This window comes from Stigmatopora argus, chromosome 10 (assembly GCF_051989625.1).
Source record: "Stigmatopora argus isolate UIUO_Sarg chromosome 10, RoL_Sarg_1.0, whole genome shotgun sequence".
NCBI lineage: Eukaryota > Metazoa > Chordata > Actinopteri > Syngnathiformes > Syngnathidae > Stigmatopora > Stigmatopora argus.
The window spans coordinates 15,226,990-15,299,078 of record NC_135396.1 but is presented as its reverse complement, the minus strand read 5'-3'; the positions used below and the strand labels follow the sequence as shown (position 1 = coordinate 15,299,078).

General features: G+C 40.6%; 1 protein-coding gene across 2 annotated transcripts; it reads left to right on the top strand.

The window, feature by feature from the left end:
• The first annotated feature begins 53,751 nt into the window (after positions 1-53,751).
• Positions 53,752-68,364, top strand: fzd4 (frizzled class receptor 4). 2 transcript variants are annotated; one of them, XM_077611640.1, is made up of 7 exons: positions 53,752-53,845; positions 54,027-54,375; positions 60,958-61,095; positions 61,850-62,230; positions 63,700-63,845; positions 64,175-64,422; positions 65,547-68,364. In XM_077611640.1, the coding sequence occupies exons 2-7, from the start codon at positions 54,112-54,114 to the stop codon at positions 65,963-65,965; spliced, it is 1,596 nt and encodes a 531-aa protein (XP_077467766.1). In that variant the 5' UTR covers positions 53,752-53,845; positions 54,027-54,111; the 3' UTR covers positions 65,966-68,364. The 2 variants fall into 2 exon arrangements, with proteins under 2 accessions (XP_077467766.1, XP_077467765.1); XM_077611639.1 differs by having other exon boundaries at positions 53,785-54,375.
• The last annotated feature ends 3,725 nt before the right edge of the window (positions 68,365-72,089 follow it).

The window sequence follows — 72,089 nt, the reverse complement described above, 5'->3', positions numbered from 1 at the left end:
GTAAGGTAAGTGGAAGACAGTGAGAGGTAAGCGTGACAATAGCAGAATGCCAATTACAAGTCCGTACTAGATTTAGGTCTTTTGCCGAGTAAACGTAGCTTATGGAGAAGCACCATCAATTTCGTCACACGCAGTTTCTGCGTGTGATGACAAGTAGGCTTTTTGTGTTGTGATAACTACAACAGGGGCCTATGTCCGATTATTATTATTATTATTATTATTATTATTATGGATACCTCGCATCACATACTCTACACATACTCCATTTATGAGGAGTGGGGCCAGATCTGTGCCGTGTTTGCGAAAGTCCAGGATTATTTCTTTAGTTTTCGTGGTGTTCAGTGTGAGATTGTTCACCGAGCACCACGAAGACAGTTTGTTGACCTCATCTCTGTAGGCCGACTCATCCCCTCCTGAGATGAGTCCGACCACAGTGGTGTAATAATAATAAATATGACACCAATGTTAATAAGTTATTCATTGTAGGCTTATACATCACATTTACATTGAAAGAGAAACCTTATTTAATAATATCCAAAATATTTTTTTTCAGGCGTGTTAAGAGTCATCCATGATGAAATATTTACATTCAACTGCTACAACCCCTCTACTTCATGGATTGAATCCCATGGATTCTATTACTTAGTCTCTTTCTCCTCAGTTCTCACGTGACAGGAAGTACCCATCATAGCCTCCGAACAGTAAAAAAGTAAAAAAGTGGCAAACAATAATAAATAATAAATCTTGGCAGGCATCCAGGAAAAAGAGAGAGAGATTGCCTTGTCGATTATTTGTGTTGTCCTCAATTGGAGTATGTGATAGAATGATCTCGATGAGTCATTCAATGCTTTTTCTTTTTCAGCAGCTTTAAGGTGGTTGTGACTGTCGTGGCAGCAGTCCCAGAATCGACTGATGTCCGCCAGCTGTAAAGAATGCTGAAGCTGAAGAAGGAGTCTTATCAGGCCATTTTGACCCACAAGACTCATGAGCTGATGGGTACCGGCTGGCAGAGCGGCACACACCTATGGTGGTCTGTCAGGCATAAAACAGGACATGAGAGGAATTCGGCGAGGCCATGGAGCAGGATGTCTGGACACCTTCAAAGAAACTTTAGCCCATCAGCCGACATCACAGAATGGAAAAGCAGTGCACCACCAACCCTCTGTATAGTGGGGTTTGGGGTGCTGCTGACCTCGACCGATGTTGTGAGTCGGTGGGCCAAATACATCCTCTCAACTGACACACCTTCCCATGAGGATGCAGAGCCCTAGGACTTTCAGGCATATCCTCCTCTATCTTGGTTTGAAATCACTGAGGTTGTTAAAAGACTCCTCATTGGGAAAGCACCAGAGGTGAATAAGATACGATCAGTGGTTCTAAAGCCTCTGGATCTTGTGGGGTTGCCTTAGGTGACTCACCTCAGCAACATCTCATGGACACCGGACAGTGCCCCTGGGTTGGCAGAGCAGGGTGGTGGTCCCCTTTTTCCTGAAAGGGAACTGGAGCGTGTGTTTCAATTTTAGGAGGATGAAACTCCTCAGCCTTCTTGAAGAAGGTCTATTCTGTGGTACTGGAGAGTATTGTCCAGAGAACAGTCAAATATCGGTTTCAGGAGAAAGAGGATGTTTTTTTCCCGAGTGCAGAACAGTGGATCAGCTCTATATCCTTGGCAGGGTTCTCTGGGGGTCACGGGAGTCTACATGTGTTGTGTGGACTTGGAGAACGCGTTCGACTGTGTCCTCTGGGGAGAGTAGTGGGGAGTGTTCCGGGAGGTGGAAACCATATAATTTACTGCTCTTTGCAGGATGTTTTAGCACAGAGCACATTGGAGCTGCACAGTCCCTCGCCATCTGCGATTTTATTTTTATATTGTTATTTCTCTCTGTAGAAACCACAAAGCTTCTCTTAACCTCTTCAGTGTTGTCTAATATAATTAAGCAACTTGTCACCTTTTGGACAACAAGCATGAATGACAATCATGGCATTGACTGTTATTATTATTGTTATTTACTTGTTATGAGTGTAAAAAATGTGCTCATACAAACAATTTCATAGTTTTTGTATCCTTGAGGGAGAAACTTTACCCTACTTGTCTGTTTGAAAGTAGTGCGCGAATAAGTGGTTGATGGTGGTCAGATGGAGAAAATTGGCTGCATCACTTCTGTCAGACAGCCCAGGCTCTGGCTAGTAACTTACAACCATCTAATGTAGAGTGAAGGAATAATGTGATGTAAATGTCCTGAAAATCAATATATGAATCCAATTGATGATTCTTTCACCTTCTCTTCCGCTTACATTCTTGCATGTTCAATCGAGGGTTGAATCCCAACTGGGTTCCGACATTCCTGTGTTGAGTTCGCCTGTTGGACCTGGGCTTGTATGGGTTTCTCCTGATACGTCGATTTCCTCCATGTCGTAAAAACTTGCGTGGTAGGCTGGTTGGACATGGTAGATTGCCCCTATGAACGAGTATGAGTGAATGGTTGTCCTGCGATTGGCTGGAAGAGACATGGCTGGAATAAACGAAAAACCGCAAAGTAGGATCACCCCATTATAACTAGCACAATACATGTTTTCACACCTATACAGGTATAAAGGAACACAAGTACGATTATTAAAAAGTGTATATTTATTAAATTTTACAGCTATACGCGTGTCAAAAGACTGTAATATATTAATATCTAAATATAATGTATATATAAAATGTAAATACTTTAAATACTGGACTTACAGTGAAATTAGTTCCTCTCTGCTTGATATAAATCCCCAAAAACAGGTAAATGGACTTTTCATCCAGATCCTTTGTCTTCTTGTGGCCATGGGTCCATTGTCTGCGATATTCGAGGGATTACTGTACTCCCCTAATTAAGCGTGGGATGAAAACATGATGATCATGAGCCGCAGGTTCAGTTCATCTTTGAATGAAAATGTCTGTGAAGGCATCCGTTCGCAAAAAAAAAATGTTGCTCCATATTCCGACCGGGTCAGGATCGCAGGGCAGACCTCTCTCGCCGCCAGCATGCACCGTGGGGCAGACCTCTCTTGCCGCCGGCATGCACCGTGGGGCAGCAACGTTCAGTTAATCTTTCAAGTCACCCCCAGGATACAGAGAGACAGACAATCATCCGCAGTCACAATACTATTTACAGCACCTTTTATACTCCCAGATCAGAATTGCTTTATATATATATATATATATATATATATATATATATATATATATATATATATATATATATATATATATATATATATATATATATATGGTATTGTGAGTACAAATGGATGACTGTCTCTGTGTATCCTGTGGATGACTGGCGACAAGTCTAGGGTGTAGCCTGCCTTTCGCCTGAAGTCAGCTGAGATAGGCTCCGGCAACCCCCGCAACCCTTACGATGATGCACAGTATGGAAAATGAATGAATGCATGAATGAATGGATGAATGTTTTGTACTGTATGTAGTCGTTCAATTCTTCATTTTCTGCCCCGCTTATCCCCACAAAAGACGCAGGGGCGCTGGAACCTATCCCAGGTGGCGACCACCCTGAAGTCGATGCCAGCCAATCGCAGGGCACAAGGGGTCAGAATACCATTTACGCTGTAATTCATATTCAGGGACAATTTTGTGGAGGTAACCAATGTACTGGAAAATCGCCATAGGAAAGTCCTAACCGACTGGGGATCCAACCCTCAATCTCAGAAGCGTGAGGCAGACATACAAACTACTCCGTCACCATGCCGCCTGTAATATATGTAAATCTGATGCATTTAAGTGTGGACAATATTTGCACCTGAGTATATTTTTTCTAATTTCTTCACTTAAATCTGTGTACATTTTTGGAAAATATATTTTTGTGACAAATAGGATTGCACAATTTAAATGTCAAGATTAATAAATTACAAAAAACATCTTTTAATTTGTTTGTTTTTTGTTTTTTTAAATCCAGTCCCAACTATAACGTAAGAAGGGCCATAGACAAATGCTGTTTAAAATTTGGGAGCAGTATCATCTCTGTTCAGTAACTGGCATGTTTAATGTTTGCATTTTTAGCTTTAAAAACTCTTACATAAATTGAATACAAAATGTGCAATTGGTAGTACAGTTAACCCATTACGTACAATGTATGAGCTTTGTAAGGAGAGAATTGTTGTGATTACAAAATCATGAACATTTAGTTTTTGTAATGAATGAGTCTATTTCACGCATCTAAGCTAATGTGATGTTGAAATAGTATTTTTTTTCTTCTTAATTCCACCATGTCAAGAACTTCCATCCTCTGTCGCCATATTGGTCTGGACGGGACCATTTGAGGTCACCTGCTGACCTTTGAACCTACTGTTGACTGTGAGTTGCTATGGTAAAGACAAGGGATTAGTCACTTGAGAAAGAATAGCTATTCTTATACATTTTTTTTGTTTCTCTTGGGTTTTCAAAGGAGTATTTGATTTGGAGACAAAATTCTTAGTTATTTATAAAAGGAATGTGTGTGAATTTGCATGTGTGTGTCTGTTTGGTGGGGGTTAGTTTAGAAAGGATAACCTCTGACCCTGAGATTCAGGAATATAGCTCTCACTATTACGCTTTCTCTTGCTCACATCTACACACAAATGCAAGCAAATAGCTATTTAGTTTATTTGCGTTTTTTTTTTACATATACTTCCTTATCTACTTGAGTTCTTTCCATGACATATGTACTTGTGAACTATCTAACTCTATTTTCTTAAAACTTACTTTACCATTCAATAATGGTGATTCATATTATTGCATCAAACGGCCTCACTTTGTTACCCCCAAAGGAAGAACATTTCCCAAAATAAAATGTGATTTACCCATGTGACAGATTGATGCCTACATAAGCATATATATTTAACTGAGAAAGACAGCGTACACTTGGGAGATGTCATTATTTGTTTCCGGGGTAATAGAGAGTCTTCAACGCTTATCATTTTACCTCATCTCATCAGGTCTAGAACAGTTTCTTTTAATTAGTGACTGAAATAAATCCACCAATGTTTAAAAGGAGGCAAGTTAAAAAAGAAATACACGCAAAGCTTTCTTTTGTCCACATATATACTGGTGTCACTAAACATTAGATTGCAGAAAGTGGGTAAAGTGGCATTTTCTAAAGCACTTCAGTCATTTAACCAAGCAGATCACACATATCACCATGACAATAATCACATTTTTTGTGCAAAAAGGTTCAGCAAAAGAAGAAAGCATGTTTTAGCCAAAACATGTTTCGCAATAGCAAAACACCACCTAACCCTGAGTTCTGTTACCTCCTGGGAAATCCTCATGGCAAAACAAGAGGAAAGAGGAAAAAGACAAAAACACAAAGCAGGGGTCATAAGGTTATAGTTGGCCACTGGCATGAGTCAGAGGTTAAAGCCTGCCTGTATCCTGTCAACAAATAGTAGCAGCAATGTTATCTGTCCGTCAACTCGATGTTCACACTATGAACACCATTTATGTTGCTTAGAATTCTCTCACATAAAAAGTGTACTTTGGTAGTGCCATTCTGTTGCTGTTTTACTAGGGAGATGATCTCTCACCTTATGAGATGTTGCTCTATCACGTTTAAAACATATGTAGGTATGTGGAAATAGTTGCATCGTTATGCATAGCCACCTTAGGGCCACATGGCTAAAAATGTTCAAGCTGAAGTGCAGGAGTTTGTAATGAAAAGGTCTATTTTGGCTAGCCATGTTCTCGTTGGATAGAATGCATCAGTTTAAAGTGAGTTAATGGTGTCTTGTTGCTAAACACATGGTGCTTTATTATAATACCTCATTTAGCTGACATTGTCAAATTAAATTGCAGAACACTGATAAATGGAAAGAACTTCAATCAATCGTAAATTTTAGTATAAATGATCCTAATGAGTGATATGGTTGGTCAAATAATCTAAATATGCAAATCACAAATTTATTCGAAGAATATATAGACAAATAATGTTTAAACACAAATGATAGTAGATGCTAACATTTTAGAACAAATGTAAAGAGAGTTACACCCAGGTTCTTTTGTGCCAGAGGTTATTTATGGACTGTCAACCAGGGTACACGGTCGATTGGTCACTGGTCTTTTGGTCGCCCGGAAGGTAAGTGATAATTACCATTTAAATCGTTGCTCAAATTCCCTAAATACAAACTGCGAATTACTATTTAGTCATACTTAATGCCCTAGTAATTATTAAGCTAAAGAAAAGCTCCAAATTTCCCGGATTTTTATTGTTTTTTGTTGGAGAACTTGTTAAGACCCCGACTGACGTAGCTTCTTAAAGGGACAACGCATGTACATACAAACTCTTATACACTGACGTCAGCTCAGTGAAACTGCTCATGGCCATTGTTGGCTTTTATTTATGCGTAGACTGTGTTGTTTTACCTTGTTTTGTCGCCGGTCTTTTGGTCGTCGGTCTTTTGGTCGCAGGTCTTTTGGTCGCAGGTCTTTTGGTCGCCCGTTGTCGCGGTCGGGGCGACCAAAAGACCGCGACCAAAAGACCGGCGACCAAAAGACGGCGACCAAAAGACCGGCGACCAATCGACCGCACACGGTCAACCAGGATGTCAGAACGGCAGGAGAGGCCTATATATTTTGGGTCATGAGGCGAATTAAAATGACAAATTATGTATTGGTTGTGTGAATGGCTGCGAGCCATATCCTAAACAGTTTGAGCTGAGACAACTATTGGATTTTGTGTCTTCATTGGGAGCGGGATCAGTGAATACGACCAAGAAATCAAGGTGGAGACGTATTGTTTACCATACACTTACATTACATGCTGCAACTAATGACAACATATAAAAAATGTGTTTGCACATTAGCAGGCACTGGAAGCATACAACACATGGACTAACGGCAATACATGGACTTGAACACAGATATAAAGATCAAAAGAGAGAACATACACAAGCAACTTAAGGTTACTATATTTCTTCTGTGTCCATTTTTATTCAATTTTTTTCCACTTGCTTGCTGCCTTTCGTTGCTCCTATTATTGTATTTACCATCCGGCCTCCAAGTACAGCTAAAAATTGACCACTGTGGCTTATTGAACGGCCCTCTTCTCTTCATCATGTTTTTTTTCTTTTCTGGAATACACCACACAACTATAGCATAGCAGTAAAACAGCAGACTGGGATCAGCGGATAGCCATACACCATCAAAGTATGGAAAGATAGACTAAACTTTAGCACAATGGATAGTACAGAACATTGTCCTTTTAATATTTATTGTCTTTGTTCACCCACGACCCTAGTGAAGATAAAGTGGTTCAAAAAATGGATGGATGAATGAATGAATATTTTTCAAGCCATATCAGTGTATTCATGATGATAGAAGTTACAACTTGCATGTAAACAACATAGCCATCGCAATAGCCAGGGTTGTATCTATCATCTTTAGAAATGGCAGAGCATCCAATTTATTGACTAAAACACTTTTTTAAAAACATTTGAGTCCAATATTAAACAGCAGAAACATTTCATTCTGATCTTTTTTCCAAATATCACCCAGTGTGAAGAGAACGGTTAGCAAGTTGACCTCACAGTTCTGAGATTGAGGGTTCAATCCCTGTCCAGTTCACACATTCGTATATCGAGTTTGCATGTTCTCCTGTACAGTGGTTAACGCACCAGCTTCACAGCTCTGGGCCCTGGGTTCCAATCCAGGTCTGTCCACCTGTGTGGAGTTTGCATGTTCACCCCGGGTTTTCTCCCGAGTACCCTGGTTTCCTCCCACATTCCAAAAACATGCATGGTAGGCTGATTGGGCACTCTTAATTGCCACTTAGGTATGAGTGTGAGTGTGAATGGTTGTCTGTCTCCTTGTGCCCAGCGATCGGCCGGCAACCAATTCAGGTTGTCCCCCGCCTCTGACCCAAAGTCAGAAATTGAATGAATGTTCTCCTGAGTGGGTTTAGGTTTAGGGTTATGATTTTATTTTCCAAATTCTTAAACATGAGTCTTTCGGCTTGAATGCAATCAATTAAAAAGATTGCAATTCATAAATTCATTTTCTGAGCCGCTTATCCTCACGACGGTTACAGAGGTGCTGGATTCTATCCCAACCAAATATGGGCAGCAGGCGGGGGACAGTTAGTTACCAGCCAATCGATGGACACAAGGATTCTAAGAAACATGCATGCACACATTCATACATTAGGACAATTTAGAGTGTTAAAACAGCCTACCATGCATGTTTTTTGGGAGAAAATGTGAGTACAAAATCCAAAGAGGCACGGAGAATAGACGCAAACTTCACCCATAAAGGTCAAAACCAACCAGGGCTTGAACCTTTGATCTTAGTCCTGTGCGGTGAACCTGCTAACTACTCCACCACTGTGCTGCTGAGATAAAAATTCCTTAAAGTGCGTTGGCCTCACAGCTCAGTACAGTACATTAACAGGAAGAGGGAAATGGAATATAATAACAGATGGGGGAGCTACTATTTCCATTCTCACCTTGACATGACTCAGAATTTCCAAGGCCAAAAGAGTAGGGATTTCCCTCACAGTAAATAGTCATTTTGTCAGTTAACTCCTTAATAACAAGATGCCAAAAAGCAAAATAGGCAGTTCTAAATAATCAGAACAAGGCCTTACTTTTCCGATTAACTCAGTCGTGGAATGTGGTTGGACCCAAATGCAAGGAAGGAGGCAATGGACGAATGGATAGGAGTGCTCTCACAAAACTTTAATTCCTTAAAGCAGGAGTTTTTAGAAAATAACTAAGAAATCAAATAACAAAATCAAACCTGACGTGAAAGACACGGGGTAACGAGGAACTTGGCATGGAAATGTGGCATGGTACAAACAAAGCTGATGATCAGACAAAGACTAATAAACACAGGGTTTAAATAGACAGACAAGGACTGATTATCAATCACGAGCAGCTGGTCACAAGGGGAAGGGAGGCCCAGAGAGACACAAGAGGCGAAAAGCAAACACACACACACACCTCCACCCACAACCCTAATAAGACATGACAGTTACCAATTGGGAATCAAGATTTTTTTAAACAAGACATACCGGACAGTGTGTTATTACAGTGATCATTTCACAGTGAGTCTGGTTTTTAGAACACGGTAAAACAGTAGTAGTTGCATTAGTAGAATACAATATGTTGTTCCCTGACGAATCATTACCTTTTCGTGGTGGTGGGGTTTGTGTGTCCCAATGATCCTTGGAGCTATGTTGTCTGGGGCCTTGTCCCACTGGTAGGGTCACCCATGGCAAACTGGTCTGAAGGGAGGGACCAGACAAAGCATGTACAACGTCATCCCTCGCCCGGACACGCAAGCGCTGCATGGCCTGGCCTACACCTATGGGGCCCGGCTGGGCACAGCTCGAAGAGATGACGTGGGTTCCCCTCACATGGGCTCACCAGCTGTGAGAGGGGCCAAAGAGGTTGTGTGCGTCGACAGTTGGGCGGCAGCCAAAGGAGGGAACCTTGGCGGTCCTATCCCCGGCTGCAGAAACTGGCTCTTGGGACGTGGAATGTCCCCTCTCTGGGTGGGAAAGAGCATGAGCTAGTGCGTGAGGTTGAGAAATTCCGGCTCGACATAGTCCGGCTGACCTCTATGCACTGCTTGGGTTCTGGTACCACTCCTCTCGAGGGGGTTTGGACATGCTTCCACTGTGGAGTTGCCCCAGGTGAGAGGCGACGAGCGGGTGTGGGCATACTTGTTCCCCTCAAGCTCAGTGCCTGTATGTAGGGGTTTACCCGGTGGACGAGAGGGCGGAACGGGACCTAACTGTTGTTTGTGCGTATGCACCAAACAGCAGTTCAGAGTACCCACCCTTTTAGGAGTCCTTGGAGGGGATGCTGGAGAGTGCTCCTTCGGGGGTCTCCTTCGTTCCGCTGGGGGACTTTAATGCTCACGTGGGCAATGACAGTGAGACCTGAAGGGGAGCTGCGGCCATAAGGTGGCCGGTGCTTGTTGTGGTGGCAATCCAAAAACACGATGGTGGACACCGGCGGTGAGGGATGCCGTCAGGCTAAAAAAGGTCGTCTCTGAGGCAAAAACCCAGGCATGGGAGGAGTTTGTTGAAAACGCCCGCTCGGTGGCTTCAAGGAAATTTTGGTCCACCATCCAACGTCACAGAAGGGGGAAGCAGTACACCATCAACACATTGTACAGTGGGGATGGAGCGCTGCTGACCTCGACTCGGGAGGTTGTGAATCGGTGGGCCATTTTAAAAAGGGGGACCGCAGGGTGTGTTCCAATTACCGAGAAATCACACTCCTCAGCCTTCCCGGGAAGGTCTATTCGGGAGTACTGGAGAAGAGGGTCCACCGGGAGGTCGAATCTCGGATTCAGGAGGAGCAGTGTGGTTCAGCAAGGTCATTGGGGGGTCATGGAAGTTAACCCAACAAGTTCTCATGTGCTTTGTGGACTTGCAGAAGGCGTTCGACCGTGTCCCCTGGGCAGTCTTTTGGGGGTACTCAGGGAGTATGGGGTTCCGGAGCCAGGGTTATGCACGGTGGGTCTGGTCCCTTTATGACCGGTGTCAGAGTCTGGTCCGCGTAGCCAGCAGTAAGTCGGATCTGTTTCCAGTGGGGGTTGGACCCCACCAGGGCTGCCCTATGTCACCGATTCTGTTCATCATTTTTATGGACAAAATATCTAGGCGCAGCTGTAGGGGTCCTGTTTGGAGGCCTCAGTATTGCATCCCTGCTTCTGCAGATGACGTGGTTCTGTTGGTTTCATCAAGCCGGGATCTCCAACTCTCGCTGAAACGATTCGCAACCGAGTGTGAAGCGGTCGGGATGAGAATCAGCACCTCAAAATCTGAGACCATGTTCCTCGGTTGGAAAAAGTTGGTATGCCCTCTTGGGGTCATGGATCAGGTCCTTCCCCAGGTGAAGGAGTTTAAGTATCTTGGGGACTTGTTCACGAGTGAGGGAAGAATGGAATGGGAGATTGGTGCGGTGTCTGCAGTGACACCGCACTGCACTGGTCTGAGCCAAAAGGCGAGGCTCTCTATTTATTGGTCAGTCTACGTTCCCACCCTCATCTATGGTCACGAGCTGTGGGTCGTGACCGAAAGAACGAGATCCCGGATACAAGTGGCTGAAATGAGTTTCCTCCGCAGGATGTTCGATTCTCCCTTAGAGATAAGGTGAGAAGCTCGGTCATCCGGGAGTGGCTCGGAATGGAGCCGTTGCTCCTTTGGATCGAGAGGAGACAGATGAGTATGCTCGGGCATCTGATCACGATGCTCCCTGGATGCCTCTCTCGGGAGGTGTTCCGGGCATGTCCTACCGGGAGGAGGCCAGAGGGTCGACCTCGGACACGCTGGGGAGACTATGTCTCCCGGCTGGCCCGGGAACACCTTGGGTTACTCCCGGAAGAGCTGGATGAAGTGGCTAGAGGGAGGGAAGTCTGGGCCACCCTCTGAAGCTGCTGCCCCCGCGACCCTACTTCAGATAAAGCGGGAGAAGATGAGATGAGATATGCTGTCCTACACCAAGTGTTGAAGTTCAACTCATATGTGGAGTTTGTTTGTTTGCCCTGTGGTTGTGCGAATTCTCGGGGGATTATCCAGCGGTTATTTTATCCTTGCAGTTCATGCATAGATTTGAAGGGGAAAAAGTGTAAAAGAATTAATTATTTCTTTCTAGTCCCATAGTTGCACACTGGAAAAGAGATTGGAAAAGTTAACAGTTATACAGATATATGCACGATACCTCCTTTATTGTGGTGAAGACGGCATTTCATGCTCTTCCATAAATTCCCAATTAAAGATGCCCCGCACTGTTTTAATATCTATTTTTTTAAGTCCAGTGATTCCCAATATATGTGTCAGGGTACACTCGGATGCAATTATTGATGTAGGTATACTTTGTTTGAAAACATGTTTTAACGTAAATCAAGTGACTTCACTCAATAAAGGAACAGATAGCACTATGTACTGAATCTTCCGCATCATCTGTTGCCAATAGACAGGTGTTGGGTGCACTGGCCTTGCTTTGACCTTTTACCCGTCATATCCTCTTTGTGTTTGGGGGATTACCTTTAAATGGCTCCAGCCCCACCAAAAATAAAGCATTCTTAACGTGGGGACGTGAGTGGAAATTGGTGTGGAAAAAAAAGAATGAGAGAAGACAAAAAAGTCAGGGGGAGGGGGGGTTGTTCTCAGGGGGTGGGGGGCATTCAGTACAAACACAGGAGTCACACATTTCAGGGTGAATGTACTGAGTGGGAGAGTGGATAAAATGGCTAAGAGTCAGAGCAAGTGAGACAGACAGACATTTGATATGCCACAGGCCACCAGTTTGCTTTGTTCTTTCCTCTGGCAGCTGACAGACAGGACAATAGTACCGGGGCACTGCTCCTTCTCTCCCTGCTGTCAATCCCCTCCTTTTCTCTGCATTCTCTTCATCGCTTACTCTCCACCTCCATTCATCTCTATGTCACACCATTGCATACACTGGAAGTTTTACATCTAGTCAACAAAAGCTCATTATCATATATTTTGGCAAAGCCATGCTTGGATGACCCCTAACCAAGAGTTCCCATTACAAGGACAGAGCTTGCTCAAAACACTGAAGGAAATGTTATTGGCACAGCAGAGTAAAAATAGAACCCGACAAATTAAAACAAGAGAAATACTTGCATTTCAAGACACTCTCGTTCGTGTCAACTCTGCACATTCTTGGAGCTGTGTGCCTTCAACGAACTCACAGTCGAGCCTCAACCTAAACTGCGGTGGGCAAAATTTGTCGCGCGGGCAGACACGAATTAGAGTACTGCTCTTTTTCATTCATTCATTTTTTGAACTCCTTTATCCTCATTAGGGTCACGGGGAATGCTGAAGCCTATCCCAGCTGATAGGCAGAGGCGGGGGACACCCTGAATTGGTGTCCAGCCGATTGCAGGGCACAAGGAGACGCCCATACCTAGGGTCAATTTAGAGTGGCCAATCAGCCTACCGAGCAAGTTTTTGGAACGTGGGAGAAAACCGGAGTACCCAGAGGAAACCCACGCAGGCCCGGGAGAAAACCGGAGTACCCGGAGGAAACCCACGCAGGCCCGGGGAGAACATGCAAACTCCACACAGGTGGACGTGACCTGGATTTGAACCCAGGACCACAGAGCTGTGAGTTTGACGGGCTAATCACTGATAATGCCTATGAAAATTTCGACAATGCATTGTGGTGTTGCCAACTCGAAATCTGATTGGTTAAAGCAACAGTCTTATCGACGCTTGTTTAAAGTGGCAGAGCCCGCAGAACTGATTGTGAAGGCCTTGAGTCACATTTCTGACACTGGCAACAAATAATGGCTGAAATGTGATTGGTTAAATGCTTCAATATGAAAACACACATCTGAAAGCAGTGCAACCAGGGGGAAAAGCAATGAAAGGAAGCTAAAAGACAATTTGGAATTATCTAATAAGTATTGATGGACAAAATATAATAAATGATTCAGATATTTCTTAGGACAGCAGAGAAGGCCTTGAAGGCCCTGACGGCCCACGACTGAGTTTCGGCTATAGGCCTTGTGATAAGAGCCAGGGCTTCATGCCAAAATCTATATCGACAGTACATAGTGCCCAACTAGGCAAGCAGCTCTCTCAATCCTACTTTGTCAAATTTAGTTACAGGCAAATACAAATTACAGTTGAGCAGCATACACACCATTAAACACAGTTCACATGTTCTGTGTGTGTGTGTCATTTTTGAGCCAATTTGAGAAAACTAACAAGATTGAATGTTGTATTTAGGTGTTTCATCCATCTGACAACGCCCCATTTTTTTCTTTATTTCACTGTTTGGGCAAACTGGCGGCCCGGTGAGAGAGTGGTTAACGCGTTGTAATCACAGTTCTGTACTGTGTGGAGTTTGCATCTTCTCCCCGGGCTTCCGTGTTTTTTTTTCCCTCCAAAATTCCAAAAATATGCGGGTAGGCTAGTTGAAAACTTTAAACTCCGACCAGGTATGAGTGTGAGTATGAATGATTGTCTTTCTCCTTGTGCCCTGCAAATGGTTGGAAACCAATTTACGGTGTACCCCCCCTGGTGACCAATCATTGACCATGATTGGCTGGGAAAGGCTGCAGCGCCCGCCGCGACCCTTGTGAGGAAAATGAATGAATGAATGTTTACGCAGATCTTTAGTAATTAGACCATGTTGTCTTTGTAATTAGACTAGATTAGATTAGCACTTTATTTCATCCCATATTCAGGACATTTCCTTGGTTGCAGTAGCAAGACAGTAGCAAGCACAGACACAGAAGACATTGTAGACATAGGTAAAAACCTGGAGCCATACACAGGGCGTCCACAAGGTGGGTACCTTCTGCAGATGGAGACTGAGGTTAAATATGCAGAATCACTCTTTCAAGAAGATCTGCACAGTCCCTCACTAGTCTGGAGGTGATCATCTTCCTTGCCTAGATCCTCCTAAACTGTCCTATCACACCTGATCAGCAGCAACGGACAGGCCGTTGGTGGGCTTAAAAGCTTCAAAGCACACAAGCACACAACTCCTGATGGAGCTACCGCTACAGGCTGCCACTTGAGCGGCGCCATCTTGGTTGCAGTAGCAAGAACGGACACAGACACAAGAAAAAGACATTGTAGAGCTTGATTAAACTGGAACCACACACAGGAAGTCTTCCACAAGGTGGGGAACTTCTGCAGACTGAGACCGAGGTTGAAATATGCAGAATCAGTCTTCCAAGCTTATTCGCACAGTCCCTCAGTCTGGAGCTGAAGAATCAATAGTATCAGAGTACTCCGTTTCCGGCCTGGTAAGCATCAACAGCTCTTCCAACTTATCAAGGTAGGGATTTCACTTTCCCCATAATAATAGATGGAATGACTGGTCTGAACCGTCGCTTCTTCTCCCGACACTTTTGTCCAGCTCCGGATTTCCAGCGGCATCGAGGTGTTGCCCTTTCTGCTACGTATTGTTCACAGCTGATCCCATGTGTATGACAATGTGCATGTGTGTCCTGTGTGGGTGGGTGCCTAATCCATATATAATAAAGGCCAAGGACAATATTTCTTAGACTTGAGCTTTAATGACAGAGCTGCATTTCCACTAACGGCCCTAACTCTTGTTCTTTCTCTGTGATTATTGGCTAGCAGACTTGTTTTCATGTACAACTTAATCTACTCTGTCCATTTTAGGACTTTTTGAACTTCATTTTTTGTCTCTAATTGCTGCTTTATTCCTTTCTTCTGTGCTGACAGCTGCAATGAGGTGGTCCAATGGCAGACATTAGAAAAATGCGCTTGGACACTTATTAGAGCAGTATGTAGACACAGAGACATTGAGTATTAAAGGAAATAACGTAGCAACATGTGTTTAGAGTTTCAACACTTGGCACTCAAGCTCACAGTGACATATGCGGCCGCTTGGATTGTGTGTGTTTGAGACAGAGAGAAATGCATGTGTTAAAACAGAACTAATTGGATTACACATACCCCATAACAGGAATAAAATGTTGATGGACTGTTTGCCCTTATGTCAAAGCATTAAGAAGATGTAAACCGTAATTATAAATTCTACCCCCCTAAAAAACAATGCTTTGATTTCAAATGGATACACTATACAACCAATACAGATATACATTTTGTACCACTGTTCAAAAGCATTTTATACAAATGAGGAATTACAGGAACAGACAAGACCTAAAATAAATGTAATACGTATAATATAATTCATTTGAGAAATGCTTCCTCAATGAACGAGCTTGTGGCCGAGTGGTTAGCACATCCGTGTCACAGTTCTGAGAAAACGGGTTAATCCCCAGTGGCTTCCGGCCTTCCTTTGTGGAGTTTGCTTCTCGGGCTTGCGTGGGTTTCCTCCGGGTAATCCGCATTCGGTTGGGCTGGCAAGCAATTCAGGGTTTCCCCTCCCTACTGCCCACAGTTGTGAGGATAAGCAGTACACAAAATGCATGAATGGTTTCTCAATAAATCTCAATATTTGGACTACAAATCTCTTAGAATTCAGATGGTAAAGAATGTGCGGTTAGCACGTCAGCCTCTCAAATCAAATCAAATCAAATCAAATCAAATCAAATCAAAAGCCTTTATTGTCATCATACACAGCTGCGTATAACGAAATTGGTGGTGCTACTCCACAAAGTGCGTTTTCCCAGTAAAAAAAAACATAAATAGTCATATAAAAGTATAAAAAGTCACATCCCGGCTAGGTGAATTCTAAAATATTGCACAGTCTAAGATATTGCACATTGTTATTGCACACCCCGAAGTTATTGCACAAATTGGGAAGAGATGGATATGTTTCTAACCACGTGTACACACTAAACCTCGCTGGTATGGTGGATACGTTGTATAGACAGGAAATAAGCGAAGCTAAGTAGCATTCAATTTACTTGTGGATCCGGACCTAATTTACTAACAGATAGTGAGCGAGCACTTCAGTGGGGCGTGGTTTGAGCATAGTTAGCGGACACGCTTGCGGCGGCTGAGACTTGATAAGACAACTTTATTTTCTCCAAGTTTTAAACACTATTCTTATTGCAGTAATCCCTCGAATATCACAGATAATGTAGACCAGACATCGACTACTCTTTTAAAACGTCCATTACTAGTATAATGCTATGCATTTAATTAAGCTTTTTCATGACTATAAGAAATTGTCCTTTTTGTTAAGCTCTTGTGGAATTGTTGAAATTGTGTTTTTTTTAATTTATTTATTTATTTTAATTTTTATAAAGGAGCATATGGTTGGACAGTCGCCTACAATTGTATTTGATTCACTCATGCAGAGAACAATGGGTTGGCAGGGTTAACCCTCACCTTCTGGAGTAACTTCACAAAATTAATGGATTTAGATCGTGTTTCTTTAACATCCCGATTAACTGATGCTTGTTCTACCCATCGTATTACTGTATAGTATCCAATACAGCCACTAGACTAAAGCCTCAAAACATTAACGAGTAAAATATTTGCTTTCTAGTGGAGTGAAACTGAACCAAGGACACACACTTAAGTATCATTAAAGGTTTGAGGTATGCAAAATGCTTCCATTCACAATAATAGGAGCAGGGAGTCTTTTTAATTGCCTGAAACACTCAGTCTAAGCTCAAAGGTTTGGGAGTGCCATAGCGAGCATTTCAATCAACACACTTATTCAGTCTTTTCAGCATTCCTCTCTTGCAATCTGCACCTCTGTCTTTGTTGAGGTCGCCTACTTCGTTCCATGCGTCTCTCACTCCCTTAACTAGCTCTCTAATTCTTTGGCTTTTGGTCATTTGTTTTGTTCATCCTCTCCTGTGAAACTAATTCGTCCCCAGACAAATTGCCAATCATCTATGGACAAAGAGGAGAGGAGAATAGGGTCTGGTCTTCAATAGATCCAGTTGGTGGTTTGTTAAATGCTCGCTCAGGGGAGGAGAAGCAAGAGAGGGTAAAGGGAGTGGATGCATGGGGTGTATATATAATACTGGGATGTGGGGTTATTTGTAAGTGTGAGCAAGGCTGAGTATGTGTGTTCATTAAGATGATGTGTGTCCATGTCACCCCCGCCTGCCAGTGTTCACATCCTCCTCTATACAGAGGTTAACGACCTCACTAACCAATCACATTCTCCTACCAGGGTGCTGTCACCAACAGCAACAGGTGGTCCAGCCAATTTGTATCCTGCCGAGCGGAAAAGTAGTTTGAGACAGACTTTAGCATGAAGAAAGAGTCACTGAAGCATTCAAGATTTGAAGAGAAATTATATCATTGATGATTAAGTATATACACTCATCATTCTGGTTCTTAAACTCACTGAAACCTATGGCGTGATGCCCTGCTTACCGTGTTTATGAATTGATGATGCTTGGGAACATATTGAAAATATATTTTCATATAAATTGAAAAATGTGCCTTTTACCTTTAGTCAATATGCAGTATCTTACGTTTAGCAACTAATTTTTTTTTGTAGAAAAAACCTTTTGGATCTGCAAGAACTAAATGCTCGAGAGAACAATACCCTGTGCACCAAAAGTATGCTGAGTTTGTGGCATTTGATGCAGTCACCTAATACTGCAGCAACCCCATCAATGAATTCTTGTCCGTTTCCTTTCAGACAATAGCATAAATCATCTAAAATTATTTCTACTGGTGAGTTCAATGGCATATTTTGCCATAGAAATTGAACACGAGCAAATCCTAACTCATGTAAGACGTGATAAAACTCCAATTAGTACAAGCTGAACTATAGTCACTTTCCTGATGTACTAGATAACTCTAGCTGTGTTTCTTCTTTTTCCTGTTGAGGGAACATTCGGTCACATAGCTTTAATTGGTCTGGCTCAGTTTGCTACCTGGAGGTCGACCAGTAAGGCCCAGTTATAATCAGGTTGAGCCCATATGACAACTCCACATGGGCTCAACAATTCATAAGGCTATATTACATTCACACCAATGCTTTTGAATCTAGATTATTTTTTAATGGACATAATGTATCCTTACAATGTCGCAATGTCCTGTGCTAGAGTGGTTGGATATCTTCCGGTTTTGCAAAATTAGTTTTTTTTCCCCAGTTTTGTGTACTGCATTCTCCAAACAGGCTGGACTATTTATGATGCCCGGCCTGCTCCTCAACCAAAACATGAATTGGTTTGCCTGGTAAAGCCATGCTTTTCTTTCTTTCTACAAAGTAGAAATCAACGGTTCAACACAACACAAAGTACAGCACGACCGAGTCGACGAGTAAACTAATGATGCAAAGTACTAAAATAATCACAGCAAGAAATGCAACCACACAAAGGCAGGAGAACTCTCAAGGAAAGATGTGCACTTGCCTCTGTAAGCAAAGCTATAGTCCGCCAGTCAGCTGATTGTGAAAGTTGTCCTTAAATACTGGGCGCATCTAATGCGCCCAGGTGTGTTGGGCCTTTGGCTCACTCAGCTGCTGAAAACACAAAGATTGATTGCAGACAACAGAATATGACAGTTTCATGTCAATCAGATTTCCTCAAAATAATTTGGAAGTGAATTTGTGTGGAGTTTGCATGTTCTCCCCGGGCCTGCGTGGGTTTTCTCTGGTTACTGCAGTTTCCTTCCAAATTCCAAAAACTTGCTTTGTAGGCTGGTTGGACACTCTAAATTTCCCCTAGGTAAGAGTGCGAGCATGAATGGTTGTCTGTCTTCTCGTGCCCTTCAATTGGCTAGCCACCAATACAGGGTGCCTACCACCTCGTGCCCGAAGTCAGCTGGGATAGGCTCCAGCACTCCGCGACCCTTGTGAGGATAAATCGAGTCAGAAAATGAATGAATGAATTTTGTTAAATGCCACAGTAATGTGAGAGAATTTTATATGGGCTCATGTTTGTGCCATCAGAAACTGAATGTGAAAATGCTGTAATGAATCAAGTCTGTCTAGAAATTTGAATCTTTTTAAATGTATTTAAATCATGTGACAAAATAGACAGCACGTAAATCAGGCCGACTTCTGTTGTAGCACATCAGAGTTACTCTGTTTTGTTTCGGACGTTCTTCCCGGGGGGTGGTGAGTTTTTAAAAGATATAGCAATAATAAGTGGCAGTTAATGTACTAAAAGAGTGCACTGGAGATAAAAACAGAACAAAGATGGAATACAGGGAAAATGGAGTAGGCAGACAAGTTTAATAGAACCTACCTCTCTATTATTGATCGCAGCAGGCTTTTCTATTCTCCTTAGCTTCAAGCAGTCAGTCATTGTGACCACTAATTAAGCAGCAAATTCTTATAATAAAAGAAGAGGATTTGCAAAAGATAAAAGCTTCATTAGTCTAGGCTGAACACTCCTGTCTCATTAACAGAGGAAGAGGAGCAGGACCGACATCTGTTTGATCATTAACTCACTTAGCCTGACATGCTTGTGAAATTTGTCACTGCTCCTCTCTTCTGCTTTTATCCACTCATGTACTATTTCTCAATTAAATATCACTTATCCGCCTATCCTTTCTTGTACTTTATTTTGCTTACAAACCTGTCTGTCTTCTTCACATAACAGTTCTTATCAGCTTAGATTCAGCTCACATATACAAAGGGACAGAAACAGATGAACCTTTCCCATTGCCTTTCATAGAGACACAAAAGGGGCAAAAGGAAGGATAAGGTATCACTGTTACTAACTTGACAGCATATTTAATTAACAGAAGTCCATCCACAGATGAGGTGTGTTTACACAGACATGTACTGTATATATTTACACATTAAAAATAAAGAGGGTAAAGTAAAGCATGCTTTGTAATTTGCACTGTACTGCATTGATGAGATCCAATGCCCTGTCCCAAAAGTAAACGAATGATGCAAAAGTCCCAAAAGAAAAATCTGCACAACAATGACAGATTAGAGCAGGGGTGTTCAAACTCTTTTGCTCCAAAATCTACTTTTCAAAGAGTAAATCTTCCACGATCTACCTTTTTTTACAGGCCACCAACAAAGCTCAGCAATTATTTCTGTTGATATTCCTCGCATTAGAAAACACGTATGGGAGCTGCAGGGAACGGGGCTGAAAATCCACTCTCGATTCATGCTAAAGCTTACTGCGGACATACTAAATTCATAAGAGCCTACCTAAGGAAACTGACAGCGGGAGAGCGAGAGTGATAGCAGTGGCGGGCCATCAGGGCCTTCAAGGCCTTCTCTGCTGGCCTAAGAAATATCTGAATCATATATTATATTTTGTCCATCAATACTTATTAAATAATTCCAAATTGTCTGTTAGCTTCCTTTCATTTATTTCCCCCGTGTTGCACTGCTTCCAGATGTGTGTTTTCATATTGACACATTTAACCAATCACATTTAAGCCATTATTTGTTGCCAGGGTCAGAAATCTGCCTCAAGGCCTTCAAAATCAGTTCTGCAGGCTCTGCTGCATTAAACAAGCGTCAATAAGACTGTTGCTTTAACCAATCAGATTTTGAGTTGGCAACACCACAATGCCTTCTAGCAGGCGTAGGGATACGTCATTGCCTTTTCGCAGGCGTGGGGATACGCCATTGCTTTCACCAACTATGATTGGCTAGTGATAGAGTAGGCGGGCCAAAGCCAGAGTGAGCCAGCTAGAGCTCGCAAACTCAACCCACAATGGCCGACGGAGGAAAACAAATGGATTTGGTTGCAGATTTGCTCACAAAGCCATTTTCCAGACGGACCTTTCCAGAAAGGGCGGTCAACTCCGAAGCTAGCAAGCCTGTTACAGCCGAGAAAAGGGTGTGTCCACCACTTTCAGTTCGCTAACTACGAGCGCTACTCCTGGCTCACAGGCTCCGAGGAACACTGCAAATTGTATTGCTGGGAGTGCTTGTTATTTGCCACCGATCGACATGGCGTTTGGAGCAACACTGGATTTGCAAATTTGACTTGTTTAACCAAAGCAGCAACGAGACACCAACGCACTGCCGGACACCAACAGTGCTCTCCAAAACCTTTTGGGAAACCCGAGTTCAGCGAGCAAGGGCGCAGGGAAACAGAGCGCCACAACGAAAAGGTAAAGAAAAATAGGGAAATCTTAAAAAGTTTGATAGACTGTAAACTTTCATTTCAGGGACACGACGAGGAAAGACCAGCAGGCGTGTCCGCAGAGGCATTTATACTTTTGCTTTCTTCTTCTGTGGTGTGGTTAGAACCAATCATTGCAGCTCAGAAGAGGAGGACCCTGACTTCCGCCAATTTTCATCTGTCTTCCAATTGCAACCTTTTTTTAAATAATTAATTGTGGAAAACGTGGTGAATTTGCGATAAGTGAAGTCGCGATAATCGAGGGATTATTACTAGTATATAACTGAATTATATGCAATAATTCACGTTTAAAATGCTCAGTACCTATACATCTAAACCCTTTTTCCAGATATAGAAAAAAATGGGAGTGGTTCAATTTGTCTCATGAATCAATTACTCTTGCAAGAAAAGTATCTGAAAATAATATACATAACCAAGAAGCAGCTCATAAGATAGAAAGTTTAACAGGAAAACAAGTTTTTTTTTTTTTTAAATGTTATTATTTATTATCATTATTATTATTATTATTATTATTATTATTATTATTATTATTATTATTATTTTACAACAACAAGACAAAACTAAGGCTGAGGCTTTTCTTACGTTCTTCACTTATAGCAGTTTTTCTGTTTAGGTGCAGGTAAACTTGAGCCAATCCCACCCTATTTGGAGGAAGCTGTCCTGTGTATGTAGTCTGTCAAAAATACCAACGATTCCAATTAAAGCCTATTGGAAAATTATTCTTTGGTTCAGGAAAGCGTCAGTCTGTGTTGAACATTCGCATTTGCATAGGGACTTGTTTTAAGTGAAGTTGAATGATTATTTGATAAAGATTTACATTTTAAAAGAAAAAAGTATTACCAACTATTATTTACACAAGCTTAAGAATTAGCTTTTATGTCTGTAGTAACAACATTAAACCTTCACTCCAATCTCTGTTATACAGAGAGACTCGGAGGGGACAACCTGCTCGAAAAATATTCACATGAAGTCTGCACAAAACATTGCTCCAGCTCAGTAGGTTTGAACCAAGATCAACAGTGAATGTGAAAGGACTATCAATGTGTGTGAGTGGCTATCTGATGTCCAAGCGTAATCCTATGTGTTGGGCCCACTATATGGGAAACTAATAAAGGAGATCATTTCCCACCAAAGGCAAATTGCGCCACTCTCAGAATATAGCCCCAAAAAACGGTACAGTATTCATTGTTTCACTCGCAAAGCAATCTCTTGCTTTCCTACTGCCTCATACACATTTTGATATTCACTCTCTACATGGTACAGTGATCAGCTGGTCTAAGGACAATTGCATCATGACAAAAAGAAACAGGAGGGGAAACAGGGGATGGGGTAAGTTTCCTCTGACTTTGTCCAATCGGAAAGCAGGAAGCCGGACCCTTCCGTTCCAAACACATTCACCACAAACATCATTTGCACTCACCACCATAATATTGCTCACTTGAAAGCACACACAGATGAGAATAATGTAATTTTCCCAATGTTACTTGTACTTGGTTCAACATGAAACCTATAAGCACAAGAACATAGTGCAAACATTGTAACGATTATAAAGTTGCAAGAAAAACCATGTGGAGCTTGAAATTGCTGTTTCTACTGGACACATAATTTTATTTTAAAGTGCACTTTTCAATTCTCAAAAAAGATTGCTAAATGTAACCCTCTTTGATATAACAACAATTACATCAGAAATGTTAACTCCTTTACAGGACATTGAAAATTTTTAAATGTTCATGCAAGTATTTCTATAGGATTTTATGTCAATCAATATGTTTTAGGACAATTTGTCTATAAATAGAGAAAGGTTAGACATATGGAGATGTGACATACTAGAGTGTTTGATTTATTAGTGTGACATGCTAGAGTGTTTGATTTATTAACGATTGCATGTAAAGAAGCTATGACGAGTTTGGATTGAATGTGTGTATCGGTGTTCGATTGGTGATCCTTGGATCCACATGGCAAGTGTGGGGCATGTTAAAGTAGATCGGTATTCGATTATTGATGTCTTAGCAAATAGCTTGAGGCACGGGAGGTCTGCTGAATCATTACAGTAAAAGTTGGATTGAACTAACAACAACATCTCTCTGTTCTGATTATTTCCCCCTGTGTGTTAAGGTATGCTGTTTGTTGTAAAGGCTGTTTGAGTTTGGGGTTTGTAATATACACTGTTTAGCGTGTGAGAAAAGAGATAATGGTTATTAATGTTTATTTACGTTTGAATTACGGGCGTGAATGTGAGAGTCTCGGGTCACGCACATGGAATAGCATTTAGCACGCTACCTTCGGCCACCATTATCGTTGACAGTGTCTATAACGGTCATAGAAATGATGTTATATTATTGATATTGCATTGTTTGCCCTGTTGAATAATAGTAGGACTACTAGAAGTTGTACAAGTAAAAGATATAACAAGTTATGACCGTGTGTTGAACGAGTGTGTGTGTGCATTGGGTTTTGGGTTCTAAAGTGTTGAATATATATATATATTTATATATATAGGTGTAATTGTACATTATGTTTTGGGTTCTAACGTGTTGATAATGTATATATATGGGTGTAATTGTATGTTATGGGTTTTTGTGTTAATTGATTACAGTAAAAGTTGGATTGAACTAACAACAACATCTCTCTGTTCTGATTATTTCCCCCTGTGTGTTAAGATCAAATGCAGGGTGTAACAGAGACATTGAGTAATATAAATGTAATTGTCGTGCCTTGAAAATCAGATGTCATTTTCTCATAATTTTGTGGAGAAATACATGTTATACCAAAGGACTGACATAGTTTTACATGCAGTTTGGATTTGCAGATTTGAAAAGCAGTACTTAGGTGACAATGGATTGTGGCTCATTAAATGTGTATGTACTGTAAAGGTATGAGTGTATTACTAGTTTATATATATGTACACTATTTATATGGGGGTGGGTGTGTACATGTGTAAGGGGAAATGAGCTAATTTGTCTGTGTATCCTGACCATGTTCATACACGCTGCTGCTTCTGCTATAATGAGGAACACATTCGGTCTTCTATTACTTCCACATGTGGCACAGAGCTACGAGGGCAGCTGGTAGAATAAAATCAGTGCTTATATTCACTCAAACCCGACACACACTTTTATTAATTACCTGGTATTTTCAGAACTTTTCTGAATAATAATAATAATAACAACAATAACAACAAGAACAGTAACAATAATGATAACAATAATAATACTAACAACAATAACAACAAGAACAATAACGACAACAATAATAATACTAACAACAATAACAACAAGAAGAGTAACGATAACAATAACAATAACGATAACAATAATAATACTAACAACAAGAAGAGTAACAATAATAATAATAATTAATAATAATAATAGTGAATATGGAGATACTTGAAGTGACTAGGTTAGATACGGTAGAGCAGGGGTCGGGAATCTTGACAGAGAGAGCCATGAACAATTCATACTTTCAAATTCCTTTAGAGCCATACACAGAATTTAAAAGTAAACATACCTTTTTAAAATTCATTTCACCACTTTTAAAGTAGAAAAAGTCTCCTATTGGTCCGTTCGGGAATCAATTCTCACTGACGGTTTCCATATTTTTAGCGGAGAGCCATATCCACCGATCAAAAGAGCCACATATGGCTCCTGAGCCATAGGTGCCCTACTGCTGCGGTAGAGGGTATTGGGAAGCATGTACATACATCCTCCCCGCTGCTCTCAACAGGCTGATTGAATAAAGAGATCAGACATGATCAAACAATATTTAACACAGTAGTGGACATACACAGTTTTGAGAATCATAAGTTTCTGTCTTATGTTTCACTTATTTCTCTGTTAGACATTATGAGAGACGCAAAGACTAGTATTTTTCCCTTTATTAAAGTAAATTATATGTGCAGTGGTTTCTGAATGGGCCCTTAGACAGGTATTTCTCTTGGCATCGTCCACTACAGCCAATTCTCACTTTAACCATAAATAACAGTGCCATTTGACTTGTGTGTCTTTAAAACAAAACCTGCATCTTATAACCATAAAAAGTCCTGCCCGTGGAGATCATTTGGAGCCGAATAATATAAAAATTTGGCAGCTACATTCATACCATCTTACTATCCAAACATATGTCGTCGGGAAAAAAAATGCAAGAATGTTGAGTCTGAATACCCCTGAATACAGCTCACTGGTGTTTTTTTTTCTTTATAAAATATGAGATTGTTCTTGCATGTGTAAGACAAATTGGTCTCCTACTCAGGAATATGCTGTACTACAATGATCGGTGTAAATGATAAAAGTTGCCATTTCAGGAGGAAAAGGCGGAGGAGGAAAAATGTGCATAAACAGTATTTGAAGATATGGAATGACCACAGCCGCCTTGTAGTGTAGAGGTTCACTCACCTGACTTTGATACGGGCAGGCGCGGGCTTGATTCTCACTAGTGGCGGTATGATTGTGAGTGCGGATGGTCATTTTTCTCACTGTGTCCCTATGGCAGACTAGTGACCAGTCTCGGGTGTAGTCTGCCTTTCGCCTGAAGTCTGCTGGGTTAGGCTCCAGCAACGCCTGCAACCCTTTTGAGGATACGCGGATAAGTTGATCCGAGTGGGAAGGGTCTCATTAATTTTTTTTTTGCTTGCGTCTCCTCACTGACACCCAAATTCCTATCAGTCACGTAATCAAAAGACGCACAATACAAGCTGCAACCAAACCGGACACCTACGGAAAAGTGTTTTTCAGTGTATCAACCAATAAATATCTCGGAATGCAACTGACTCTGTTTTGTTCATTGCTTTTTGTTTACTTGTCATTTTTTTTAAAATAATTTGTGACAATATGTTAAAACAGAAGGCTGTTGGCAGATTTGCAAAATTAGAAGATGTGCCAGGAATTGGGTGCTTGACGCCTTCTAATCTGCAAGTCTGGTTTAAAAACGTTTCCATTCTGAAATAGATGCAAAAGTATGGGACCTAAAGTCAGATCACTTTATCGTATTTGGGATCACCACCAATATGTATTGTTTTTGGTTCTATATTTTAAGATTGAAATACTTTCTTATGGTGTGAGGCACTATTAAGGGGTTTAAATGGAAATATAAAATCAACGATAAATAATCTTTATGTAAACGACTGTTGCTCAAAGTATCTAAAGGTGGCATGAAATGGTGGCCATGACAAAAAAGTAAAATGACTGCACCAATGTAGTTTTACATGGCAAAAACAAATTTTACACTTAAGCCTGTCTGTTTTTACCACATCATAGTTATTGCACTGACTTTCTCTGTGTGACATAATTTTCTGTTTGGAGATTTCTTTTGTGAGCATGGCCAAGGCAGCAGAGAGTTTTGGTGGATGGATTTCTGTCCAAAACATGATCTTCCATCCTTTTTAATGTGAATGGACAAAGTAATTAATAGAACTTTTAGTGTGATCCATGAATGGCAGCCACACTTGAAATCAATGTGTGCAGTTACACAGCTCACATTTGCATTGCATCTTCATTGCATCACTGCTCCGGTGGTTGGAGGTGATTTGCAAGGCTTCTATTTTTGAAGGATGCCTCAAGCAATTTCGACAATCTATCTTAATGTATCATGAGAGACACCGAAAGTTCCCTCTGGCTAAATAATAAAATAAATGACTGATTTTCAAAATAAAATGAAGTCTATCACATGATAAGGGGACCTGCGTTCAACTCCAGATTCAAATGGTCTTTTACATTTGTAAATCAGTCAATAAAGAGCAGGGGTAGGGAACCTATGGCTCGGGAGCCACATGCGGCTCTTTTGATGAGTGCATGAGGCTCTCCGCTAACCCGTGAGCTAAAATATGGAAACAGCTGAGTCCCAAACACACCAATAGGAGCGATTCATCAGCACTGTGGCTTTGACACGACCTCTAGCGCCTTTTAATCATATTTTTGTAATTAGACTCTTCTCCATGCATATCATCATTGATACTCATTGATTAGCAACGTTATCAAAAGAAATCAGTCTTTATGTACTTTAAAAGAGGTGAAATGACTAAAAACGCATATATTTTCATGTATTTTGACATTTTGAGTATGGCTCTCAGGAAGATGATTTATATATATATATATATATATATATATATATATATATATATATATATATATATATATATATATATATATATATATATATATATATATATATATATATATAAACAATTTATGGCTCTCTCTGTTTAAAAGGTTCCCGACCCCTGATATAGATGCTAAAAATTAGAGTATAAGCAGTAGAGATGAACATTGAAGAATGTTGGCAGTTACAGGGCAACCATTTTGTAAGGTCAGTTATGCGCACAAACATACACTGATAGACCTGAGGATGGGGATGTGTGATGTTGGGTATAAATAACGTGATGAGAAAGGAAAGGTCATTTGGGATACCCATATTTTTCCCATTAAGCTCCTTTTTCATACCATAGAAGCGACGGTTAGACAAATATAGGGGTGCACAATGAGGAAATAATAGACGCAAAAGGAAAGGAACAGTTCTAATGATGTGGTGATTGATGAGGGGCCCTCAACTCTGACCTCACATTAGTACAGAGCCTGAGAACCAGAGCTGTGTTCTGCAAATGTGTGGTAAGTTTGAACTCTGTTTCTGAATTCTAAATTTGAACATTTACAGTACAAAGCATTCTTCAAGACAGATACAATGAATGAAAAAACACCATAGATGTGGGAATAATATTCAACTGTCAATTTTTATGATTTCCGTCTAAGCTAAGGACTGAAGAGAAGTTTCTCTTTCAGTCCATGCTGCCAATGCAGTGTGAGGAACTGTATGGAAAAAGCTGGGGGAACAGGGTAGTGGCCATGGGATTCCACAAGCTGGTGGCACATTAAGTCAGTAAAATGAAATATACTAAAATAAACACTTTTTCATATTGGCTTGCGGAGAGCATACAGACACAACACATGCACGGGAACACACAGTTTGACACTGAAAAGGCCAAAGTAAGTTAAATAAGGACCAGATGAAGCAGCCTTGAGATACTAGTGAAACATATGTTGACACACAGAAGCACAAGCTTGTTTCTTTGATTCGGCTACAGCTGCGACCACAAGTCAATTCTCTCTTCATTTTTATAATCATCATCTCTCATTCATGCAACCACAGCAGGAACTGCAACACCACTTATTCGTTATGGAGCAATAAATTATAAAAATATGTTTGCGCCTTGGTAACACATTTAAACACTGTTTTCCCACTCACTCACAACAGCTTTTTTTAACCGCCTCTCTTATTTTAATCTTCCTTTTTAGGAATACACATATTACCCCTTGTTGTCAGAGAGCAGTTACTAAAAATCTCAGCAAAATGAAACAAAACGTGAAAAATTTAATAAATGGGGAATGATTTGCTTTTATTCCTGTTCATAACAAACAAAGTGGTAAAGGAAATGTGGTGGCAACAGTGTCAGATGCACTATAATATAATTTGTTTAATCTTCAGCTGAATCTCAAAAGAGTCCAGTGTTTTTTTTCTTCTTGGCCTTTCCCGTCCACCCTCAGCATATCTTTCTCTGACAAATTCACTGACAAATTCACTGAAGTACAGCCAGGTCGTTTTTAAAAGACTGCTACCCCTCTCAACTAACATCGTTTGTCTTTGCTTTATGAGGGCATTCCCTTGACCCGCTCTATTTTATGTTTAAGACAATATTTGTCCTGCTGCTTTTTGGCCGTTTCTCCACTCAGCTGCATCACCTCAATGAAGAGATACTGCATCTACAGTACATTTGGACATGTTCTTGTTATTAACTTCTTTCACTATCCATTGTCCATATAATGTTTAATGTACTCACTGATTTAGCTTGGCAGCCAAAGGTATTTGGTGAATGGTCTTACACTTTTCCAACTTTAAGACAGTCAAAGAGCTTTGACACTATATGTGCTTATTTACGTAGAATCAGGGGTAACGTAATATATAAATTGTAGTAATGTAATACATTTTGCGGGTATAAGTAGTCTAATTTTGGGGTTGTACATATTTTTGGGTGACTGTAATTCAAGTGCCAGCCCAGACACAGAATTATTGGAATAGAAGCAATTACACTCAAGTAAGACAAACTAGTTTAAGGTGAACAAAAAAAAATAACAGACACAGATGGGTGCAGAAAGCCCTGCACATACACAGACCTCCCCAATCCCTTAAATCCATTTCATGTGTTTACTAAAAAGCTTTTCCAAAACGCAGAGAAAACCACATACTAATTTGAGGCTACAACTTTGTGGCTGTTACCACATTAACACAAACATGCGCACATGGACAGACATGGACAGGCAGAGGAAAAATAACATGCTCAATATCAAGCTCACTCACACAAGTCAACACGTACACATACACAGCCATTGCAATAACCATTCCTAACACTATCTCCAAGATATTTGTTGTCATTTTCAGAGAATGTACCATGATTAGCTTAAGTGTTGAATTACACATTACCATGGCCACATGTGTAAATTGTTCTCTAGCATATTCACTGCTGTGAAATTACATCATATGGAAATAGAAATGTAAGAGCAAGGATGATAATGACACGTTTCTCATCAAATGCCATTACTCAAGCCAGACATCTTTCCACACCAGGCAGCTCATGCACTGGCAATGATTTGGCCACTTCATCCTCTGAGCACATCTGTGTATCACATTCTGATTGGTTTTATTGTAAAATAATGTTCTACATATGAGATGGGAGTCAAGATTTAAGTAAATATGCCTGTCACTGCCCTGAGGGTTGCAACCTGCATCTCCCAATAAGGTATTGAATTGTCTTTTTACAGATTAAATACCATACAGAGGGACACTAATCCAGTGAATTACTACTTCAGCATCCTTCATAAATGAATATTTGTCCTCACAACAACATACAAACCACATCACGCCCCCCGTGACTCAGAAAAGGAGAGACACAATCCCAGCATGGATGCATGTTGGGCTCCATTCACTTAAAATCTACCGAATGGTAAATATCTTTCATTTACGACCCTTGACTCTAAAAACAAACCTTATGATTGATAATCTAATCATTTATCTCATTTATAATAATTTGATATTTTCGACACCATCCAGGACAACAAAGCCTTGATGTTTTGGCTCCCATTCCATTGACTAAAACATGCTAACCATCTAACGCCAGTATATTTTACTGCAGTTTAATGTTCCCTCTGAACTGCGCTCGTGCATAATTGCGCATTACTCTCGTGTTCTCCGCGCACAGCAAACATATGCAGCACACTAAATAAAATGCAACCTGAATTGTAAAAAAAAAACACACATTACAATTTTTTTCTGTGCCATTTTGCAACGCAACTCAGATAGTGGCAGCCTGTCACTGACAAACGACAAGAAACGGTAATTACGGATAGAGCCATGACTAACACTGTCTAGCCTGTCTATATGAGGCAGTTCACGTCACGTGTTTACTTCCGCGGCATGAGTAAATGTTAACGACATTGATTGGCTGCGTTAGTTACGCGTTATGCACAGGTGCATGTGTTTTGCAGGTTAGCATATAGCTAACAGTTCAGCGGAGTTGCTGCCAAGCCTTTATCATGGCGAAACAAGCCGAAGTAAAAAAAATGGTTATTTTAAGATGAAATGGCTGTCGGAGTATGTGCAAATAGAAGAACAATTTGGGTGAGAAAAATATCTGCAAAAAAATGCACCGAAGCTAAAGTTGTAACCAAGTTTTCCGATGGAAAAATATTGTATATAAATGGAAGCTTGACTATCTCAAGTGTCACATTCAGCAGACAAGGATTTTGAACGAGAATGAGAAGTGAGAAGGACCGATGTGAAAAATAAGGTAAAATTTTAGTCGGATTTGTGAATATTCTTGTGACAAATTAAAATGTTTTATTCATAGATATTAATCATTACATTTTATTATGACTAGATCATTTATGGGTATTAGACATTCACCTGCTTATGGCAGGGGCTATACTGGTGTGTGCTCATCGTGAGCATTTATGATGTTGCTCACACTGGTCCTCTGTGTGCTCAGGGAGGTTGTCTGTATGCCCAGACATATGAAAAAAGGGAACATTGCTGCAGTTTATCTCAAACTGCAACACAAGTCATTGGTCACTTGGTCAAAGCAGTATTGGAAAATATTCTGAAAAAAATCAACAGGCTTTATCCACATCCTATTATATATGTCCAATTACTAAATTCAACCCTCGGTCAGATGGAAAAAAAAGAAAATCTATATATATAATATTTATATTGGCAGTATTCGTGTTGCTCCAATTTCTTACACCACACATGAACAATTTTCTGATAAAACAATGAAATTTCCTGGGGGGGAAAAACCCCAAAATGCCGACTACCACAATAATGAAACTGAAATACTAAAGAGCCTGTCCGTTTGTGATGTCACTTGTTAGTAACACTGTAGTATTCTGGCCAAGAGCTAAATGGGATTAAAACTTTTTTTTCTGTTTTTTGGGGTGTTTGCTTGTACAGTATAGCAACATCAGGTTCCTACGCTGGCAGCTCCTTAAACATACATTCACACCAAGCCTCCCAAGCGTTAAATGAATTCACCATGGGTTAGAATAAAACATGATCATTCAGATTTCAATGAATATTTGTTGAAGTGCATGGCTGTAATTAAACTCAAGCAACATGTAGAGCAGGGGTCCCCAAACTTTTTCCTGTGAGGGCTACATAGCCTTTCCCTTCTCTGATGGGGGGCCGGTGTCAGTTTGTAACAGAAAAAGTGTGACGATCATAGGGCAGCTTAAAAAAAAATTGTTTTCCTGAAAGCCACACATAACCAAATAACCCTTTCCAGGTTCTTTACAGAAAAAAGTCAGAAAACAAATAATAACACTATTAATGAAATAAATAATAACTAAATAACCCTCTCTGAGTTCTTCACAGAAAAAAAATTGAAATAAATAACACTATTTATGAAATAAATAATAACTAAATAACTCTCTCTGGGTTCTTCATAGAAAAAAAGCCATGGAACATTAACTTTCTGTTGTGCCATGCACAATCTTAACAGATAAAAGTTCAGCTCAGTTGTCAGAGCAGAATCTCTCTCACGTCAACACTTTGCAGCACAGTGCTTGCTGGTGAATTAGGCAGTGGACTCGTAGCGGGGCGGTGAGACCCCTTTTTTCCAACTCCCGGTTCATGCGTCCCATTAGACCGCGAGTTTCGCCCACCATGCTAGGAGCCACGTCAGTTGTGATGCTAGCTAGCTTTGACCAGTCCAGGTCCAACTTCTCCATGGTTTGGCACACTTTGTCAAAAATATCCTCTCCCGTTGTAGTCACTTTGAGACTTTGGAGGGCTGCCAGATCCTCGCATATCTCAAAGTTTGCGCTAACTCCATGAATAAAAATGAGCAGTTGTGCTGTGTCTTGCACGTCCGTGCTTTCATCCAGTGCTAATGAAAAAAAGTCAAATTCTTTCGTCTTCTGCTGCAGCTGGGCATATACATTACTCCCGATTTCTTCAACGCATCTGGTCATTGTACTCGCCGACAGACTTACGGCATTAAATGCATCTTTCTTCTTGGGACACACCTCCTCCGCGACAGCATCCATACATTTCTTGACAAACTCTCTGTCAGTGAAAGGCTTACCGCTGCTTGCTATCAGTTTAGCAACTCGAAAGCTGGCCCGAACGGATGCCTGGTTCAGCTGAGCTTGGCGTACAAATGTATTCTGCTGAGATAGTAGTCCAGTTTTTCGCTTTGAGTTTGTCTGCTCGTATTTGGCCTTGCAAGCTATCATACTTGTCTTTGTGACGGGATTCATAGTGTCGGCGAAGATTGTATTCTTTGAATACCGCCACCGTCTCTTGACAGATGAGACAAATAGCCTTTTCTTTGCATTGAACAAAAAAATAATCGTTTGTCCACTCCAGGTTAAATACCCTGCATTCTGAATCAATTTTTCTCTTACCTAACTTTTTCGCCATTATTCCGTTCTCTTTGACAGGGCGGGGCCTAGGATTTTTTGGGGGGGGGGGAAAAATTCTGGATTTTTTTTTTTTCCCAAATAGGAAATAAATCCGATAGCATCTCTGGTATTGTTCAGAGGGTCGGGCCAAATGTGCTGACGGGCCGTAGCCGGCCCGCGGGCCATAGTTTTGTGACCCCTGATGTAGAGTGTTCCACTGTACCAAAGGCTTTTATTTTGTACATGTAATCATTTCACTATAGATACTTTCAATTGTGTACAACATTGTGGCTTTTTTATTTTATTTTCATGCTTTACAAAAGGTAATTACCCATTTTATTAATTTGTAATATATATACTTTTACCTTTAAAACATTTTTAAAGTTGTGCCTCAATGAATAAGGATACCCACATAGTATTTGAATGATGGTAAATGAAATTCAAACACAACACAATCGGTCCCAAAATGTATGAGAAACTGTCTACTACGTTGGAATGAATTCGATATGTTTGGAAGAGAACTAGAGCAATGGGCCCCCTCCTTGCAAAGTACATATACGTGTATTGCCTTTATTGGTGTTAGTGGAGAGAGTCCAGTCTGACAAAATCAAAAATATTCCTTGTGTGATCTACTGACTTGAAATTTGAAGTAGATCTCCTTTCTTTATTTGTAACCGGGCCAGCCTTCAATCTTTTCTTCTATTTACATTGGCTCCTCCCACTAGAGTTCCCATTGTGTAGTTGAAAAGATCAGGAACAAACGTTTCCCCCCAGTTGAAACCAGTTGGTCTGGCAGCACCTTGCATGACAGCAGTATCCCATTGATGTCTGAATACGTGCATGAGTGTGAACATACACGTAAAGCACTTTCTGACACCTGTCTGTCAAAGGCACTATTTGAGTATAGTTGCTTTACAGTCATACCTTGGGATACGAGCTTAATGCATTCCAGGACTGAGCTCGTATGTCAATTTATTCGTATCTCAAATCAACGTTTCCCATAGAAATGAACTAAATACAGTGGTACCTCTACATACGAGCAGCTCTACCTACGAGATGCTTGAGATATGAGGAAAAGTTCTAGCAAATAATTCGCTGTAGATACGAGAAAAATTTCGAGATGCGAGAAAGCCAGATGGCCATGACATGAGAGGCTTTTTATCATTGTAGCGCACTGTCTTTTTTGTCGCATCTCGTTCGTGTATAACAGATATCTACGAGCACTGAACGATTTCTTCACACGAGTTTCTCCTACACATGGACCAGAAAACGCACAACGCACATGCGCGGGCAAAAAGAGGGCTTTCTGGGTAATGAAGTATATTCGTGCACACAACACCGATAGCCAATGCCACCCTTTCTCAGAATAAAACTTCATTACCTACAATCAATTCGTGGGTAGGCTGAGCTGTTGCATTTCCTGTTTTACTTCCTTAGCCTGTTAGCTCCCGCGATGGTCGTGCGTTATCCTATTGTGAGGATATTTGTGTGCATCATTTTTGGAATATTTTGAAGGGAATACAACAGCAAACAGCCCATCGATAGCGAACGTGAGGGTGGAGGCGTTGCAAACAGCTAACCCAGAGAACAAAGGTTAAAAAAAATAAAACAAAATTAGAATTCAGCTTTGTGTAAAGTTACATTAAACATATATTTGAGTGTGTCTGTATATATTAATCCAAGTTAATTTAAATTTGTTTGTTCGGTTACGAGTGGGTTGCCGTGGATAAAGTCCCGGAACGAATTAAGCTCGTATGTAGAGGTACCACTGTACAAATTAATTGGTTCCCACCCTCTGAAAAAAACCCACCAAAAACAGGATATTACAATGGAAAAAGATATTTGTGTTGGTTGTAATTCACCATCTACTAACAGAGTAACACATAACCAGTGGTTATGATGTTTAATAATAAAATGAGGCATTATTCAATACAACGAGGAATTTACGGATGGGCGAGAGTGAGAGAGAGAGAGAGAGAGAGAGACTTGATGGATACGCTTGTAACGTATCATAAACTTTAAATTTAACTTAAATGAACGTAGATTCCTATACACACACTTAAAAAAAGTTTTAATCTTACGTTACACTAAATTTAAACCTTCTTGTGCAATAACCAAGCCAAAGAGGTGAATGTATTCCATCGCGGCTTTCGAAGCGAACTTTCTGCTTCTCCATACCTATTGACGAGCCCATTCAGTCACCCCTACACTACTCATGTTTTTCGATTATTTCGTCCTTAATATCGATTGTCATCATACGCCTTTTCTTCGTACTACCCTTCATTGCACCGACTTGCTTTGGACCCATTGTGTTTCGCAAAAAAACCACAGAAAAAATGCAACGCTCTGCCCAGTGCTCGTAGAGATTTTTGCACGAGGGAGATGCGGCGAGAAAGAATAAGCATCGTTGAAATCATAAGCATCCTCTCGTCATCTCGTATGCTCGTATCTCGAAATGTGTCTCGTATCTCAAGGTAAACATTTGCTCAGAATTTTACTCGTAACTCAAATTCCTCGAATGTTGGGGCACTCGTATGTCAAGGTATTACAGTACTATGCCTGAACAATAGCAAATGCATTGTAGGGGTAAAAAACATTTCTAAGTGCCCTTGCGGTTCAGATAAACGATCAATGCATGGCCTGTGCTTTTTATTCATTTATTGTCCTCAGTATGCAAAATACATTCGCCTCCCAATAATCCAAAATTTGTCAGCTGTGAGCAACAGTTCAATCCCCAAATGCTTTTGTTACACAACACCGACCTAACCAATAACTCTCTCATCACAACTTAAATAATTTTCCTCTCAAAAGTTAGGCGTTTTCAAGAAATATCCATGATCCTCAATGTTGCATTGCAATCTGCCATGTTGTTGCAGCCAGCTGCTCCGATGTTTCCCTTGTGTGAGGTCACATTTTTCTGAGCGTGAGAGAGAGAGAGGGAGAGAGAGAGATACACATTTTTATTTGTGCTTAGTGCTAGAGTTAACCTCAACTGGAATTTAAGAAACTCTGATAACCATCAGAATTGAACGCTGATGACTTTTCAAAATGTTCCAAACTAAACTAATCAGTTTCAGTCAGCACTGGTCGATTAAAAATTCAAAAGCTCCCCATCATACAGAATATGTGTAGGGTCTGTCTGTGCCTGCGAGATGGGACAGTAACAAGCTTTTTAGAGGCATATCATAGTTTTCAGGTGAGGTAATGTGTCTAAAGGCTCAATTATACCATATCTATCAAGAAATGGCAGCCGGGTCAAATACCCAGCCATTATAATTGATGTACGAGTTTAGGTTCCCTGCATTTTCTTCTTTGTTGCTGGTCCAGCCTTCACAACCCCCCACATCACTTCTATTATTGTTTTTGTTCTATCAGACCAACATATTTGATCAGAGTAGCATATCCATACTTCAGTCAGATAGCTGAGACTAGTTTTTCAGAATAGCATTCCCACGAATGCAAAATCTATGTTGTAGTCAGTGGAAAATTTCAGAATTGAAAAACAATTTATGCACGGGAATACTTAAATGTAGAAAAGCAAAACGTGACACTGACAAAAGCTGATCCAAAAATGGATTTAAAAAAATGAAAACGCAAATCACCTTTTATTTCAATAAAAGGTAGGCCGAAAACATGAGTAAAATTGTAATTTAACAGTCATGTCTGGTTACTGCAAAGCTAGTAAATTTGCAATTTTCTTCAGCACGTGTGCAGAAATGTGTTTTTTGCTCATACGATGGGTATGCTGGCCTGATAGAACACCAGTATTCTGTAATATTTTGCTACCCCTCTGAAATTGCTACTCTGGAGTTTTGCTCATGCATGCTTGCGTCATTGTTTTTACACCCATAATTCTTTCCTCTCTTTTTTAAGCTCTCAATCATTGGTGAGTACAGCACTCAGCACGATTTATGTGATAGGGTGCAATGGAGCCATTAAAGTATGTGCCTGCTCAAAAGTAACGTTTAAAAAAAATCTAAAGTACCTTTGATTAATATCACAGGTGTATCAAGGTGAATATCATCAATCTGTTAATGAACTGAGTATTAGAAGCATTTTGATTGGTGCTGAGGAGTCATCAAGATATGCTTCCACATGAATGAAAGATAAAAGATTTATTCATTTAGTAACGTTAGCGTGATTAGATGGATGCAGCTATAGAAACTCAGTGGAAGTAAAATGTAGGTTTTTTTGACACATCATTTTCTAATGCCCAAAGTTTTAACTGCTCTTCACGTGCTCTTAGTTTACTGAAGGAAGCTATTTAAATTTGTTCTGTTTTACAATCTATCAGACTAGCGCCTCTACATTCTCAGTCGAGCATTTCAGACAGTTGAGTTCACAGTTTAAGTATAAAAGAGTTGTAAATAGTAGACATGAGATGCACACCTGGTAATCTACTCTGCTGTTTACAGGACCCACAGGTATACTGTTGGATGGTAGTTTCCTGGAAAAGGCCACATTTACTTCCATCATTCTTAGGATTATAGCAAAAAGGTCTGTGGTTTAGGAGTTGCAGTGTCATTGTTGCACATCACTTCAAAGAACAAATTGTCTCAAAAAATATGATTTCCTCCAGGAAGCTGTTTATCTACTGTTGCTGGGATTGTAAATACATTCACACAAATGCTTTTTGATTCATTAAAAAATGTGACACTGCCTCCATGCAAATGCTTTTTGATTCATTAAAAAATGTGACACTGCCTCCTTGCCTTGGCTTTCTTTATATTTTTGAGAAATATGTTACCTTTTGAGAATTGTGTTCATACTGGTTTGTTTTACCAGGTTTCCGTACCATATGTCGTGAATAAATGTTTTGTCATGGTGACATGTGTTCAGCATTTGCCAGTTACCAGTACCGGTGCAATCCTTGGCGTGAGCTGAGAAAAAGTGAAATAAAAATTGTATACCAATTTTTAGTCACAAATGATGGGTTATACACGTTACACGCGTTATACTCAAATGAATACGGTAGCCCTCTGACTGAAAAACTGCTATGAATTTTATAAGTACAATTGATCCAAAAATGTTTTGCGCACATGTATAACCTTTTTATTTTTAAAAGGACTCAGAATTATCAATTTTATAAATGATTTAAAATGTAGTAATAAATAGTAGAAATAAATGTTTCAGAAATCAGCATACTGACATATCCCAACATAAATATGCACTTAAAACAATCATAGGTCTGAAACTACTGTTTTAAATCTAAGTGAGTCACTTTCTCAAGCTGCCTAAACAAATCAAAATTGGTAAAACAGAGGCGTAAACACACACAAGATATTTTAATGTTAATTACAGGCTACCTGCTAAATGACAGGCAGACAAAATGGCTATACTTTGGTCTGTGGTAGTAATAACACTTAGCAGGACAAACAAATACACCACATCCTCCACCTCACACAGACTGCACTGTGGGTGCATCATAATACCTAACCATAAATCATACTGTTGGTAACTGTATAAAACCATACAAGTCAAGTGGTGTATAAGTTTCAGCTTAGAAAGTTAGAGAATGTACATTCACATCACGGTAATTAGAGCCAAACGCTGTCTGATCTCTGCATTGAGGGTTAAAAGAGAAAGGGAAAATAATAGCTGTTCATAGTTTGAAAACTACTGTTCCAATAAGTCTACTCTATCGGCTTCCTCTTTATTCTCATTCTGAACTGCTTTTTATGGCCGAAATGACGCTCCGGGTCCCTGACAGAGCAATAAAACGTGTTGCCAGGTACACACATTTCTACTGGGCCTTGGAGAGATGGAGTCACTGGAAAATCAAGGCAAAAGAAAAAGTGAAAAAAACAGAATACAGCAAAGAGGAATGCAAAAAAAGGACACTTGAGTAACATTAACGGAATGGAGGTACAAGGAACTGAGAAGCTGTGACGTTGGGGATTGCACAATTACTTTTCCATGTGTGGCCTCTGGGCAGTTACTGAGCAGTTCATCCACTATATGTGAACACTGAGCAAGGATGTTAACCCAATCAGTCTAAGTTTTTTTTAAAAGTATCTTCAAATCCCTACAAAGCCGCATATCAAAACAAAGCTGTCCAGTCTAAACCCTGATTTTAAAAAAATGTCCTCACTTCTACTCTCCACATCTCCAATCTCACAAAGAAAAAAAATGCAAGAATGCACACATTGAATATCATTCTTGGACACTTTTCAACGATCTACAGGGAAAATAAAGGGATTTTTAAAAAATCTAGCTGCTCCATAAATAATTTGTCTGATGTTCTACTGGGAGAAAACAACCAATCCCAGCCAACTTCTGGGCACCACAATGGGAACACCCTGAATGGGTGGCCAGCCAATTGCAGGGCATAAGGTGACAGATAAATATTCATGCTCATACCTTGTGGGCAATTTAGAATGTTCAACCAGCCTAGCATGTATGTTTTTGGAATGTGGGAGGAAACCGAACTACCCGGAGAAAACCCACGCAAACTCAGAGATAACCTGCAAACTCCACACAGGAAGGGCCCAACCTCGGATTGAACCCTCAATCTCAGAACTGTGTTAGCTGGAGAATATCTCAGACGACTTTGGGCGAAAGGCAGACTACACCCTAAACTGATTGGCAGTCAGTTGTAGGACACAGAGACAGACAGCAATTAATAAACACAATGAGTGTCAATCAATCGCATGCTGCGTGCAACAAATTCAGGCGTTCTTTACTTTCGACTGTTACATTTCCAAGAGTAGAGATTTGAAAAGAATTAATCACTATATTTGTAGATGCTTTTTACATTCCATCTAAGGTCTGCAAGCAAAAACTAAACATCCAAGAAGATTTGTAGTTCGAAGGTTTGGCAGAGATCGAGTGTTTCCCGGCTGTGAATACTCTTTGTAACGATGAAGTACCAGTCGCAGGTTTGCCTGTAAAAGATAACTACCAAGAATGATCCCGAAAAATTCAAGTAGGAGTCACCGTGAGTCATGTCTGTGAAAAATGCATCATTCCAGGCTGCCTCCTTTATCGTACACAACGATTATAGGGGATGAAAAATCTAGTACATTTATGATTTTCTCTCTAATTTACATTAATAAACATCACACAACCTGCATGAAAAAAAATCTAAATGAAATGCTATTTCCAGCCTGTGCTCAGGGCAAAATACCACTGTTATTACATCTTGCAATCTTTCTCTCTCCATCTCAAAGACCCTTCTTGTCAAAAGACCATCCTGTAGATCCCTTGTCAGTTAAAGTCCACCTGAGTTGCATTCAGACAGACAAGTACAAATTTAATTGTGGTTTGTGGTTTGACTGCAGATTCAAACTGAAAATCATCTTGTACAAATGTCTGGATGTCAGCAAGGTTCAATTGCCTGATGATTTGTACACTTTGTACGAGACAATGATACAGTATTCACACACCTTTTTTGTTACCACTGCGCTGTAATGTAATTAGTGGGTGCCAAACAATGATGTGGTACAGGTCAAAGCAGAGTTGGTTGGGCTGAACAGTAGTGAGAGAGTGAGAATGTTTAGGCAGCTGTCTGCGCAACATCCAAAGAGAATAAGATGTTTTTATAAAGTCACTGAATTCAAAATGAACACATCTGTGATGACATCTGACCATAAACTCACATTGAGAATTAAACCTAAACAGTGAATCCACATTGTTTCTATCAAAAACACTGGCAAATGTTTAAACGTAACTACATGCACAGTCATAGGGTTAAAGACTTTTTCTCCTTTCAATAAATGAGTGTCTTAAAACATTTGACCAATATTGTAAATTCATCATGCACCACAGACAAAATTTGTAACAGCACCGAATTAAACATAACAGCAAAGAGAGCTTAATAAAAGACATTCGTATGTTCTTTATATTTAAAACCTCAAAAAAATGAATGAAACAAAAGTTTCTCACATAATTGCAACTACAACAGCTCTTAATCTTCTAGGAAGACAAAAACATTCTTAAAACCTATGTTTACATAGCCCTGGTCCTTATATAACCCTCTTGTTCAATATCTTGTGACAGTGCATCATCCACGTTCGAGAAACTGCAGGAAGCTCCACCATCTCCACATAAAGATTTTCCTTGTGTTTTGCCCTTGTTTTTATGCTCCCAGAAAATACACTGTTGCTCAAAACAAAACGAATGAACAAACTAACTTAACAAACCCTAATATGGTTAAAAATATGTTTATAAATGTACAAATATTGAAGATCTATTCAAAACCATATTCCCAAATACTCTAGATCCATTCCATCGTGTGCGGTCGATTGGTCGCCGGTCTTTTGGTCGCCGTCTTTTGGTCGCCGGTCTTTTGGTCTCGGTCTTTTGGTCGCCCCGACCGCGACAATGGGCGACCAAAAGACCGGCGACCAAAAGACAGACGACCAAAAGACCGGCGACAAAAAAAGGTAAAACAACACGGTCTACGCATCAATATGAGCCAACAATGGCTATGAGCAGTTTCACTGAGCCGACGTGTGAGTGTATAAGAGTTTGTATGTACATGCATTGTCCCTTAAAGAAGCTACGTCAGTCAGGATCTTAACAAGTTCTCCAACAAAAAAAAATAAAAGTCCGGGAAATTTGGAGCTTTTCTTTAGCCTAATAATTACTAGGGCATTAAGTATGACTAAATAGTAATTCGCAGCTTGTATTTATGGAATTTGAGCAATGATTTAAATGGTAATTATCACTTACCTTCCGGGCGACCAAAAGACCGGCGACCAAAAGATCGGCGACCAAAAGACCAGCGACCAATCGACCGTGTACCATTCATTCAGGGCGGCTTGGTGGCCATGAGAGTTTACCATGTAAGGCTCAGAGTTCTGAGATCAAGGGTTCGATCCCAGAACCTTCCTGTCTGGACTTTGCATGTTCTCCCCGGGGTTGCGTGGGATTTCTCTAGGTACTCCGATTTCTTCCCAAATCCCAAAAAATTGCAGGGTAGGCTAGCTGAGCACTCTAAATTGCCCCAAGGTATGTGTGTGTGGGTGAATGGTTGTCCGTTTCCTTGTGCCCTGCAATTGGCTGGCTACTCATTCATGGTGTCCCCTGTCTGGTACCCCTAGTTGACTGGGATAGGGGGCAGCACCCCCCGCAAACCTTGTGATGATAAGCGGCATGGAAAATTAGATGAAATTCATTTCTTGGGATCATTCTTGGTGGGCAGTAGGCAGGCTGAATTGGTTTCTAGCCAATCGCAGGGCACACCGAGATGACCACAACCACTCATGCTCATATCCCAATTTAGAGTCAACTAGCATCCATGTTTTGGGGAAGTTGGAAGGTACCAGAGTACCAAAATAAAATCCCTGCAGCCGAACACTAACTATAATTCTAGCAAAACTGCCCTTTATTTTTTCCCAATTAATTCCATATGTCATACAATATATAACTCCAAGTGATGACTGCAAAAAAACTAACAAAGTCAGTTGAAGCAGATATCAAATTTTCTTTCCAAGCCTACTTAGTTGACCTTTGTCCTGCATATTTGTCTTCAGCTGCCAAGAAAATTGCCTTAAAGACATTTCAATAATTAAAGGAAAAAGCCATCAGCTGGTGGTGCAGATACTCAGAAGACAGAAAAAGTACTGCATGTGCAAAATCTCACCCAAACAACCAAACAACATGGGAATTGTTTTTTTTTTTTCATTTTGACCGCACAAAACCATCCATTTCTCAACTGCGCTGCTCCACCTGCTCATAGGGTTTCTCCGAAAAAGGCATCTGTCCAAGGCAGTGGGAGAGCAGTGTGCAGTTACAGACGAGCAGGGTTAGAGGGGTTAACTCTCCAACAAGAGGCCCATTTAAAGACATGGACAGGAATCATCTATCAGCACTCTACTGTCTGACACCACACAGTTGCCCTAGGCTGAAGCTGCTGCTGTAAAAGAATTATAAAATGAATAGACTATCCTTATGCATAACAGAATCTATTCATTTTTTGTTCACATGTTGTTATCATTAAATTGCTCATATCTATAAAACAAAACAAATAACTCTTATAAAAGTCATGCAGTTCATGATTGTTATTTTAGTTTTATGGAGAAAACATTCATTCATTCATCTTCTTTACCACTAAGCCTCACAAGGCCTCAGGCCTTTCCCAGCTAACTTTGACCCTAAACTGGTTGCCAGCCAGTCACCATGGATGCAAAAGCTTGGAAGAATGACTCTGCATAGTCTCTACCTCGATCCCAGTCTGCAGAAGTCCCCCATCTTGTGGAAGACTTCCTGTGTGTGGTTCCGGTTTTTGTCCAACTTTTTGAGTCTGTATCCGTTTTAGCTACCGCAACCAAGATGGCGCCGTTCAAGTGGAAGCCGGCGGCGGTAGCTCCGTCCACTCTTGCTCGTTTAGTTTTTGCTGCTTTTCTGTCTTAATGATTTGATTTGGTGATTCTCAATTATCCCATTTACTTTGATTTGCTTTGTACTTTGTGCTTTGTTGTTCTGTCTAATCACCCTCTTGCTACTGCCACAATGAAATTTCCCGAATACGGGATGAATAAAGTTATCCAATCCAATATAACACTCAATAATTTAAAAAAATACTGGCTTGCTTAATGTAAAAACATATATTATTATTTAAGTATTTCATTAATTATCACATGTTGCGGCATGTCATGAATTTATTTTATCTATCAAACTCAGGCACCAAAGTCAGTGGGCGGGACTAACACCTGATCGGTTACCCAGCGCAAGAAGGACAAGAGGTCAGTCTTCCATAACCATGAGTTGATGTGTTTGTTGAGCCACAGCAAAGCATTGCAGTACTTCTCCTAAATTTGCATAAACTCTATCGTCAACATCTTTGTCATAACGAGCCTTAATTTTGTCAACAACTTTAGTAAACTCCTCTGCTTTGCACGCTAACATGCCACGTAGCGTTTCTCCTGCTCACTTGACTTTGATAAAACGAATGACTCATTTATCTACTTCACTGCAGCTAGAGATTTTGTGAATGAAAACCGTACTCCTTTGATTAATATGCAAATAATACATGTTTATGATACAATGGAATGAATATTTCATGAGGTGAAAGATGAAATAAATTTAATTCAGTGAAGTGCAGTCGAGCCAGTTAATGGATTTAATTTAGTAGGACTAATATAATTTTTTGTAAAAAGTTATAAAATTTGAGGCAGTGGCAACTGACCTTTTATTGAACTGTGTGAAATAAATCAATTGATAAAAATCCAATAGAGCAACCCGAAAAAATGTACCAAGTATATTTCTTCCTGGCTACAGGCAGTTTTTGACATGTAGTTGAATTTGTGCCTCAAATGGTGTGATAGAGTGTAACTATGACTGCACCACTTGGAATCTAGGGCACGAAGATGATAACATCCAATGTATTACATCTTATGCGAAGATGAGAGCAAACAGCATACAAATGTACTCAAAATATTGAAGTCACAAGCGTTCGTGTCTTCTTGTCTGTGATTGATTCTGCTGCTAAACTTTGTTGTTTGGAGGATCAAAAATGAGTTCTTGCAATGCCAATTTACCAAATACCCACAAAGATTCACTAGGGGTTTGTTGATCTTTCTCATCATTTTTCTAACTCATGGAAATAAGTGTATATTTTAAAATGGCTTGCTTCATGGTTTGTGCATGTCATCAAAGTTTTATGTTATTTTCTCTGACACCTGGGATTTCTTAGCCTTGCAAGAAAGACAGCTCTGCCTTTTTCAGTTATTTATCATGCAGTACCATCTTGCAAACTTCACGTGTGTCTTTATGTCACGGACATGTGATGATTGACGCAATCAGGAAAAAAATGCCGGAGTTGTAGACGTGACCAGGGAGCAACTATTTGCTATTTCTATTTGCTATCGCTATTTGTATTTATACAATGCCACAGTGGTTATTTTCTAAAGTTTTGTATGAAATAGACTTAATCTCCTCATTAACAGAGGACCCAAAAAAATTGCAAGTTTTTGCTTTTCTCCCGACCAGTTTTCATACTGTGGGTTAATGTGGATTGGTGTTTGATGAATGTAGGGGTTTCAATTCGCAATTCCCTATTCATACATTTTAACAAAAATTTTATTTGACTTAAAACATAAAAGTGGATTTTTATAAAATGTATTTTTTACAGGAAGAAAGGAACGCTAAAACTTGTAAATATGAGATTTTCTTCAAATAAAAAATCTCATTTTCTGAACCGCTTTATCCTCACTAGGGTCGCGGGGGTTGCTGGAGCCTATCCCAGCTGATTTTGGGTCAGTGGCGGGGGCGACCCTAATCTAATTTGTGCGCTGTTGGGGTTATTCTGGGATGTTGTTAGATGTGTATTAATCATTAATATGTGTAGGAGCTATATTTTAATTTGGGACCAAGCAAACTCGAGGCAGCTGGCCTCGAGGACATTTAATTCTTTTCAGGACACCATGTCCCAGGAGGACTGTTGATCTGAGTTAGCAATGAAGATCTACGAAGGACTCTTAAATTGCTTTGACTTGGATTCCGGCAGATTGCGATAATCTAATCAACTTCCAAAAATAATCGCATATTGTTTACAAATACTGTCGCTCTGTTTACCTTATTTGCAAATTCTTACGCAGTTCTTTTTGGTTTCCGATCCGCTCATGTCACCTTGTATGCTTACTTGTGCAAATTCTTATGCAGTTGTTTTGATTTCTGACCTGATATGAAATTGTTGTGGCAGTTGTTTTTTGACCTTAATGGTGTTATTCGGGTTGCTTATGCAATTGTTTGAATCAGATTACCTTAAGTGTTTTGATTATGCGCCGACTAAATGGACAGAGGAGGATGCCGTTTCTTCAGAATATCCCGGTGGCGAGGACGAAGCCAGGGGACTCATTCTCCTTGCAAGTCGTAGCTAGAATATGTCAAAGATGTCTCTCTGTTTTTATTAAAGTATACCTAATAATAAACCTATCATGCGCATATAAGCCATACCCTCGAGTCAGTCATCCAGTCATCATTTAAATACGGCATATATGCGAGAAACTACGGTATATGAATATTTATATATAGAGAGGATGATTGAAAAAGAATGTGCCAAATAGACTTTGCTTTGTAATAATCTAATAATCACCATTTGTATTTTAGCATAAAAACATGAAGTCATTACTCATGATTTACTTCAAGGGCCACACAAAGTGATGAGTTGGTCCAGAACTTACCCCCAGGCCACCAGTTCACCCTAGCATATGGGTGTCCAGACCAGTCTTCCAGGGTTTTCATTCTTACCCATAAGGAGGATACAATTTCATCAATCTGGCATTTCAAAAGTGTAATTATTTGTTTGTAATCAGGTGCTGATTGTTTCAGAAGAGCCTGATCTCCCACATGGTACAGAAAACTTGCAAAACTATTTTTGTCAAACTCCCATCATGATATGTCACATACTTATAGTGTTGATTCAAAATGTATTTTCTGCACAAAACACTAGCAGTGACAGTTTTAAATTAAGTAGTTCACACATAATGCTATAAACAGAGTTGTCAGTTACATATACTCGCACCATTCCAAGGAGTTGGCAGGCCTATTAATACCACACTTGAAGGACTGGGCCTTGAGCCATGTGATGCTATGTGGTGTCTGATAGACACTTGTTTTTCTGTCCTTGAGGTGGTATCAAACCAATAGGCTACAGTGGTAGAATCCCCATAACGACAACAATTTCACTTAAAATTCAACTTTGGTAGGCTGCCTGGTGGGCCTGCGTGGGTTTTCTCCAGGAACTCCGGTTTCCTCACACATTCCAAAAACATGCATGGTAGGCTGATTGGACACTCTAAATCAGTGGTCTCCAAACTATTCCACAAAGGGGTGCGGCTTTTTATTCCAACCCAGAAAGAGAACACATTTTTTCACCAATCTGGTGTCCTACAAGTGCAATCAGTGGATTGCAGTCAAGTGCTTCTTGTTTTCTGCAGAAATCTAAGTGGTCAAAATGTCTGTGCTGGACCGGTTGGAACAAAAACGTGCACCCACAGCGACCCTCGAGGACCGGTTTGTGCACCCCTGCTCTAAATTGCCCCTAGGTATGAGTCTGTGTGTGAATGGTTGTCCATTTCGTTGTGCCCTGCGATTGGCTGGTCACCGATTCAGGGTGTCTCCAGCCTCTAGCCTGAAGTCAGCTGGGATAGGCTCCAGCAGCCCGCTGAGACCCGAGTGAGGATACAGTGATTCCGAAAATGAATGAATGAATTGGACTTTGGTAGCTTAAACTGTGTAAATTTAATTTGCAAAGAATGGAAATCTAGAAATGTCGAAACCAATTTTTTTTACTATGTGTTCAGGCCAGGGGTAGGAAACTTATGGCTTGCGAGCCATATGTAGCTCTTTTGATAGTGGATATGGCTCTCTGCTAACCTGTAAGCTAAAATGTACCTCTAGCAATATTATAATCATATTTTATTTTCATTAAACTCCCTTGTGAACAATCTCATTGATACTCATTGTTTGGCAACAATCTTAACAATGTTGTTAAAAGAATTCTGAGACTTTTTGTACTTTACAGTGTTGAAATAACCCAAAATAAAAGCACACATTTTCATGTATTTTGACTTTTAAATTCTGAGTATGGCTCTCATGGAATAATATTTATATATATGAAAAGTTTCTGGCTCTTTCAGAAGGTTTCCCGACCGCTGGTCTAGGCGATGGTAAATTCTGAGATTGCAACATAATGGTAGTTCAGTTTGTTTGTTTTTTCGGGAAAAAAGCTTTGCCAGTAAGTTTTCCATTAGTTGTTTGGTAGGACAGGGATTTAGTAATATTATTTTTTAGAAGCAGTTAGAAAGCCATATTGATGAAAAAAGTGGCTATTCAGCATATTCATTTGACAACAAATATATATTTTTCTTCTGAAGTTACTGTTACTGTTGTTGTACTGCTGGTTTACTATTGTCAAGATATTTCATTAAAATAAGGGGACAAATGTGACCCTCCACTCAGAGACTCTGTGGTCAAGGGAGGCAGTGAAAAAAAAGGAAAGCAAAGAATGATGAATTGTACGTTAAATTATTTTCCAAACTAGTATCTGGTGTGTACTATATTTTGATTTTTGTTTTTAATAAAGTGCTGTCCTTTTGATGAGTATGTCATCACAATAGGTAATATGACTCCTAATATCAATGAACATAAATAAATAATACTAACACCTGCTTTTACAATTTAGAACATTTTGTCTCATTTCATCATCTTCCGCTTATCCGAGATGGGGTCAAGAGGGCAGCAGCTCCAGCTGGGAAGCCCAGACTTCCCTCTCCCCAACTACTTTATCCAGCTCTTCCGGGAGGATGCCAAGGTGTTGCAAAGAATGGAAAATTAGAAATGACAAAACCATTTTTTTCGACTATGTGTCCAGGCCAGGGGTAGGAAACTTGTGGCTGCGAGCCATATGTGACTCTTTTGATTGTGGATTTGGCTCTCTGCTAATCTGTAACCTAAAATGTAGCTCTAGCTTTTTTACAGAAAAAAACATTATCTTGCACTCTTATTTCTTATTTATTGACAGTATTTACCATCGCCGAGACAAGGGGTCAGGAAACCGTTTGACAAAGAGAGCCAGAAACTATTCATATATATAAATATTATTCTATGAGAGCCTCGTGGGATGTGCCCCGAATACTTCACCAGGGAGGCTTCTAGGGGGCATCCTAATCAGATACTCGAGCCAACTCATCTGACTCTTTTTGATCCGGAGGAGCAGCGGCTCTACTCCGAGCGCTTCCTAGATGACCGAGCTTCTCACCTTATCTCTAAGGGAGAACACAGGCACCCAGTGGAGGGAACTCATTTCAGTCGCTTGTATTGGGGATCTTGTTCTTTCGGTCTAAACCCACAGCTCGTGACCATAGATGAGGCTGGGAATGTATTTTGACCAGTAAATAGAGAGTTTCGCCTTTCGGCTCAGCTTCTTCTTCACCACAATGGACCGATGCAGAGTCCGCATCACTACAGACGCTGCACTGATCCCACTGCCGAACTCCCGCCCCATTCTTCCCTCACTCGTGCACAAGACCCCAAGATACTTAACGTTCTCCACTTGACTCCTCCCTGACCTGATGAGGGCATGCCACCTGTTTCCATGCCTCACTGTCATTGCCCACGTGAGCATAGAAGTCCCCTAGCAGAACGAGGGAATCCCCAGAAGGACAACTTTCCAGCTCCACTTCCAAGGACTCCAAAATGGGTGGGTAATCTGAGCTGCCATTTGGTGCATACGCGCAAACAACAGTCAGGTCCCGTCCCCCACCTGAAGGCATAAGGATTCTACATTCTCATCTACAAGGGTGAACGCCAATGTACAGGCACCGAGCCGGGGCGCAATAACCCGCGACTGGCGTGTGGTGTCCAACCCCCTTCGAGAGGAGTGGTACCAGAACCCAAGTTGTGCGTAGAGGTTATGCCAACTACATCGAGCCGGAACTTCTCAACCTCACGCACTAGCGCAGGCTCTTTCCCAACCAGAGAGGTGACATTCCACGTCCCAAGAGCCAGTTTCCTGAGCCAGGGATCGGACCCCCAAGAATCCCTCCTTTGGTTGCCGCCAAACTGTCATAACACCCGACCTCTTTAACCCCTCTCACAGGTGGTGAGCCCATGGAAACATTTAGTAAATTTCTTTGTTAGTAAGTTTCTCATTTCCTCGTTACTTTTTGCAAATAGTGAATTTGGCTATGAAAACTGTTTAGCATTGAGGATTTCATGCAATGACCTCTTTGCCACTGTGCATTAATAATAATAATAATAATAATCGGACATAGGCCATGTCGTCATTACCACAACACAAAAAAGCCTACTTGTCATCACACGCAGAAACTGCGTGTGACGAAATTGATGGTGCTTCTCCATAAGCTACGTTTAATCGGCAAAAGACCTAAATAAGTGTAAGTTACGGACTTGTAATTTGTCATTCCGCTGTTGTGGATACAGGTCGCTTACCTCTCGATTACATACAGGTCGCTTACCTCTCGATTACATACAGGTCGCTTACCTCTCGATTACCGCACACTGTCTGCCACTTACCTTCCTTCAAGTCAGCTAGTAGGAGGCAGATCACCAACCAAACATCTATTCATATGCCGCAGAAGGGAATGTGTGTATGTTAGCGCGAGTTTAGATGTCTGATGGATGTGGGCAGCAGCTGGAATTATTGTGAAAAGTCAAATCAATTTGTCCTAAAATTTGGATGTGGCATGAAATAAAATCTAAATCATTTTGGTGTGGACATTTCTGTAAACGATAAAGGGGATACACTTTTTCTGGTGGTGTTCAAACAGGGAGGGAAAAAAAATCACATGGCTGTTACTAAAGAAACGTGTGGGATAGATATTTAAAAATAGAAGCAATTTTTACTTGGCCCAAAGCTATGGAAATTACAGTAGCTTTCCAGGACTTGGAATCAAATGAACCACAGAGACCTCAAAATGAAATGGTGTCCACAGCGCTGACATTTTGTCCATCCTGGTGCTTTAAATATTTACTTTCCCTTCATTAATAACAGTACCTGATGTTATACAAGATGATGAATTCAAACTTGCATTACTGTTAATGTGAACCTACCATCAGTTGATTCACACTGATTACTTCAATAAGTAGCCTAAAGTGCCCGGAGGAATACCCTAAACCCATCTTCTACCCACATGAAGGGTTTGACACACTGTAACGGTATATTTAGAGTGCATTCGTGGCCTACTGCATGCAGTCAGTATCAATTACCTAGTCAACGTAATCATAATATTTATGATGTATTGCAGCTTGCCAAGTGTCTTCATACTGATGCCATCCATCATTTGATTGCTACTTTGGTTTGCTTTTGCACAGCAGCGGCATGGTCAGAAAATATGCTCCTGGCAGATACCAAAACAAGCATTTAAATGTTTTATAAAAACCAGACAAATGTACAACCAGGGTTTTCAAATCCTAATAGAGACATTTTTTTCACCACTTTCTGACAAACAACTCAGTCCAACTGTTTATCACGGATGAGATGAAATAGAATGCCTTTTGATTATGAATGCAACACTCACAGCCATACCTAGGGGCAATTTAGAGTGTCCAATCAGCCTACCGTGCATGTTTTTGGAACGTGGAAAGACACCAGAGTACCCGGAGGAAACCCACGCAGGCCCAGGAAGAAGGTGTAAACTCCACACAGGTGGACCAACCTGGATTTGAACCCAGGACCCCAGAGCTGTGAGGCCAACGTGCTAACCACTCAACCACCGAGTCGCTAGTTTTTTCCTTGATGCTCAAAATTCCTCTGCACACACGTTGTTTTTGTTATTGTTAGGCATTTGCTTGGTATATTCATTAATTAAAGCCTATATAGTACTCTGTTTTTCCATTTCTAATGTACTGTAGCATACCTGTGAACTTACACGTTTCCCGGTATTTTACACGTTTTTGATCATTTCAAATTGTGTACGCCAGATAACAACCTTTGTATGAATTTTTTTAAGTACGTTTTTGCAAAACTGATCTCATGTTTTCCATTTTGGTTCTACTCTGGATCATCTCGGTCACTGGTAGCAGACGAAAACGCTAATATTGTCATGCTTTAAGCATTTTTCTTGCTCGTGTCCGCCTTTTCTCTATATAAATAGAGTGCGTCAGCAAGCAATGTACCCAGACAGTCAAGCTGTCAACGTCATAGCGCGACATCTACAGAATCTTGACTTCAGTGCATATTGATTGGGTACCCTATCCACTTTGGAGAAAATTTTAGACTTTTCAGTGTGGCCTATGTGAGTAGTAAATATGTGCTGCGTTGCATTTGTTCGCTTTTTATCGCTTAATAAGGGGAATTGATATCATTAATAAGGGGAGCAATTGGCCGAGGTTCACAGGTTTGTTGTAGATACATACGAAAATGAATCTCAAACACGTTTCGCATAAGCTAACTCCCCTACTCCACTCGATAACTATCAACTCCAGGGGCACCACAATCTATTGTTTCAATGCAAATTACTTTGGCTCCTGACCCCCGATTTAGCCAAAGGGGAATAGTGATTGTTTGTGTGCATGCGTGTGTGTGAGTTGGATCGGGTATGGGCTAATTTGTTGGGAAGGTCGTTCCTGATTCCAATCAATTTTCACAGTAGATTCACCCATCACTCCATTAATCGGTTGATAAAAACACAGCCGCAAAAATGTTTCTCCCACGCTACTGTCACAACACATCTCACTTTTTGTGATATAGAAAATATGTTTGATTTCAAAATGTATTATAGTTGTGTGTTTCATGGTCTGTTCTGAACAGTCCAAATCATGTTTGGGATGCAATAGTATTTGCAGACACATAAGCAAGTGAAATTACATCTGGAATATGTTTCAGTTTTGTTACAACTGTACAAATCAAAGAGTAACATGCATCTGCAACCGAAGACTTTTTTTGACAATTCCACCCAAAGACCTCCACAAACCCTCACAGTACTCTTCACAATTCATTTCATGCTAGAAGAGTGAAGACTTCTCCAGGGGTGTGCCAACCAAACAATACCTGTCCAGTGGCCCAGATGTATTCACTGCAATTCAAAACAGATTTGCAGTTCTTCTGCATCACTTAAGCACCTACTTTCAATTACAATGTCAGGGCCATTTAGAGGTGATGGCCCTTTGGAGAATCGGAGATCAACCTCCTTTGGGGTTTTAGCTTTAAAAAGATGATGGTGACTATAAGTACCTTACTCTTTTACATAACCACAGAAATTCAATTCATGCTCACAATGGGGGACCTGGGTTCAAATCCAGATCGGTCCACCTGTGTGGAGTTTGCATGTTCTCTGCGTGGCTTTTCTCCAGGTACTCTGGTTTCCTCCCACATTACAAAGACATGCATGGTAGGCTGATTGGACACTCTAAATTGCCCCTAGGTATGTGTGAGTGTGAATGGTTGTTTGTCTCCTGGTGCCCTGCGATTGGCTGGCCACCAATTCAGGGTGTCCCCCGCATCTGGCCCGAAGTCAGCTGGAATGGGCTCCAGCACCCCCCACGACCCTAGTGAGGATAAAGCAGTTCAGAAAATGAGATGAGATGAGCTAGAGCTGGCAAAAGTGGCTTAATCCTATGAGAAATTTGAGTATAAGTATTTCATCTCATCTCATTTTCTGAACCGCTTTATCCTCATTAGGATCATGGGGGGTGCTGGAGCCTATCCCAGCTGACTTCGGGCCAGAGGCGGGGAACCCCCTGAATCGGTGGCCAGCCGATCGCAGTTGAGTATAAGTATAAATGTTAGAATTAAGTGAGAAAAACAGAAGGGTAGGAAACAACGAGGTAAGCCTGGTAAGGGAATACTATTAGGGGTCTCATAGTTGAACCCCGCCCCTCTGCCGAGGGTTGGTCAATGAAAGCAAAAAACGGGCACGAGGATTGGTCGGCTGTGTAGTGGACGCACTAAATAGTCTCCCTGCACTCAGACACAATAAAGTTAGAAACCGGTTCGCTCGAAGTCGCAAAAGTAAGTCGCTGGATCTGCTCATTCACTCTCGGATTTGAACGGGATCTACGGGGAACAAATGTGGGATTTGTTTTGCCTCGCAGTTTTTACTGGGACGCGCTTTTTTTACATTGCTTTCGCCGCTCTCTCTCTGGATATATGCATTTATTCAGCACTCCAAATTAATTTATCTGACCACCAGGGACTAAGCCCGGGCACGTTGGACTGATTCCAAGCCAAGGAAGGAATACGATTGCAAAAGACGTCGACTCTCTTTCGGCGTGAGCATGTGGGGGGTGATGGTATCGCTCACTTGGGCAGCCCTGCTCCTCTTATCCGGACTGTTTGCTCCGCCGTGGGTGGTGCGCGGCTTCGGAGAAGAAGTGGAGGAGATGACCTGCGACCCCATACGGATCGGCATGTGCCAGGGTTTGGGATACAACGTCACCAAGATGCCCAATCTGGTCGGCAACGTGCTCCAGTCTGACGCCGAACTGCAGCTGACCACGTTCACGCCGCTCATACAGTACGGCTGCTCCAGCCAACTCAAGGTACGACCCGCGCCTAGTGTGTATATTTATAAACATACCGCAATAGAAGAGCCAGTGAGAGGACCTGTTTGTTACGCACACGCACATTTGGGGATAATGACTCAAATAGCCAACAGCGGACCCAGACTGTTGGATGTCAGCGTTGTGTGGATGGAGCAAAAAGAGTGTGTGACCGACCATAAAGAACTGCTACCAGTAAAAGTATTCACGCCGATGGTACCACGAGGAGGAAGTACTGTATTAACAGCTGGAAAATTCATATCAGTCCGTTTTTCAATCTTATGACGATTTCAATGCAAAAGCTTCCTCTGTCTCAGGCATCTTCGGTGACTTCAATAGCACCGACTACTGGACCGAAGACAGCTTTATCATCTATTGTACCCTCAGTTTTTCTCATCTCATTTGCTGAACCGCTTTATCCTCGCTAGTGTTGCGGGGGTTGCTGGAGCCTATCCCAGCTGACTTCGAGCCAGAGGCGGGGGCACCCTGAATCGGCGGCCAGCCAATCGCTGGGCACAAGGAGACGGACAACCATTCACACTCACACCCATACCTAGGGGCAATTTAGAGTGCCCAATCAGCCTACCATGCATGTCTTTGGAATGCGGGAGGAAACCGGAGTACCTGGAGAAAACCCACGCAGGCCCAGAAGAACATGCGAACTCCACATAGGTGGACCGACCTGGATTTGAACCCAGAACCCCAGACCCGTGAGGCCAACGTGCTAACCACTCAATCCGCCGATTGGGAGTGTCAAATGGCTATCTGTCTCTGTGCGTGCCCTACGGCTTACTGATGACTAGTTTGGGTGTAGTTTGCCTTTCGTGGGTTAGGTTGCCGCAATGCTAACGTGAAAGCTGAATGAATGAATGGATTTTGCGTTATTTACATGACTAATATGGTTGACATACATGTCTTTGGAGTGAGGGAGGAAACCAGAGTACCCACGCGGGCTCGAGGAGAACATGCAAACTCCACACAGGTGGACCGACCTGGATTTGAACCCAGGTCCCCAATTAGATGGCATAAGGTGCAATATACCTGTATGGCCACCTGTTGTCATTCATAGTACGTACCTCTCATTTGTTTGATCAGGCTCACATTCTTCATTAAATATTTATTTTTTTACAATTAAACTTACATACAAATAAACATTTGTCCATTAGTGATGTGCACTTTTCCATTTCAACATGCTAAGTCAGTCGTGTCCTCACACATTATTAGAACGTAGCTTCTTTGGGAAACCCTAATTTTTTATATTTCTGCCATATTTTTTGTTTTAAAATTTGATCTTTACCAATGGCCTGTCCGCAAACATTTGCTTTTTTTAGAACTTCAACAACTTGTATGTCCCAAACACATTTTTGCACTGCAGTTCGAGTCGTCTTATTTTGAGATTCTGCCGAAACCGACAGGGCAAAATGGATGGCAATTTGGATGAAACTTCTAATAAGAAACCCAGACACTCGCAGTAGTTTATTGGTTCATATTTGATGAAATATCCATCTTGAAGCCGTCTCTGAGAGGACCGACATTTGCACATTACACAACATATAAGTGTGGGTTAGGGACCATCTGAAAAACTTGTTAATGTTGTGGAAATTTGAATTTGCCAATAAATGATCTACAAATTATACTTTGTTCACTTTTTATACTTATTTTCATTATATTATAAGTTTTCAATAGTTTGCAAAACACAATATTTCAATTCATATAAAACATGACAATAAAAGTTTGATTTAAATTGTCCTATGTTATTTTTTTTCATTTTATATGGATTTTGCGCGAATCGCATTCATTCCCGCTGAAAACATAAAATGCGTAAATGCGGTCGACAGGGGTTGGCAGCTCTGAAACAAAATGATAGGTTTATTAATAGGTATACTTTAATAAAAACAGAGAGACATCGTTGACATATTCCAGCGTTGAAACTTGCAAGTGAGAATCATCCTGGCTCGTCCTCGCCATCGTGACATTCTGAAGAAACGGCATCCTCTGTCCATTTAGTCGCGCATAATCAAAAACTTAAGGTAATCTGAATCAAACAATTGCATAAACTAACCGAATAACACTATTAAGGTCAAAAAACAACCACCATAACAATTGCATATCAGGTCGGAAACCAAAAACACCTGGGTAAAAATTTGCACAAGTAAGCATAATAACTTCATATAAGGTAAACCGGGCGACAGTATTTTTAAACAATATGCAAGTATTTTCGAAAGTTGATTCGATTATCGCCATCTGCCGGAATCCAAGTCAAAGCAATTTAAGAGTCCTTCACAGATCTTCGTTGCGAACTCAGATCAACAGTCCTCAGCCTGGAACATGGTGACCTGTCCGGTCAATAGTCCTGAAAACAATTAAATATCCTCAAAGCCAGCTTTCGTCTCCTTCGTAAGAATGATTTAATAGTATGCACATATTCCATATGTGCCCCAATATGCACATATATAATAACATCCCAGAATAACCCCAACACCAATACATTTAAAAATCCCAATCTTTTTTTTTAACCCGATTCCGGATCCAATGAAAATGACCTGCTCGAGCCCAGTTTACAATTGATCCAATTTCTGATCGGGGACATCTCTAGTCCAGACAGGTGTTTAGATGAAGGGCAAAACTGCTTTGAAAGTGCCAAAGTAGGCAAAGAGCTTTAAAAGCCACATGTGCTCGGTGTTTGAGGCAGACAGACAGAAAAGAAACTACAAACTCCACAGTCTTGCTATGATACTGCTCAAAATTGCCCTGTAAGATTAGCCGGCGCCCCCTCCTACACAAAGGAGAGGGAAAAAAGGTGAAAGGGAAACCATATCCCTAACATTTGCTCTAATGCAGGGGTCTCGAACTCAATTTACCTGGGGGCCGCTAGAGGCCGAGTCTGGGTGAGACTGGGCCGCATCAGGATTTCCACAAGAAAAGCACTGATAAAACTTTCCAACGTTATCAAATATCTTTATTTTTTAACAAAAAATAATGAATTAAATAAATTAACTTAAAGATGAATAAAAAATAAATCAATCAGTAATATAAAACCAAATAATACTAATGAGCATACAGTAGATATACACTGGCTGGCTAAGTAGAGAAAATGAATTATTTTTATTCCGTTTCAAATGTCTGTATTAACAGCTCTTTAACCTTTAACTTTCTGAACTTGAATGGAACATTGAACATGAAATATTCTGAACACGGCTTCTTTTGCCTACTCCTTGCTGCTAGAGACCTGGCAGCGCTTCTTCTCACATAGTCACATTTGGCTTGAGGGAGGAAGCAGTGGAGACCCTCAGTAGAGCTTGAAGATGCTCATCAGTAAGACTGGACCTGTACTTGGACTTATTGAAGTTCAAGGTGGAGAAGAGCTTCTCACACAAGTATGTGCTCCCAAAAAGGCACATGGTCCGCTTGAACCTTCAGGAAAGTTCAGGGAAGCTGGGGGTCAACTCTCTCAAAAATTGCCCAAGCTTGTCTGCTTCTCCACTCACCTCCGTGAACTTGGCTTTGAGTGCAGAGTTGCACTGCAGGTCAATGAGCTCCATTTGAAGCTCAGGAGGGGCATCTTGCACATCAAAGGAGAAGGGGTCCGCAAAAATTTGAAATGTGGCTTTGTGTGTCTTGAAGTCTGCAAATCTGTGATCAAATTCCTCCTGTAGCTTCGAAATGGCCTCAACATACTTCTCACCACTGAATGGTGTGCCTGCATCCACGAGAGCCTTGCATGCTGGGAAATGGCAAAGGTTTGTCTGAGAGAGCTGGGCTTTCCATAACACAAGTTTAGTGCAGAATGCTCTCACGTTGTCATAGGCAGCACTGACAAGTTGCCCCTGGCCTTGTAGCTTCTTGTTCAGTACATTAAGCTCATGTGTGATATCAACAAGAAAAGCCAAGTCCATGAGCCATTTGGGATCACTTAGCACAGGATCAATCAACTCACAAACGGCGTAGCTAGCTTTGACTGCTGCATTACTGTCTTTGGTAGCCTTCTTGAAGAGATCCTGTTGCCTCAGAAGACGTGTTTTAAGACTGGCAACCTGGTTGGCTCTCTCATCTCCCTGGTATTTTTCGTACTCCTCAGCATGTCTCATAGTACAATTACCTTTCAAATTGTATTCCTTGTGCACCGCAACTTTTTCAGTGTAAATGAGACACGTCGGGGTGCCCCTGTGTTCAACAAAGAAATATTGCACTCCCCACTTTTCTTGAAACTGTCTGTGCTCATCACCGACCTTTCTCTTCACGGCAGGCTTTGAAAGAGACATCTCTGGGGCTCTGTAATATGTTTTTCCACTTGGAATGAGTCTCGGGTTGATCTTTCACATTCAGTCGCGCGGGTTTGTGGCGCATGTGCACTTTCGCTCTCCGTTTCAATCGCGGAGATGGCTACAGACACTGACACAGGCTGGATCACGGATCATAGCGCCTCATTCAGTTCTATGCTGAGAGCAGCGGAGGAGTGTGCGCGCCGAGCGGAGTGATCGGCCTCACCGTTTCTCCTCCGCCCAGCTGATTGGAGGAATGAATGAGTGAGTGAGCGAGGCACTGGACAGCCCGGCCGATGTCCCGCCCTCCAGAGCCGTATACCTCACCGTGATTGGTTCATTCAGCTCCGAACCAAAGTTCCCTCTAATTTTTTGTTGGTCTGAGCAGAAAGACAACCTCCCTGAGCGCACTGAGTACCAGTGTGAGCGACATCATCGGTACTCGGATGATTCGCTTAAAGACGTTTCGCCGACGGACGTTTGACAGACGGGCAGGTCGCCGAATGGACGTTCCACCGAACGTTCATTCGGCCGAACGGAGGTTTCGCCGAAACGGGATTCGAACGCTCGCCCCGCCGGATCGTGTGTGTACAAGTTTTTCAACCTCGGCCCGCGGGCCATATACGGCCCGTTAGGATTTTTAATCCGGCCCGCCGCCGGTGTTTTCCAAATTATAGTAAAAATCAATGTTCGTCTACCATCAATGGCAGTCCGGGAATAAGCACTCTTGGGCAGGCAGATGTAGCAGAACCGAGCCGTAAAATGACAGCAATCGGGTCAAATCCATCCTAAAACAGCATTTAATGATTAAATACAAATACTGGATGATATCGCGATGGAGGCAAAAAAACGTCTATAGACGTCCATTCGCCAAACGGCTCAAAATGCTCTCAAATTCGGTCAAATCCAGCTGAAAACAGCGTTTAATGATTAAATACAAATACTAGTATTTGTATTTAATCATTAAACTAACAAATACTAGTACGACCTGTCCGTCTGTCAAATGTCCGTCGGCGAAACGTCTTTAGGCGAATCATCCGGTCACGACATCATCATTGCTCGCTATCGGCACACCAGTATCACACCTGCCACAAGCAGGTGCATGTCAATGTTCCCTCTAATTTTTCATGTAAAACATGCTGTAAAACAAGAAAAACATGAGTGGACAGAGCTACTGCCACTGGCTGCCACTTAAACGGCGCCATCATGGGGAAAGGGATAAAAAAAAAAAAAAAAAAAAAAAAAAAAAATTAAAAAAAAATCCATATTTCATATTAAGACGGGGGCCGCAAATTATCGTCCCGCGGGCCGCAGTTGGCCCGCGGGCCGCAAGTTTGAGACCCCTGCTCTAATGGGAGGCTTCCTGGCAAATAACCAATGCAGCTACAGGCACTGAAGCGGCAGCGCTCAGTTGACCAGCCGTCAGGGAAAACACCCTCAACATTTTTGTCTATCATACGGCATTCAAACTACCTAAGACATGAAGTTATAAATTGTTAAAAGGTAAACAAATTCATAAAATTAAGCAACTGAACTGCAATTCATTATTAAATAAGAATCATAATAGTTTTAAATTTAATTTGACTTCACTATTTCTGTGCTGCCACAGTAAGGCCTTCAATAACTTCTAGCTTGTAGGAATGTGTTCTTATTTAATTGAGTTGTTACTCTGTGACAGGCAGCTGATAAGGGCGTAAAATGTTTCCAATTTAAATTGTTTGGATCCTTTCAGATTTGGCATCATGACCCTCTGAAGTGGTAAAATGCCACACCATTCTTGAAAATGTCTTTGAGACCTAGATTTATAGATCTATTTCAAAACAGTTGCCATGGCACAGAAAATCGAGCCTTGGATTAAGGGGGATTAGGTAGAATTACATGGATTATGCCCCTTGTGTTTACTCCTCAGGTTGTTTTTTGGAGACAGAGTTGAGTGTCAAACCTTAAACCAATTTGATAGTTCTGGTTTCTTGAATAAAGTTTTGAGTTTTTTTAGTTTGTGCTATTGAAAAAGGAAATGTTGACTTGCAACATGTAGACGTGATGCAATAGTTCAGGAAAATGCAATGGGGTTACAGAGTGATTATAAAAGGTGAGGCATGGGATTTATCATGCATCCCTTTATGGTTAAAAAATATACCGTCTAAATCACAGTTGGAAATGGCAATCATTGGAAAATCCACAAAACCACAGTCCTAGATTATTTTGTTTGCCAAGAAGCAGCAATTTCAAAATTGTTCCTCCATTCCCTGGATCGGTTTGGGGGAGATTTTTGATACCCAATCTTGCCCAGTAATTCCTAATTTCTTCTGTTTTCTAGTTCTTCCTGTGCTCAGTCTATGTGCCAATGTGCACGGACAAAGTCCCAATTCCTATTGGTCCATGTGGCAGCATGTGTTTATCGGTCAAGAGAAAATGCCTGCCAGTACTTCATGAGTTTGGTTTCATTTGGCCAGAGGTGAGTCAACAGCCTTCACATTTCCTGTAAACAAACAGATGCTTGTGTTACTTTATGTGCACAAAGTGAAACTAACAGCCATTTATATGGAGACGCTGTAACTGAATCAACGAAAAAGTTCCATTACAGATTTGTGATCACCTGCAATGTAGTATTTATGGCATGCTGGGACTAACACAACCCTCACATATGCTCTTGATGACAACCCCATCAGCTCAGATTGTATAAATACCGACAACCAACATTGTTTTTAATACTTGTAGCACCTTGATAGCTAAATGGTCATATCAGCCTGATGGTTTTTATTTGGATGGATAGGACATTTAATACCTTTCTTTTCGCTGAATTACAAAATTGAAATGTCAACTTAACATTGACTGGGAGCCAGACGATTGTAAGCGCACAAATTTCCACGACGGACACTCTTATTATTTATTGCTGAACAAATTCTAAATAGATTGCTACCTTATTATACCATATTTTTCACATTTATTCAACGCTTCCACTGACAACATGTAGGATATTGTCTTGTGGCGTGTGGTTGATGTAATCACAGTAAGAGAGTTTGCTGGCGTTTCTGTTATACGCTACGTAGCAAGTCTAATAATCAAGTCGTTACACTTTGGTATCCGCCGTTGAGAGCTTGCGTATTTGGTCTCCGGAATCACAGTGTCATTGTGTAAACGGACCCTAAAATCTTCTCTTTATTTCACTATGATAAACTCTATGATTTTCAACCTTGTTCCCTGTGTAGGTGCTGAACTGCAGCCTATTCCCACCTCAGAATGACCACAACCACATGTGCATGGAGGGCCCGGGGGATGAGGATCCACCGTATTACCGCCATCCTCCACACCAGGAGGAGTGCCAGGCCCTTGGATCTGCACCCGACCAGTACACCTGGCTGAAGCAGACAGATAGCTGTGTTCTCCAGTGCGGATATGACAGCGGGCTTTATAGGCGCAGGGCCAAAGTGTTCACAGATGCTTGGATGGCAGTGTGGGCCGTGCTGTGCTTCCTCTCCACCACTTTAACGGTCCTGACCTTTCTTTTGGATTCCCAACGATTCTCCTACCCTGAGAGGCCCATCATCTTTCTGTCCATGTGCTGCAATTTGTACAGTGTTGCCTACTTGGTAAGCATTCCTGGGTAGTACAGTACAGTAATCTCTCGAATATCGCGGTTAATGTAGACCAGACATGAAGTCACGATGATCGAGGACTGTGCATAGATGTATATATGTTTACATATATACATCCACAACGGATCGGTGGACGAGTGGGTAGCGTGTCGCCTCATAGTTCTGGGGTCAAGGGTTCGATCCAGGTTGGTCCTCACTATGTGGAGTGTTTGGCTGCGTGGGTTTTCTACGGGTACTCAGGTTTCCTCCCATATTCCAAAAGCATGCAGGGTAGACTGGTTGAACACTAAATTGCTCATACGTATGAGTGTGAGCATGAATGGTTGTCCGTGTCCTTGTGCCCTGCGATTGGCTGGCCACTGAATCAGGGTGTCCCCCGCCGATACCATTACTTGGGATAGGCTCTAGCACCCCCCGTGATCCTTGTGAGGATAAGCGGTTCAGAAAATTAATGAATGGAAAAAAAGAATTATCAATGCACATTATCAGTTCACGCCACCCAGGCATGTGGAAGGTAAACAAACTAATACTGAAAGGTTAATGATCCCTGTCAGGAACACGAGGGCTGGAGCCTATCCCAGCTGATCCTGGGCGAAAGGTGACTACACCCTAATTCGGCCGCCAGTCTGTTGTAGGGCACAAACAAGAGACACAACCATTCGCACTCACAATCACATCCACGCTTCGTGGGAATCGAACCCACACTGCACCAAAAGTTAGGCAAATGAACCACTACGTAATCAGTGACAGGTCTTATTTAAGCATTAAGGTAATTGGCAATTTCTCATAATGGAACCCTTGCGATGTCAGCTATGTTTTTTGTTACTTCACTGTGAAGAGGTGTAGAATCTCCCAAAGTTTTGGAGCTTGAGATCAATGTGGGATGCTGTCAGATGCTATATACCACTGCAAATGTTCCTTGCCATCCCTTTTAGGGTAAGAGAAGACAATTTAATACAAGCAACTAAATGTACTACTGAGAAAAGTATGGGTGCTGTGAGAGAAACAACTTACCTATTCAATTGTTAAATTTCCCATTTAGAGATGTATTACTCATCAAGCTTGAAGGGAGAAATTTCTCTTGCATTATTGTTTAGTAGTCTTGGCATGGGTCAGCGCTTGCAGAGCACAGTTAGTACATTTGGGATGGCAGATTATTCGAAAATGTCATGCGGCTGTACCTAACAGACTTTATTATCCAACTGGATAATCAGTCATGAGGATAAACAATTCCCTCTTTTATATGTATGTGGCGCCTTGATGACAAATGGCCAGGGTAAAAAATTAATTATTTTAGCTTTTTGTTTTTCTTGTGACATGTTCCTCCAATCAACATAAAATATTGTCATGGTCTGAAGAGAATTCACATTTCCCATGTAATTGTGGAGTCATTTGGAATGAAGAGACCGATTGTTTTAGAATTGCTTCCACATAATAATAACATATTCTTATCTCCGATTTAGGCACGGTTGACTTTGGGTAGGGAACGTGTGTCGTGTGACCTGGACGCCACTGAAGTTCCTATTCTAGTCCAGGAAGGGCTAAAGAGCACTGGATGTGCCATTGTCTTCCTCCTGCTCTACTTCTTTGGCATGGCCTCCTCTCTCTGGTTAGTGCACGCATGTAAACCATCTCTTTTTGTAAAGAAAGTGAAACATAAGTCTATCATCTTGTTTTGTTTAAAATCTTACAATCGGGACAGATTTATTCACACGTATAAAAGCTACCATTGGAATGAGGCCAGTGTTAAAACGCAACTTTTCCAGGAACGTAAACCCATTGGATTTTATTCCAGCCTTAAATATGACACTCCCATCTGTTGTGTAACCCCATACTATCTATGTTATGAAGAGCAAAATGGAAGGACCATAACAATATTTGCATTATAAAATACTACAGAAACAAGTGGTATTTAATTTTCCCTCCTTCTTGATGCAGGTGGGTGATCTTGACCCTGACTTGGTTCTTGGCAGCAGGATTAAAGTGGGGCCATGAGGCTATTGAAATGCACAGCTCCTACTTCCACATAGCTGCCTGGGCTATTCCTGCTGTTAAAACCATTGTCATTCTTATAATGAGATTGGTGGATGCAGACGATTTGACTGGCCTTTGCTATGTTGGCAATCTACAGCAGGAGGCACTCACAGGCTTTGTAGTAGCGCCGCTAGCCGCCTACCTTCTTATAGGTAAGTAAAAACGTGGCCAAAAGACAGAGTTTATTGGCATTCTGTACTTTCAAATTGTGACCTTGAAATATTTCCCCTGTTAAAAACGGGTGCCTCATCCAAAAACTTAGAAACCTTCCTTTTGCTATTTGAAAAAAAAATGAGATAGTCTTCACCAATGTTCCCTCTAAGCTGCGCGCGTGCGCAATTGCTCACTACTCTCGTCTTCTCTGCGCACAGCAAATCATATGGAGCGCACAAAATAAAATCCCATGTTTTTTTTGTTTTTTTAATGTGTTTTTTTTTAGCTGTGAGGATGACGCGCGAACCACTCATCCGCCGGGCCGCCCATTCATAGATTTTAATCATTACATTGTATTATTACTAAATCATTTATGTGTAGTAGACATGCACCTGCTTATGGCAGGTGTGATACTGGTGTGTGCCCATAGCGAGCAATGATGATGTTGCTCACACCGGTACTCAGTGTGCTCAGAGAGGTTGTCTTTCTGCCCAGAAAAACAAAAAATTAGAGGGAACATTGGTCTTCACACACAAAGGGATAATTGCATTGTATTCGAACATACGTAATTGAAAACCAAAACATAATAAATTACCGATTTATTTCATCTAAATTCGAGCCACCAGGTTTCGAGGATCTGCCCATAGAGAGTCCTGATTCAATACCTCAGAAATGTTTTGAGGAGAAAAAGCACATCTAAATGTCTTCTTTTTCTCCTAATTTGAACAAAGTACAGCAGTGGTTTCAAAGTGCTCTTTGTTCCTGTCTGTTCTTTGTGCTTGCCCATTAATTTCACCTGTTGTAAGCTGTTGTGTGTCAACCAGTCTAAACCTCCTGTATCCTTCACACGCTCATTTGATCTAAATTTATTCCCAATAGTTCTCTATTAAATGCATTATTGTAAGTTTTGGTATTTTTGTAAATGTACATTTTAGATTGCCAATGTTCCCTGGAGTGGCTTCATTTCTTCTCCTTTTTCTTTGCTCCACCCTACCTTGCTCCTTGTTCACCTGCCTGGCTGTGATAATAACAGCTATAACGTTTCATTCTATTGAAAAAGTTGATTTGTTAAAAAAAAAGCATCTATTGAGGATCATTAATTGTGTTCGTTGTTGCTCTCCAGGTACCCTGTTCATCTGTGCTGGCCTAGTAGCTCTTTTCAAGATCCGTTCCAATTTGCAGAAGGATGGTGCCAAAACAGACAAGCTTGAACGTTTAATGGTGAAAATTGGAGTGTTTTCCGTGCTCTACACAGTTCCAGCATCCACTGTGATTGGATGTTACCTCTACCAACTGTCTCATTGGGGGGAATTCAAAGCAACTGCACAAGACTCATACGTTGCATCAGAGATGCTTCGAATCTTTATGTCACTACTTGTAGGAATCACCTCGGGCATGTGGATTTGGTCAGCAAAGACCCTCCACACGTGGCAACGTTGTTCCACCCGCCTACTAAAGGACAGCAGGATGGGTCGAAGCGGCAAGCGAGGACCAGGCAAGGGCTGGATTAAACCAGGGACAGGCAATGAGACCGTTGTGTGAGGTGAAAGAATGGACAAGGCTGGACTTGCTTCTTCATCTTACAGATACTATTCACCCTGACAAAAGAAGGATGTAACACAAAACACTGGATGTGAACTACGCTCTAAATATGTGGAAATCCACAAGGATCTTTTAAACATTGGGGTTAACAGAAATGGTGGATTGGTTTAAAAGAAAAATGTAGCAAAAGTTTCATTTGGACCTCTCAAGACTTTTTCTATGTCAGAGGATGGAGAAACAAAATTAAATGAGGAGAAAGAACAAGAGAGGCAAAATTAAATAACATAAAGATTTGACATAGAATAAGCTGTGTGGTGACATGTCTACCTCTTCCTCAATTTTTTTGCTAAACAACTTGGACTAAACCTCCTGGGTGCAATAACTCCTCAACCAATGATGAGTCCACGTGCAGATGGTTTTCAGATACCGGCTGAGATTTTCCAAAGAGCCTTTTATCCTCTTTATAAAATGGTTAGAAAAGACATACAAGTTCACAAGCTAGTTATACATTTTGCATCACCTTCATTTTAAAAAAATGTTTACATTTGCCAAGTTTATTTAAATGACACTTAGATTTTTTTATTGCTTTCAAATTTTGAGTTACTAGCTTCAAGCTGTTGTAATGCACTATATTTGTAAACCTATAGGATCTGTGCCTGGCACAAGTGCATTCATTTAAACAGCAGAGTGATTGAATGAAAACAAAACAAAAATACATGAATAATCTGTCTTTCACAGACAACAGTGTAAACATGATGACGGTTTGAGTTTAAATGCTGGGTGTGGCATTTTTTTAACAAAATGCTTATTTTTGTTTAAAAAATGTATTGGTAATAGGGATAGTTAAATTGCCACCTATATATTTAGGCCAGTAGCAAAATTAATAAGTGAAGAGTAATCCGTCATTACGTTTTACCTCAACTCAACTCTTTTGCCGCATAATTATAAAAGAGAGCAAAGATTACTTATAGTGAATTGTGATTGGTTTGCATCAAAAAGCAAGTCTTAAAGTTGTTTACTGCGCGATTTGAGTGCGTGGGTGTGAGAAACTGGGCCCCGGCAAGTTGAAGTCGTGCTACCTTTATGAAGCCATCTTGATTTCAATTATGTGTTCAGCCTCCTTGGAAACCAAGGACTCTATATTCTCACAGATAAATGAGTAGTCCAGGTAATTAAATCTGGATTTCCCAAACATTAGCCGGAACGCAACACAACGTTATTAGACAATCACTTGGCAAAAGACACAACATTCAATATTACGGAACAGCTGCAAATTCAGCTGTACATTTCAACATGTAGAGGAGGATCAATTTCTATTTTCCACAGTTAGTCTATGACCATACCATGAGCTCAATCATTAAGTCACAACATCTGCAATAATGTTTTTAATCTGGCTTTTCCAGATCAATTCAATCGTCCATGTTCCACACAGTACATAGAAAAACAATACAATCAACTGTGTCAGGAACATAACAATGGCCATCCTAGTCAATCAAGCCACTCATAGGGGAAAAAAAGTTGGTAAATGCATTGCAGAACTGAAAAATCAACCATTTGCAAATACCTTTCATGTCTTCCGGTAGCATTCATCACAGTGAGCAGGCTAATTTTGTTCGAACGACAATCTATCAAAGTGCTTGCGTTTCAGTGAGTCTTTGAATGTATATTGTATATATAATGAGTGTCACATTTAGTCCTTACCCAAATGAGTGAATTGTGGGGAACTCCAGTACGCAATTGCCTATGATACATGAATTAGATCTGTCATGTGTAACCTGATAGTACCTCACATTGCTGTCACTTTCTCTTAAAAAACATCTACCAAAGTAGGCAAAGGTATCTATTTACCGGTTTGTGTTGTCTCGGACTACCTAGGGAAATAAAGGCTTGTAGATATTTCTATATGTGAGAAGCCTGGAGCTGCCCTCAGTGGTCCTCAAAGCAGCATACCTTGGCACCCTGATTAAATTCCCAAAGTCAAACAAACATTACATTGAGCTAAAGTGAATTAAGCTAAGCTCTGACCACCGTCCGACTGAGCTAATGCAGTTTCCCTTTTCTCATAACTTTTGGCGGCCACCACCCTTATGACCGCACTTTGCCTCCCATGACGGTTTAAGCAATAACAGAACTGTTACCGTATGTTAGTTTGACACAGTTTATGTTTAAATTAAAATTAAATCACTAGCAACATGATATTTTCATCATGTTAGGATACTCTGATTTGAATCAGTTTTAAGTTTTGTTCATCCGTGCTGATCTTAGCCTGTAAAGTGTACTATAGGAGAAAATGTTAATTTATCCTTGTTGAAAGTGACACAATTTTTAAAGCTTTTTTTGTTATTTAAATGACGCTTTTGTATCAGAAGATAAATAAAAAAAAGTTTTGGTGACCAAAATCTTACCTTCTGAATGTGTTTGTACTTATGATTTACAGTTTAAAAAAGTATTGGACATGCAGTAAAGGTACTAACGTCGAGTAATCATGCTTGGATGCACGAGAGTGCTTTTCACAGCTCACGTCCCATATCAAATTTTACTACATACATTAAAAAAAGGTTTAGAGCAAGGTTCAGGAACCTATCAACCAATCGGAGCCTCACTTTGCAACATAGGAGCTTCGCATTGGCACATCAAAATTCTAGCACTGCTTTACTCATAATTTTTGATTTCTTTAGAATCCCTAGCGTGTGCTGCATATACACCCATTGATTAGCAACAGCGTAACAATGTTGTTAAAAGAATTTAGATACTTAGCGTTCAAAAGTGTTTATATGGCAAAAAGGTGCACACATTTATTTTGACTTTTAAATTCTGGGTGTATTAGGAAGGAAGGAATTACATTTAAAATATTAATTGTTTATGACTCTCTCAGTCAAAAAGGTTCCCGAACCCTGGTTTAAGAGTAGTTTTAGTGTTATACCTGACTTGAATAATTTTCTCTTTTGGCCCTGTGGTGGTCTGTTTATCTGGAATTCTCAAGCTAATGTTTTGACCTGCCTTTTTTGCGAAAATAACAGCTTTGGTGTGCTAAAACTGGTCAAGATGAACAGAAAAGTTTAGTCTTTTTGGTTTGGTGCTGTTTTTTTAGGCTTATGCATGAAGGCCTACTATTGTTATTTGTATATTAGTATATATTGACTTTTTTTAATGTCCCACGTTAAAATATTGATACTAAATGGGCTATGAGCATGTAGCACTGGAAAAGTTCTGTTCATGCTTTTACCTCGTGTCTGATGAAAAAGGAAGCGATTCCAAAACTTAAAAAAAAAAGCATAAAAATAGTTTGAATCCCTAACTTTTGTTTTGAAGTTCCCTCAATTATAAAGAAATTAACAGTCTCCAGAGTAGCAAAATTCTGACAAAGAGTGGGGTGTCCCACACACTCACAACCTATTACTACTTTCAATTAAGTGACTGTCTCACTGAAGGGCCAATCAACAAACCAATGTATATTACAGTAGTACGTACTTTAAATTGATATTCTTTGCCACTGCAATGGCCACAGAAGATAGATAGGTCCTGAGGGTGCTCCAGCATGAGATTGGCACGAAACATACTTGCCGGCTCGACAAAATAATGTCTCAGAAAGAGACTCTTTACAGTCTCTAAACCTAAACTCAAGCAAAAAAAAATACAAAAGAACCTAGATAATTTAATTGGTCAAGATATTTGAACTACTTAAATGCTTTCTGTAAAAATGTGGCTTGACATTTTCACTGAGCTGTGAGTGAACCCAGTAATCAACTACAAGTAGTTTCTTATCAGTGTGCTGTGCTACCAAACTTTTCCTCCAAGCATTGGAGATAAAATGCTTTTCCCTCCAAAGAATGTACTTAGTTTTATTACTTGTGCTATGTGTTTTGTTTTGACTTTGCATAATCAATGACCAATTATATTACTGTTGTCATTTATAACATAAAATGAATACACAAAATTACTGTCCAACTACATATTTTCCTTTCACGAATGAAGGGGTTTTCAACACAAACAGAGCCAAAAGACTGTTTGGCATGACATTCAACTGCAGCTCAGCTATGCACTAAATAAACTAGATTAGCTCCTTAGGTGTATGTTATGGGAGTGCTGGTGAAGGTTTCCACAGATCTGGCTCTGCAGCTCAGATTGCCTTCCTGTAATTTACTGTGAGTGAATGAGTGTTTGTTTTAGGTCTCCCTCAAAAGCCTGAGGTAAGAGCAAAGTGACAGCATCTACTGCTCTATTGTTTCCAGATGTAGAGCAGCTCTTACACACCACCACAAGAAAGTAAAGCATGTTCAGACAAACATGATATGTAATGGATTGTTATTCCTAATATGAAACAATTCAATACTCTCTCAATATTCTGCTTGTGCATGCCGCCTTGTGGTCTAGAGGTTCACTCGACTGACTTCAATGTGGGCAGGCGTGGGCTCGATTCCTTCTAATTGCGGTATTACTGGGAGTGGGGATGGTTGTTTGTCTTTGGCCTGGTATATATATATATATATATATATATATATATATATATATATATATATATATATATATATATATATATATATATATATATATATATATATATATATATATATATATATATATATATATATATATATATATATATATACATATATATATACACACACACACGTGTATATACGTATATATAAAAAGACTTTTCGCAGGTTCGCACGCTTTCATTGTTTTATTCAAACCCGTAAGTAAGTGATCACTCGTGACCTCGTATACATTTCAAGATGAGCAGATAAATGCTTATATATATATATATATATATATATATATATATATATATATATATATATATATATATATATATATATATAAGCATTTATCTGCTTATATATATATATATGTATGTATATGTATATGTATATATATGTATATATATATACATATACATATATCAGTGGCGGGCCGTCAGGGCCTTCAAGGCCTTCTCTGCTGGCCTAAGAAATATCTGAATCATATTATATTTTGTCCATCAATACTTATTATTCCAAATGGTCTGTTAGCTTCCTTTCATTGCTTTTCCCCCTGGTTGCACTGCTTCCAGATGTGTGTTTTCATATTGAAGCATTTAACCAATCACATTTCAGCCATTATTTGTTGCCAGATCAGATCTGCCTCAAAGCCTTCACAATCAGTTCTTGCGGGGTCTGCTGCATTAAACTAGACTGTTGCTTTTAACCAATCAGATTTCGAGTTGGCAACCCCACAATGATTTTTCATAGGCGTTAGCATTTTGCTGGCTGGGACATTTCATTGCTTTCACAAACTATGATTGGCTAGTAGGCGGGCCAAAGCAGCCAGAGATCGCAAACTCCACCCACATGGCTGACAGTGGCAAAAACAAATGAATTCTGTTGCAGATTTCTCTCACAAAGCTATTTTTCAGACGGACTTTTCCAGAAAAAAATGGACATCATTAAGAAAGGGCGGTCAACTCCGAAGCTAGCAAGCCTGTTACAGCCGGGAATATGGTGTGTGCGGCACTTTCAGTGTGCTAACTTAGCTCCACAAGCAAATTGTATATTGTTGTTTTGATTTAAAGCCATTTTCAAAACGGACTATGCCAGAAATATGACAGGACAGGCTCGACTTTCATCATTAGCTTCGATGGCGATAGGAAAGAAGGAAGAAAGAAAGGAGGATGGATATTGTGTAAAAATGATTTTTGGTGAGTAAAATATGGCCATATTCCTAAATAATATTTCAATTGTGGGCCAAGTTCTGATATCTGAAAAGCTCCAGTGTTTGTATTTAAGCTCCAGTATTTGTATTTAATCACAAAATGCTCCTAGGAAGTGGATTTTACCCCAGTTTAATTTTTGGCGTTTCACCATTGACGTCCATCGCTGTCTTTTCCCGGGAAAAATCAACCCCCTGGTTGTAATGTCTCAAAAGCTCCAGTATTTGTATTCAATCAATAAATGATGCTAGGAAGTGGATTTTACCTAATTTTAGTATTTTAGTGCATTTTTTGTCATTTCATGTATGGACGTATCGACGTTCATCGCTGTCTTTTCCCGGGAAAATCACCCCCTGGCCTGGTTTTAATGTCTGAAAAGCTCCAGTATTTGTATTAAATCATGAAATGCTGCTAGGAAGTGGATTTTACCCC

Coding starts and splice junctions, on each gene's coding strand:
- fzd4 (XM_077611640.1), top strand. CDS start 54,112: ATGTGGGGGGTGATGGTATCGCTCACTTGGGCAGCCCTGCTCCTCTTA. Junction 54,376..60,957: donor GCTGCTCCAGCCAACTCAAG/GTACGACCCGCG, acceptor TCTGTTTTCTAG/TTCTTCCTGTGCTCAGTCTA. Junction 62,231..63,699: donor TGTACAGTGTTGCCTACTTG/GTAAGCATTCCT, acceptor TCTCCGATTTAG/GCACGGTTGACTTTGGGTAG.